The sequence below is a fragment of the Pygocentrus nattereri genome, chromosome 18, assembly GCF_015220715.1.
Source record: "Pygocentrus nattereri isolate fPygNat1 chromosome 18, fPygNat1.pri, whole genome shotgun sequence".
NCBI classification, from domain to species: Eukaryota; Metazoa; Chordata; class Actinopteri; order Characiformes; family Serrasalmidae; genus Pygocentrus; species Pygocentrus nattereri.
This window is the reverse complement of record NC_051228.1, coordinates 15328380-15400468: the sequence shown is the minus strand read 5'-3', so window position 1 is coordinate 15400468 and position 72089 is coordinate 15328380. Positions and strand designations below refer to the sequence as shown.

The window sequence follows — 72089 nt, the reverse complement described above, 5'->3', positions numbered from 1 at the left end:
ATTTCTCTCTATCCTTTTTCTGTTTTCCTCTCTCCAATTCTCTAACACTCTCACTCCTTCTGTTTCTCTCTATTCTCTTTTTGTTTTTTTCTCTCTCTCCCTTCTTTCTCATTGTCTTGTGTATGTTCCTTTTTCTCAAAGATATGTGCAACTCTCTCCTTCCCTCTCCTCTTTGTTTCTCTCATTCTCTCCTTCTGCTTTCTGTCTCTCTTGTCTCTTTCTGCCTGTTTCTCTCACCATCTCTCTCCTTGTCTCCTCTTTCTATTTTTCCCCTGTCTCTCATCTCATTCCTTTTCTTTCTCCTTTTGCATTATGTTACTTTCTCTAAACCCTCTCGCCTCAGTTTACTCTCTCTATAACTCTCCTTCCCCTTCTTTCTTCTCTTTCTGCTTCTCTCTCTTTTGCTGCTCCTCTCTCTAACTTGTTTCAACTCCTTCTGCTTATCCATCTTTCTCCCCTACTGCCTTCTGACTCACTCTCTCCTTTCTTTTTTCTCTCTGTAAATCTCTCTCCTTCACTTTTCTCTCTGTAACTCTCTCCTCCTTCTTTTTTCTCTTTAACTCTCTCCTTCACTTTCCTCTCTGTAAGTCTCTCCTCTTTCTTTTTTCTCTCTGTAACTCTCTCCTTCACTTTTCTCTCTGTAAATCTCTCTCCTTCACTTTTCTCTCTGTAACTTTCTCTTCTTTCTTTTTTCTCTCTCCTTCACTTTTCTCTCTGTAACTCTCTCCTTTCTTTTTTCTCTCTAAGTCTCTCCTTCACTTTTCTCTCTGTAACTCTCTCCTCTTCCTTTTTTCTCTCTGTAACTCCTTCACTTTTCTCTCTGTAACTCTCGCCTCTTTCTTTTTTCTCTCTGTAACTCTCCTTCACTTTTCTCTCTGTAACTGTCTCCTTTCTTTTTTCTCTCTAACTCTCTCCTCTTTCTTTTTTCTCTCTGTAACTCTCTCCTCTTTCTTTTTTCTCTCTGTAACTCTCTCCTTCACTTTTCTCTCTGTAACTCTCTCCTCTTTCTTTTTTCTCTCTGTAACTCTCTCCCTCACTTTTCTCTCTGTAACTCTCTCCTCTTTCTTTTTTCTCTCTGTAACTCTCTCCTTCACTTTTCTCTCTGTAACTCTCTCCTCTTTGTTTTTTCTCTCTGTAACTCTCTCCCTCACTTTTCTCTCTGTAAATCTCTCTCCTTCACTTTTCTCTGTAACTTTCTCTTCTTTCTTTTTTCTCTCTCCTTCACTTTTCTCTCTGTAACTCTCTCCTTTCTTTTTTCTCTCTAACTCTCTCCTTTCTTTTTTCTCTCTGTAACTCTCTCCTTCACTTTTCTCTCTGTAAATCTCTCTCCTTCACTTTTCTCTCTGTAACTCTCTCCTCTTTCTTTTTTCTCTCTAAGTCTCTCCTTCACTTTTCTCTCTGTAACTCTCTCCTCTTTCTTTTTTCTCTCTGTAACTCTCTCCTTCACTTTTCTCTGTGCAAATCTCTCTCCTTCACTTTTCTCTCTGTAACTCTCTCCTCTTTCTTTTTTCTCTCTGTAACTCCTTCACTTTTCTCTCTGTAACTCTCGCCTCTTTCTTTTTTCTCTCTGTAACTCTCCTTCACTTTTCTCTCTGTAAGTCTCTCCTTCACTTTCCTCTCTATAACTCTCCTTCACTTTTCTCTCTGTAACTGTCTCCTTTCTTTTTTCTCTCTAACTCTCTCCTCTTTCTTTTTTCTCTCTGTAACTCTCTCCTCCTTCTTTTTTCTCTCTGTAACTCTCTCCTTCACTTTTCTCTCTGTAACTCTCTCCTCTTTCTTTTTTCTCTCTGTAACTCTCTCCTTCACTTTTCTCTCTGTAACTCTCTCCTCTTTCTTTTTTCTCTCTGTAGCTCTCTCCCTCACTTTTCTCTCTGTAACTCTCTCCTCTTTCTTTTTTCTCTCTGTAACTCTCTCCCTCACTTTTCTCTCTGTAACTCTCTCCTCTTTCTTTTTTCTCTCTGTAACTCTTTCCCTCACTTTTCTCTCTGTAACTCTCTCCTCTTTCTTTTTTCTCTCTGTAACTCTCTCCTCTTTCTTTTTTCTCTCTGTAACTCTCTCCCTCACTTTTCTCTCTGTAACTCTCTCCTCTTTCTTTTTTCTCTCTAACTCTCTCCTTCACTTTTCTCTCTATAACTCTCCTTCACTTTTCTCTCTGTAAGTCTCTCCTTCACTTTTCTCTCTGTAACTCTCTCCTTCACTTTCTTTCTTCTCTCTGTAACTCTCTCCTTCACTTTTCTCTCTGTAACTCTCTCCTTCACTTTCTTTCTTCTCTCTGTAACTCTCTCTCCTTCACTTTTCTCTGTAACTCTCCTTCACTTTTCTCTCTGTGACTCTCTTCTTCACTTTCTTTCTTCTCTCTGTAACTCTCTCCTTCACTTTTCTCTCTGTGACTCTCTTCTTCACTTTCTTTTTTCTCTCTGTAACTCTATCTCCTTCACTTTTCTCTCTGTGACTCTCTTCTTCACTTTCTTTTTTCTCTCTGTAACTCTCTCCTTCACTTTTCTCTCTGTAAGTCTCTCCTTCACTTTTCTCTCTGTGACTCTCTTCTTCACTTTCTTTTTTCTCTCTGTAACTCTCTCTCCTTCACTTTTCTCTCTGTGACTCTTCTTCACTTTCTTTCTTTGTCTCTGTAACTCTCTCTCCTCTTTCTTTTTTCTCTCTGTAACTCTCTCTCCTCTTTCTTTTTTCTCTCTGTAATTCTCTCCTTCACTTGTCTCTCTATAACTCTATCTCCTTCTGTTCCTCTTTCTCAACTTCCCCTTCTTCTATTTGTTTCCTCTTTTTCGTCATTACTCTCTATTCTCTCTAGTCTCTTACCATCCTCTACTCTCATTCTCTCCTCTTTCTGTGTCTCTTACTTTCTCCCTCTTTTTTGCTGTTTCTCTCCCGTTCTCTCCTCTCTATTCCCTTTGTCAAACTTTCTTCTACTCTCTCTCCCGCTTTCATCTTTTTCCTCTCTTCTCTCCTCCTCCTTTCTATTTCTCTCTCATACATTTCCCCTCTTCTCTTTCTGTTTCTCTCTCTCTCTCTCTCTCTCTCTCTCTCTCTCTCTCTCTCTCACCCTCACCTCATTACCTGGCTCATTTGCATGCAGGCTGTCAAAGTGAAATGCATATATGAGAAAAGACACAAAAAGAAGAAAGGAGTTAAACAACATTAGTGTATTTTTCAGTGAGAGAACAGAAAGAGCAGAGGAGACAGAGACAGAGTAGAGAGAGAGAGACCAATAGAGAGAGACAAAGAGAGAGAGTGTATATTCTGGGTTGGTCTGCTCTGGGCTGAGTTAATCAGTTTAGTCTGTTTATTATATGTTTTTACTGTCTGTCATTGCGTTTTGTTGTGCTATTCAAGGTTGAAGCATCATGATCACAATCGTCCTCGTCAAACTCCAACCACATGAGAATCCGGAATCTCGACTCTCCAGTTTATACATCCTGGAAACACCCTGGTAGCCTTTGCACTAGGAAAAGGTGGGCATCTGCCTCGGACCTGCAGAAGCCAAGGGCTCTCTGAAAATACAAATTCAATATAAATATATGTTGATGTCAAATAACCTATTCCAAAATATATGTGAAGGGTTTCATTCCAAAACACATTATATAGCCCTTTGAGGATTCTCTCTTTTTCCTCAATATATGGATCATTCTAATGAACTGCTTCAAGCTCACAGCTCAAAACACATCTTGGACTTTTAACTGACTTGGAAGTTTGACTCAAATGATTTTGCTTTGAGTGACCCTCTTCCTGCATTATTTTTATTTTGTTAAAATTCATTCATTTTGTCACCACTTAAACAAACATAACTTTACGAAATGTTTCAGGAGTGACTGTTTCAGTAGTGACAATTCTTAATGTTCCACACTGATTGTCAGACTTTGGGACACATTTACTTCAAAACAATGGGATCTAACTACTCACCATGTTTCCATGAGGGACAGAGATACAGCCTCACTTCCTGCTCTAAAATGCAGGGGTGTGGCTAAAATAAGGTTCTGCATATGGATTAAAACTCTTTGTGTTTCGGTAGCAACATGAAAAGGTGGGACAGCATTTTTTAAATAAAGATTTTTTTTCCATTTTAAATTAAACTCATGATAAATCTAAATCTTTCAACTTCAGGTGTCAGGATTTAGGACAGACACCTCTCAGTAGAAAGTACCCTGTAAATGAATAATTCCGTCCGATGACTGCTGGGATAGGCTCCAGCATCCCCCCCCCCCCCCCCCCCCCCCCCCCACCCCCTTGACCCTGACGGAGAAGCGGCTTAGAAAATGGATGGATGGATAGATATTCATATTATTAGTATCTCAATTAATGTCTTGAGTGTAAATAAACTGTAACATAATCCTTGTAAGTATGAAAGTCTGAATACTTTTAAAAATGTATATATATATATATATATATATATATATATATATATATATATATATATATAAATAAATAAATTTAATTTTATTAAATTTATATTGGGGGGGGCTGTGGGACTGCAGTCTGTGCTAGTTCAGTAGAATGGTTGTATAGTTTGAGGGGAGTGGGTTTTACACAAATAAGAAATATCAGACATCTGTTGTAATTATTTTCTAAAACTTAAGTTCAAAAACAAAATTGTTGTTGTTGGATATCCAGCATTTTGGAATGAAACTGTTCATCTATATTTTGAAAATAAACATTATTCACAGTTATTTTGAGTGATTTCAGTGCAGCCCCTTCCCTCCGTCATTGCTCTAATGGACCGTTCCATATTCTTCCAGACAGACTGGAATGAAGAAGGCATTAAAGTGATAAACTACATTATGGAGAGGAAGTTTTTTGTGTGATTTTCTTGGAGTTGAGAGGGAAAATCTAATTCAAGAACAGCAGAGAAACAGCTTTTTCATTTTTAATTTTCAGTGAGAACAGAGTCTGAATGTAATGCTAATGCTAATGTTAGCAGAGGCAGCTCTAGTGTTGGGTTAATTACTCAAAACAAGTCATTCGTTCAGGTTACTAATTACTTCTAAAACTGTATTAGGATTACGTTACTTATTTGCTGGAAAAAGTAAAATCATTACTCAGTCTTTACTGCTATGTTACTCTGTACCCCATTATCTCAAGATAGTTTTCCTTGTTTCAAGCTCATTTCTGACAATATAGAGATGTTTGATTATTTAATAATATTACTTAGAGAAATATTTCTAGAAATAAATTAAATAATCATGTAATACTCTTACACCAATCTCAAAATGAGAAATATAATTCTACTAATTGCCTAGAATCAAAAATTCCATCACTGACTCATCACATGTATTTTAATATGGAAAAAACACATTGATACATGTTGCTAGTCTGTTTCAGGTTGTTGTTCTAAAGATTTCATTTTGTTTACTGCCTTACATGGCCAGGGTCCACCAGCAGGCCCAAAGCTTTATTACCATCCATCCATCCATCCATCCATCATCTTCCGCTTCTCCGGGGTTCGGGTCGCGGGGGCAGCATCCTGAGCAATGAGGCCCAGACCTCCCTTTCCCCAGCCACTTCCACTAGCTCCCTGGGAGGGATTCCGAGGCGCTCCCAGGCCAGCTGGGCGATATAGTCACGCCAGCGTGTCCTGGGTCTTCCCCGGGGTCTCCTCCCCGGTGGACTTGCCTGTGACACCTCCCAAGGGAGGCGTCCTAACAAGATGCCCGGACCACCTCAACTGGCTCCTCTCGACGTGGAGAAGCAGCGGCTCTACTTTGAGTCCCTCCCGGATGACTGAACTTCTCACCCTATCTCTAAGGGAGAGTCCAGACACCCTGCGGAGGAAACTCATTTCGGCCGCTTGTATTCGTGATCTCGTTCTTTCGGTCATTACCCAAAGCTCATGACCATAGGTGAGGGTGGGAACGTAGATCGACCAGTAAATCGAGAACCTTGCCTTATGGCTCAGCTCTTTCTTTACCACAAAAGACCGGTAAAGAGCCCGCATCACTGCTGACTCAGCACAAATCTGCCTGTCAATCTCCCGCTCCCTTGTACCATCACTCGTGAACAAGACCCCAAGATACTTAAACTCCTCCACTTGAGGCAAGAGCTCATCCCCGACCCAGAGAGGGCTCTCCACCCTTTCCCACGTGAGAACCATGGCCTCAGATTTGGAGGTACTGATCCTCATTCCGGCCGCTTCACACTCGGCTGCAAACCGATCCAGTGAAAGCTGAAGTTCACGGCCTGATGTGCCCAATAGGACCACATCATCTGCAAACAGCAACGATGTGACCCTGAGGTCACCAAACCGGACACCCTCCATCCCCTGACTGCGCCTAGAAATTCTATCCATAAAAATTATGAATAGAATTGGTGACAAAGGGCAGCCCTGACGGAGTCCAACTCTCACTGGGAACAAGTCTGACTTACTGCTGGCCATGCGAACCAAACTCCTGCCTTGTTTGTACAGGGCCTGAATGGCTCGTAGCAAAGAGCCATGTACCCCATACTCCCAAAGCACCTCCCACAGAATACCCCGGGGAACACAGTCAAATGCCTTCTCCAAATCCACAAAGCACACGTGGACTGGTTGGGCAAACTTCCATGAACCCTCCAGAATCCTGGAGAGGGTAAAGAGTTGGTCCAGTGTTCCAAGACCAGGGCGGAACCCGCACTGCTCCTCCTGAATCCGAGGTTCGACTATGAGCCGGACTCTCTTCTCCAGTACCCCTGCATAGACCTTACCAGGGAGGCTGAGGAGTGTGATTCCCCTATAGTTGGAACACACCCTCCGGTCCCCTTTTTTAAAAAGAGGCACCACCACCCCAGTCTGCCAATCCAGTGGCACCACCTCCCGATGTCCACGCAATGTTGAAAAGGCGTGTCAGCCAAGACAGCCCCACAACATCCAGAGCCTTGAGGAACTTGGGACGGATCTCATCCACCCCTGGAGCCCTGCCGCCAAGGAGCTTTTTAACTACCTTAGCGACTTCGGCCTCAGTAATGGACAAGCTTATTCCCGTGTCCCCAGACTCTGCCTCCTCACTGGAGAACGTGTTGGTGGGGTTGAGAAGGTCCTCAAAATATTCCTTCCACCGCCCAATGACGTCTTCAGTCGAAGTCAGCAGCACACCATCTCCACTATATACAGTGCTAGTGGCACACTGCTTTCCCCTTCTGAGTTGCCTGACGGTTTGCCAGAATCTTTTCGGAGCTGACTTAAAGTCACTTTCCAAGGCCTCACCGAACTGTTCCCACACCCGGGTTTTTTCCTTGGCAACGACTGAAGCCGCAGATCGCTTGGCCTGTCGATACCTGCCAGCTGCCTCTGGTGTCCTACAGGCCAACCATGTCCGGTAGGACTCCTTCTTCAGCTTGACGGCATCTCTCACCTGGGGTGTCCACCACCGGGTTCGAGGATTACCGCCCCGACAGGCACCAACTACCTTGTGGCCACAGCTACAGTCAGCCACTTCAACAATGGAGGAGCGGAACATGGCCCATTCTGAGTCCCCCGATACCTGGTCAAAGTTCTGACGGAGGTGTGAGTTGAAGATCAATCTGACAGGTTCTCCTGCCAGACGTTCCCAGCAAACCCTCACTATACGTTTGGGTTTGCCCGGTCTGACCGGCATCTTCCCCCACCATCTGATCCAACTCACCACCAGGTGGTGATCAGTTGACAGCTCAGCTCCTCTCTTTACCCGAGCGTCCAATACACATGGCCGCAAGTCCGCTGACACGACTACAAAGTCAATCATTGAACTGCGGCCTAGGGTGTCCTGGTGCCATGTGCACTTATGGACATCCTTGTGTTCAAACATGGTGTTCGTTATGGACAAACTGTGGTTTGCACAGAAGTCCAAAAACTGAACACCACTCGGGTTCAGATCAGAAAGGCCATTCCTCCCAATCACACCCCTCCAGGTCTTACTGTCATTGCCCACGTGAGCGTTGAAGTAGAACAATCGAGTCTCCAGGAGGAGCACTTTCAAGCGCCCCTCCCAAGGACTCTAGGAAGGCTGGGTATTCTGAACTGCTGTTCGGTGCATAAGCACAGACAACAGTCAGGACCCGTTCCCCAACCCGAAGGTGTAGGGAAGCTACCCTCTCGTCCACCGGGGAAAACCCCAACATACAGGCGCCAAGTCGAGGGGCTATGAGAAAGCCCACACCTGCCCGCCGCCTCTCACCATGGGCAACTCCAGAAAAGAAAAAAGTCCAGCCCCTCTCAAGGAGATTGGACCCAGAGCCCAAGCTGTGTGTTGAGGTGAGCCCGACTATATCTAGCCGGTATCTCTCAACCTCGTTAATAATGATTGACAATGGCAATGTAAACAACCTAGCTTCAGTGGCAGTGGTGAGCAACAACAGAAACAGCACTACAGTGGCACATACAGTAGGCAGGGTCAGTGTGGTTCAGCCCTACATGTTTGATAGATAAGAACAAGAGCCCCCCACAGTTGTGGGGAAACACTGTGAGCCTTGATATTAGTAGTAATAGCAATAGCAAACTATTAAGCTATCATTTTGCTTTATTCCCACAGTTAAGGTGAACCATTGATGAGCCATTGCACTGTCATAACAAAAGTAGGGCCCTGCGATAGGAGGGTAGGGGGAGGGGGAACGCAAGCAGGAGCAGTGTCAGGCCACACTACAAACAATGGTTTAATAAATCTTCATAACGTTAACAATTTTAGAAAAGCCCAAATAAGCTACTTCCTCTGAGTTTTCCTCTGAGCAGCGACATCAAAGCAGTCACTTTATGATAGGGAGAGGAAAGTAGCTGAAGTACACAAACTATGATCGGCACTTTGGCAGAGTTGACATTGCCTGCACCAAATGTAGTCCCGCACAATTCAAATCAAGTGGAGGAAATGGCAGAAAATACACACACACGCACACACACACACACTGCTGCTTATCCTCCTGGGTCACAGGGAGGGGCTGGATCCTAGCCCAGCAGTTACTGGGTGGAAGGCAGGAAACACCCTGGACAGATTGGTAGAAAGCAGCCATTAAAAAAAAACTTTATCTGCCAGTGCATAGTACAAAGATCACAAATGTATGTATAATAAATATATCAAAATCATGAAAATGAGCCTGAACAGGCTTTGAATTTGACGTTAAGCCTTGAGTCACAACGCACCCTACTGACTAATGCATGAATATGAGTATGCTTTGTCAAAAGTTTAAATCATTCTCATCAAAATCAATGACAACTAGTGCTTTTTAATGGACACAAAAACATCCTTGTAAACACCTAAAAAAAAGCCTAAGATGGAATTCAACATAGTGTTCCAATCTCCTCCTTTTCTGACATGATTACTACACATGTTCTCTTGCTGCTTGAGCTGGCTCCCCACATCTAACAGGGCACGTGAAACAGACAATGCTCCTGCGAGCCTTTATTCATTAATGGTGGCTTTTGTTCCTGTAAACAGCATGAATATTTAAGGCAGCCTTTGATTCCCTCCTGGCTAATGAATGCATCTAAGCTGGAGCACCAGACTCTTGGGGCTTTGCTGGGCCACTGAGGCCTGTTGCTAAGTGCTCATCCAGCATGTACCTTCTTTCATGAGGAATACAGTTCTGCACCACCAGTCTGCTCTGACACGCTCACAAACACACTCAACACACACACACACACACGCATGCATGATACTGACAGTGCGGCCCTGGCGGGATTGTTCCACTGGGAAGGTAAAGACATGTAGCTATGACATCTCACATCACCTGACACTGGTACAATCTGCATTTCCACTGTGGAAAAAAGATGAAAGACACAAATACCAAGGCCTTTGATCAACATCTCATTAGATCTTGATAGGTAACTACAGAAGAGTTTCACTATCTCTATAAGAATAACCCAGTAAGAAAACTGTGGTATTTACCTCTGTGGAAGAAGGGCTGTTTTTGGCCACAGCCATATGTGATATCTGAGATATCAAACACAATTTTTAAATGCAATTAGTTCAGATGACAGTAAATTAGTGAACATGTGCATAACTGGCAGTGTCTTGCACACCAAATGCAAACCAATTTTTTGCCAACAAAAATGCATTATTATTTTATTACATTTCTTGCCGGAAACAAAAATTAACTGACCAATTATGGCAGTTAATCAGATGAAATCTGATGACAACCAAGATGCCAGAACAGCTGTGTTCCAACAAATAGAACTTTTTTCATAAACACTAAAAGGATCAGAAGCTCTGAAAGCAACAGAATTCAAGAGTTTCATCTTCTGAATGAAATGAAGCTCTTCACCCTACTTTTACTTTTCCAAAATGGACAGCAGCCCAGTGTGACCACTTGTCCGTTTTATGGGGAGCAAAGAATCAGATCTCATTTGCACTTAAAGCCTCTCAGCCTATTTGTTTTATGTTACATTTAGGGCAGAGTTGCAAAATTAGTCTCCAAAATTAGTTCAGACTAAGCTGACATCTCAGCTGTGAGCAATCAGAGTTTCAGCTCCTTAAGTGAGGTGAAGAAACTCTCCATTCTCCTTTCCAAAACGGAAAGCATCTTGCACAATGTCACAGATTTTTGAGGAGCAAAGGACCCTTTTCTGATATAGCTGATGAATATTCCAATATATTCTGCCCATTACATAATAAGGGTCCTTATAGAATAACCCAGTGAATAAGTGCTGCGGAACTAATACTCTAATAGTAACATGCAGAACATTTTGAACATGCCACAATACAGTTCACATGCCACTCCTTTTATTATTATTATTATTAGTAGTAGTAGTAGTAGTAGTATGGGATATAAAAAATGCATTCTTCAACAAAGTGATTGCACATTATTGATTCCTATATATTACACAAAAAAAATCTCCTTCTTATACATTAAGCGTCTTTGCTAAAAAGCAGTAGATGCAAACCACATGGTGTTTCACAGATAGAGAGAGGGAGAGGGAGAAAGGTCCCAGCCTCAGTCCAGACAGACACTCATAAACGAGCTCTGTATCTCTGAGAGCAATTGGTCCACGGGGAGAGATTGGTGATTTTCTGGCGGCGCACACACACCAGGCATTGTCACGTTTGTTTTCATTTCCCACCCGTATTCTGACAAATCCCCTGACTCCTGCGCTGGGATTGGCTAAGTAGCTCACACCGAATGGTGGGCTGCTTATGAATATGAACCAACAGTGAATCCTAGAACACAAAATGAAATACTACTCTCCTATCATGGCTCAGGAGGAGGGAATTGTCGGAATACAGGTGCTGACAGAAACAAATATGGCTTGCCTGCCTGTAGCGGCCTCCCAGCTGTTGTCAATTACTGCCACTTTAATGCTGCGTGAAACACAATTGCTAGCAAGGCCTTAGCACTTTTCTCTGCTTTATCTGACTTGCAGCTCGGCTAATAGCCCATACACAGGACCGTAACATGGCCTGGTTCACCAAATTAAAGTCTCTACAACAGGGATGTCCAGTCTTATCCACTAAGGGCCAGTGTGGCTGTGTGTTTCCATTCCAATGCTGCAGGAGCCCACATGATCTGTCCTTAAAGACTGAGGCTGATTAAACAAGAGGAACCAGTGGAATCTGCTCCTGCTTTGTTGGAATGAAAACCTGCAGTCACACCGGTCCATTGTGGACACGACTGGACAGCCCTGCTCTATGGCTAACGGTGTCCCAACTATCATGAAGTCATTAGTCTACAGAAGCTGTGATGGATTTGTAAGCTAGCCTCAGTGGTTAATGAATGTGTCAAATGCAGATTTATAAGCTTGCTTCAGAGGCTGATGACTGACTGATATTTTACAAACTAGCTTAAGTGATGCTGCTTTCAAGTTGTGTCAGAAATATCGTATTCATGAAATGAGCACACATGAACGCCACCACAGCATCATATTTATTAGTGAGAAACTTGGATTTTTCAATGAGCATGTCAGCAAAAAAGCAGTGATAGCTGTTAAACTGGCTGTAATTATAGCTATTCCACAGCCACATATAGACACTACAAAATCATACACAAGAAAATACAAACATAAGCACAAACATATGGCACAAACATATGCAATGCTTCTTGATAAAAACATTCACCTCATTAGCATTCTCTGCTTTTTACTTTGTTACACCATTGCAAAATAACCGGCCAATCTTTAATGTCAGAAAAACAATGTAATCTAAAAACATTATTTCCAGCAAGTCCATCTTGTATCTGGCCAAAACCACTTTAACACAAATTAAGTCATACTTAAAACCTCTGAAGTCACATGCAGTAACTTCAGAGCAGCACTTGAAGGAGTCCCACAAAGCTGTTTTACCTCTTCAACCTGTTTGATTTAGCCTAGTGGCTAATTAATTTATATGGCTTGTTCACACTTCATGTTATTTCCAGTGTTCAGGACTTAGACAAAGCCTTTTTTTTCATCTAGGCTAAAAACATACTTGTCTAGTTAAGCCATAATTTTCCCACTACATAAAAAAGATAATAAGTACAGATCTGGGGGTTCATGGACATCAAGCAACATGGAAAACTATTGTCGTCCTGCTGCTCTCGCTCTCTCACTCAGGTTTGTTGCCGGTGGAGTGGAGGGGGCGCTGACATCTCAGGGAGCACTCATATCTTAGCTGTCTTAGGCTGTAATAGCTAGGCCTGAGTCACTGCAGGACTCTGTCAACACATATATTGTTCTTAGTCACCCCAAACAGAATTGTCCTAAACACAGCAGTGCTGCTACAGTTTTTAAACACCGCAGTATCACTGCTGGACTGAGAATAGTCCACCAAGCAAAATATCCAGCTGGCAGCATCCTCTAGGCAGCATCCTGTGACCACTAATGAAGGCCTAGAAGATGACAAACACAACAGATGCAACAGATGAGCTATTTTCTCTGATTTTACATCTGCAAAGGGGACCAACAAGGTAGGTCTGCCTAATAAAGTGGACAGTAAATGAACACAGTTTTTAAAAACTCCAGCAACACTGCTGTGTCTGAGCCACTCGTACTAGCACAACACATACTAAGATGCCATGATCATGCTAGTGTTACTGCTGAGAATGATCCACCATACAAATAATGCCTGCAGTGTGGTGGTCCTGCGGGGGTCCTGATAATTGAAGAACAGGTAAACACAGTATAAAGAGAAACAGCTGAATGAGTATGAGAAGTATGAGAATGAGTATGAGAAGAAACAGACAAAAAGTCACACTATAAAGTGCACCTATATGGTAAATGGACAAAGAGGGTAGATACAGGATATGTGTACATAATGAAGAGGCTGGTTGGTGTATCGTGTTATTGATGTTCTATCACATTTTGGAATCACCAGGAAAGAATGGTAAGGCACTATTAGGCAACTGTCTGATCCACAAAGGTCTAAAAGAGTGCTTTTATAAATTCAATATATCCTGATAGTGTGCATTTACAGAAGACTGTAAGCTGCAAATGTGTATTTTGGGACAGGCTGATGGTCTCTGTCTTAGACTGATGTCTTTGTGTACTAAGATGGCTACAGCTATTGGGATTTTGTCAGTTACACTGTGAGTAGTTATCAGTGCATCCATGTGTACACACTTCCATGCACCAGTTTTAATCTGACAAATGGGAAACAGTTTATCCACTCTGTCGCCTGACAAGTGATTTGGACAAAGAAGAAAAATGCATGTGAACTTCACAGCATCAAATTAAAGTATTACAAGGTATTCAGCAGTTCAATCTGAGGCATTTAAACCCAGCCATCCTAGTAAGGTATTCAGCATTTTGCATACTTTTGCATGTTAACTTTGCCCTTTCCTGTCTAAGTAGGCATATTAACCAAGCCAGCATTTTTCACAGTGATGGTGAAAAGCCTTTAAAAGTTTCCTCACATAAAGTGAAATCAAATGGTCAACAATATGCTACCTATCCATCCATCCATCCATCCATCCACCCATCCGTCCATCCATCCATCCATCATCTTCCGCTTCTCTGGGGTTCGGGTCGCGGGGGCAACATCCTAAGCAATGAGGCCCAGACCTCCCTTTCCCCGGCCACTTCCACTAGCTCCCTGGGGGGGATTCCAAGGTTCTCCCAGGCCAGCTGGGCGATATAGTCACGCCAGTGTGTCCTGGGTCTTCCCCGGGGTCTCCTCCCCGGTGGACTTGCCTGTGACACCTCCCAAGGGAGGCGTCCAGGAGGCATCCTAACAAGATGCCCGAACCACCTCAACTGGCTCCTCTCGACGTGGAGAAGCAGCGGCTCTACTCCGAGTCCCTCCCGGATGACCGAACTTCTCACCCTATCTCTAAGGGAGAGTCCAGACACCCTGCGGAGGAAACTCATTTCGGCCGCTCGTATTCGCGATCTCGTTCTTTCTGTCATTACCCAAAGCTTATGACCATAGGTGAGGGTGGGAACGTAGATCGACCAGTAAATCGAGAACCTTGCCTTATGGCTCAGCTCTTTCTTTACCACAAAAGACCGGTAAAGAGCCCGCATCACTGCTGACTCAGCACCAATCTGCCTGTCAATCTCCCGCTCCCTTGTACCATCACTCGTGAACAAGACCCCAAGATACTTAAACTCCTCCACTTGAGGCAAGAGCTCATCCCCGACCCAGAGAGGGCTCTCCACCCTTTCCCGCGTGAGAACCATGGCCTCAGATTTGGAGGTACTGATCCTCATCCCGGCCGGCTTCACACTCGGCTGCAAACCGATCCAGCGAAAGCTGAAGTTCACGGCCTGATGTCCCCAATAGGACCACATCTGCAAACAGCAGCAATGTGACCTTGAGGTCACCAAACTGGACACCCTCCATCCCCTGACTGTGCCTAGAAATTCTATTCATAATTTTTATGGATAGAATTTCTAGGCGCAGTCAGGGGATGGAGGGTGTCCGGATGGAGGGTGTCCGGTGACAAAGGGCAGCCCTGACGGGGTCCAACTCTCACTGGGAACAAGTCTGACTTACCGCCAGCCATGTGAACCAAACTCCTGCTTTGTTTGTACAGGGCCTGAATGGCTCGTAGCAAAGAGCCATGTATCCCGTACTCCCGAAGCACCTCCCACAGAATACCCCGGGGAACACAGTCAAATGCCTTCTCCAAATCCACAAAGCACATGTGGACTGGTTGGGCAAACTCCCCTGAACCCTACAGAATCCTGGAGAGGACAAAGAGTTGGTCCAGTGTTCCATGACCAGGGCGGAACCCGCACTGCTCCTGCTGAATTTGAGGTTCGACTATAAGCTGGACTCTCTTCTCCAGTACCCCTGCATAGACCTTACCAGGGAGGCTGAGAAGTGTGATTCCCCTGTAGTTGGAACACACCCTCCGGTCCCCCTTTTTAAAAAGAGGCACCACCACCCCAGTCTGCCAATCCAGTGGCACCTCCTCCGATGTCCACGCAATGTTGAAAAGGCCTCAGTAATGGACAAGCCTATTCCCGTGTCCCCAGACTCTGCCTCCTCACTGGAGAACGTGTTGGTGGGGTTGAGAAGGTCCTCAAAATATTCCTTCCACCACCCAACGACGTCATCAGTCGAAGTCAGCAGCACACCATCTCCACTATAATCAGTGCTAGTGGCACAATGCTTTCCCCTTCTGAGTCACCTGACGGTTTGCCAGAATCTTTTCAGAGCTGACTTAAAGTTGCTTTCCAAGGCCTCACCGAACTGTTCCCACACCCAGGTTTTTTCCTTGGCAACGATTGAAGCCGCAGATCGCTTGGCATGTCGATACCTGCCAGCTGCCTCTGGTGTCCTACAGGCCAACCATGCCTGGTAGGACTCCTTCTTCAGCTTGACGGCATCTCTCACCTGGGGTGTCCACCACCGGGTTCGAGGATTACCGCCCCGACAGGCACCAACTACCTTGTGGCCACAGCTACAGTCAGCCACTTCAACAATGGAGGAGCGGAACATGGCCCATTCTGAGTCCCCCGATACCTGGTCAAAGTTCTGACGGAGGTGTGAGTTGAAGATCAATCTGACAGGTTCTCCTGCCAGACGTTCCCAGCAAACCCTCACTATACGTTTGGGTTTGCCCGGTCTGACCGGCATCTTCCCCCACCACCTGATCCAACTCACCATCAGGTGGTGATGAGTTGACAGCTCAGCTCCTCTCTTTACCTAAGTGTCCAAAACACATGGCCGCAAGTCCGATGACACGACTACAAAGTCAATCATTGAACTGCGGCCTAGGGTGTCCTGGTGCCATGTGCACTTATGGACATCCTTGTGTTCAAACATGATGTTCTTTATGGACAAACTGTGGTTTGCACAGAAGTCCAAAAACTGAACACCACTCAGGTTCAGATCAGAGAGGCCATTCCTCCCAATCACACCCCTCCAGGTCTTACTGTCGTTGCCCACATGAGCGTTGAAGTCCCCTAGTAGGACAATCGAGTCTCCAGGAGGAGCACTTTCAAGCGCCCCTCCCAAGGACTCTAGGAAGGCTGGGTACTCTGAACTGCTGTTCGGTGCATAAGCACAGTCAACAGTCAGGACCCGTTCCCCAACCCGAAGGCATAGGGAAGCTACCCTCTCGTCCACCGGGGGAAACCCCAACATACAGGCGCCAAGTCGAGGGGCTATGAGAAAGCCCACACCTGCCCGCCACCTCTCACCATGGGCAACTCCAGAAAAGAAAAAAGTCCAGCCCCTCTCAAGGAGATTGGACCCAGAGCCCAAGCTGTGTGTTGAGGTGAGCCCGACTATATCTAGCCGGTATCTCTCAACCTCGCGCACCAACTCAGGCTCCTTCCCCGCCAGTGAGGTAACGTTCCAAGTTCCAAAAGCCAGTTTCAGCAACCAAGGATCAGAACGCCAAGGCCCACACCTTCGGGCACTGCCCGATCCACAATGCACCGAACCCCTACTACTGGTGGTGGGTCGATGGGAGGGGGGACTCATGTAGCTCCTTCGGGCTGGGCACCATGAGTGAATGCCCGGCCACCAGACGCTTGCTGGCAAGCCCCTCCCCCAGGCCTGGCTCCAGGGTGACCCTGATCCGGGCAGGGTACACAAGTCCTGCTTTCTTGTTTTCATAGGGGTGATTATGGATCACACTTTGTCTGGCCTGTCACCTAGGACCAGTTTGCCATGGGAGACCCTACCAGGAACTTTTGCTCCAGACAACATAGCTCCTAGGATCATTCAAGCACACAAACCCCTCCACCACGATAAGGTGGTGATCCATGGAGAGTAATATGCTACCTAATGCCTGGGATATTATTTTACAATACATTTCAGATAAGGTTTTGACCTAAGAAGTTTGTCCTTTCATGCAAGGCATTTTAAGGCTAAATGGTCCACGAAGAAAACTTTTTACCAGACTTATCACTATATTAAATATCATTGTTCAACTTTGCCTACAAAAACACTGAAAAAACATGTAGCTTCATTTCTGTTATTTTGGATAGAAAACAAAATGGCTTTTTAGAAAAGAAATTAATGAAATAAATAAAATTGTGCTGTAGACATTGTGACCACTAATTTTTGTCATCACCACTATATACAGAAAACTGTATTATATGAAGAAATCTTGAAAAATTGAATTTTGCATCGATTTCGCGACATGGACATGGACTATAGTGTCTGGCTTGTGAGACTAATGAATTTATAACTAAAGATTTCTAGGTTAGATTTTATAGCAAGGCTTATTTTGTGCTGTGGCTTTGGGAGTTATTAAGATTTCAGGGACAGAGCTAACAGCTACAACTGCACTACCAGAACCAAGGGTTTCAGTGTGGGAAGCTTTAGTTATTTAAACACCTATATATGTTTCCCATGACTATTCCGACAAACAGTGTGGTAATTTCTTTAGTTAATGTAATGCTTGGAGTTGTTGACTCAGGTGTGTGGTGGACTGACTGAAACGCAATCCTGAACACACGCACACACACACACACACACACACACACACACAAACTATTGGGCTTCAGGGCCCCGTATTGGGTGTCTCGCATCTGTTTGGTGGAGTGTGTGTCTAGAGGAGGGGGTTGTCTTATATGGAAAGGAGTAGGAATGGTCACACACACATAAACACAAGTATTCTCAATGACAAATGCAACAGTCTCTATAAATACCTCTGTTCACTGCCTTCAGATCTCCCTCTGTAGATCTGTTCTTCATATTAACAAGGCAAAATTGGAAAAAGACACTGCTTAAACATCCTTTTACATTCTAAGAGAGACAGTATAGGGTTTGGGAACACAATGGCATTATATACACTCAGAGTTGCATGACTATCAGATTTCTTAAAGCGAACAGTTACATCAAATAATCACTGATGACACCATTAATACAAGAAAAGGGAACAAGTGACTTTAAAAATCTGTGACAAAGCCAAACTCCACAGGCCAGTAGAGCATGGTGTGCTCTTTCAGGGACCCTAAAATCTTATAAAGTTGTATCCTACTTAGGGGCACACTAGGCAGCCTTGCCAAGATGCTTGCTTTTGGCAGAGGTCTGGAGACCCAGAGATATTTTGAGTACCATAATGCAGCAAAAATAAGAGCAACCAACTTAAAATTTTACAGCAGTACACATGACTTTTTAGTGTAGTCTTTGGGAAAGCACAGATAACAATGTTCTATATCTGATCTTTGAAGTTCTGTAGATCTGTGGAAAAATGTTAGAACAAAGCCAAATTCCACAGCTCCACAGTGCCCTTTCCACTGAGCCCTGGAGAAACCGGAGAAACAGACCCGCAAACATAATGCACACTCAAAAAATTAAACTGATCTGTTGTTGGTTTTAATGATGATATTATTGAACAAATGCACGCAAGTCAGGGAAACTGAGTCAGCTGTGCTGTTTCGATGAAACTGAGTCATCAGATTACTTCTGAAGTGTTTTTAAAGTGTAAAATTCAACATTTTTCCCATTGACTCTTGCTATCCTTCATTTGCACAATGTTTCTCTTGTTTTACTCACCCACTTAATGTCTTTGACCGTGTTCTGCCTTCCATTGTGTGTGCATCTTTCTCTCTCTATTGTTAACTGCCTAGTCTAAGTTGTTGTTGGCTCTTTGTTACCATGTAACTTACTGATGAGCTTAAGTGTGAATGAAGTGTGATCAAAAGAATTGTTAGCATATATACATACTCCACTATTTCTTTGGGAGTTTGTGTGAATCCACACAGTCAATAAAACAAATGTTATCCATATATCATAGTTCGGCATCCCTCTGAAGTTGGTTAAGAGTCATCTCTTTCTCATTTGATTCACTTTAAGCATGAGATGTCTGGAAAAACCACAACAAGGCAACAATCTCTTTAAGCTCTCAGAGTGTGCGTGACTATTTGTAGTATGTAAACAAAGAACAAACCCTACCAATGTGGCAGAAAAATTCCATAATTCAGCACAACATGACACTGATTCCCAAACAGTATAACTTAAACATAAATGCTTGTTGGATGGAAATATATCACAGAAGCCACTCCACGCTGTCCCCTGCAGTGACAGTCAAGATTTGTGGTTTGACTGATGGCATCCTGCAGTATATCAGGGATGGCTGGCCCTCAGTACTCAGCATGTGGGAATGCACACCAGCAACTTACACACTTTCTGTTTGAAGAAGAGTCTCCTGTGACAACATGCATTTTTACTACATTCCTTTCATGCTCGGAATAACGCAATACAGTGTCCCTGGTCACCCCATCTCTATGGACCTGGAGCATATAAAAAAGTGAATATTACACGCTTCATTGCAGCAATCATAATATACAGAGAGTCCATGCTAACCAATTGCTCATCATCATCATGTTACTCTGCTGGACAGCTAACACAAACAGGTTGCCTAACTGCAATGAAAACACACTCCCCCAGCCTGTGTGTCTCTGAGAAACAGGCCTCCCTTTTCTGTTTTCTCCGCTGTGGGAACTACAACCTCATTCACATGGAAATGATGGACCCCAGCTCACTTACAGCTTTCAGACTAATTCTATATAATCTGTTTTTTAAATAATAACAATTTTGCCTTAATAAAGAGCTCTTTATAAAGCTCATCACACCTTGAATATGGTATCCAGACATCCTTTGGTCATTTTTTTTAACTTTTCAGGAAAATGTGTCCCCACTGTGACCTGATGAGATCTGATTTTACTTTTCGTTTAAAAAAGCAAATCAACACATCAACACATCTGTTTATTTCTTCTCCTGTTAAATATGAATCGAGAGTGCAAGAAGGCACTTGGTTTTGAGATTTGCATATCCTACATCTTGCATTTACTTGTGTATACGTGGTTTAAGGATATAATAAAGAAGAGAGAGCCCATGTGTTACAGTGATTTTGTGAGTGGTTAAATCCCCCTTAACTGGAATAATAATCATAATTATAAATGTATCTTTATAAGTGGGTTTTCTTCAACAAATTACCTCCACAAGGACAATGCTCACTTCTATTAGTGCCTTTAAAAGATTTCCAGTCTTTCCAGTACTGCACATTAAAATATTATCTAATATATATATATATATATATATATATATATATATATATATATATATATATATATATATATAATGTGTTTAAGAAATAGCCATTTGGGTTTCAGCCATGTGTGTACAATTCCATACTGGACGTATTGCATATAGTTGTAGAAACCAGAATTTCCTTAAGTACAGTCGTAAAGTTGGAATGCTGTGCAAAATGTAAATAAAAACAAAATGCAATGATGTGCAAATCATTTAAACCCTATATTTCAATGAAAATGCTTCAAAGTCAAAATAAAAAGTGTGCCCATTTTGAATTTGATACCAGCAACACATTCCAGTAACAAAAAAGCTGCTAAAGTTAAATGCTTAAAGTTTAAATGCTTAAAAAACTGACTGGGCATGAAAAAGTATCCGAGAGAGGCTGAGTCTTTCAGAAGTAAAAGAGAGACCACACGATCAAGTAGTGCAACAATTTAAAAATAATGTTTCTCAACGTAAAATAGCAAAGAACCTTTACTTTTAATCATCTACAGTACATAATATCATTAAAAGATTCAGAGAATCTGGAGAAATCTCTGTATGTAAGGGACAATGCCAAAAAACAATATTTGCTGGCCATGATCTTTCGGCCCTCAGGTGGCACTGCAAATTAGATATGATTCTGCAGTGGAAATCACTAAATGGGCTCAGGAACACTTCTGAAAACCACTGTCTATGGAAACAGTCCATTGCTGCATCCACAAATGCAAGTTAAAACTCTCAAATGCTAAAAAGAAACCACATATAAACAGGATCCAGGAATGCTGCCACCTTCTCTGGGCCCGAGTTCATTTTGAGGTGACATGGAAAAGTGTTCTGTGGTCCGACGAATCAACATTTGAGTCTCTGTTTTTTAAATCATGGACACTGTGTCCTCTAGGCTAAAGACCACTCAGCTTGTTATCAGTGCACAGTTCAATTGCTAGTAGTCATGATGGTATAGAGGAGCAATAGTGTACATGGCATGGGTGAGGCACCATTAATGGTGTACAAGGCACCATTAATGTTGAATGATATATACAGGTTTTGGCAACATATGCTGCCACCAAGACAACATCTTTTTCAGGAAAGGCCTTACTTATTTCAGTAAGACAATGTCAAACCACATTCTGACCATGTTACAATAGCATTGCTCCATTTTAAAAGAGTCTGGGTACTAAACTGACCTGCCTGCAGTCAAGACACTGCAGCCACCCACTGATAACATTTAGCACATTATGAAATGAAAAATACTACAATTGGAAACCCCAAACTGTTGAGCAGCTGAAATTCTATGTTTAGCAAAAATGTTAAAACATTCCACATTCCAGTGTCTCCTCAGTTCTCAAATGTTTACAGAGTGTTGTTAAAAGAAGAGGTGATGAAACACAGGTAAACATGACCCCACCCCAACTTTTTTGGGAATGTGTTGTTAGCATCAAATTCAAAGTGGGCCTATATTTAAAAAAAACATTAACATTAAACTCAGTTTAAATATTTGATTAGTTTTCTTGTACTCATTTCAATTAAATATAGGGTAGCACCCCCCAGCAACCCTGAGGGAGAAGCGACTTAGAAAGTGTGTGTGTGTGTGTGTGTGTGTGTGTGTGTGTGTATCAATTTTGTACTTATTTACATTTTGCACAGTGTCCCAACTTTTTTTAAAAAGAGGTTGTATATAACACACTAAGCCTAAATTAAGCCAGCTTCAGAAGACAGACCTAACTAGAACATGGACATTTGAAGCATATATTGAGCATTTTACAATGACTAAATGCTCTCAGGCAATCAAAGGAATATTTCACCCTGAAGATGTGTTTTGGACCAAGAAAGAAATGTAGTTGATACCACAGACATTATAAGTACAAGTGTTCAAAGTGACTTGAATTTGTTGTCATTGGGAGCACTTGGAAGCACATCAAGATTTGTTACCGGGCAATGAAATATCTGCCAAGTCATCTCATCCTGTTTACATCTGCGTGTGTCTATCCATGGGTTTCCCCACTATGTCTAGCTTGGCCAGTGCATTAAGGTTATAAGCGTCTTAATCTTTAATGATCTGTCTGCAGTCGTTGTGCTGCATGTCTAGGACGTTGATGGTAGTATTAAGAAAACATATCACTAATATCAAGAAAAGGATAGATTTTTGGAAAATATTGGTACAAAAGATATTTTGAACAAAAGATGTTTCCCAACCAGACAACCAAAAGTGGGAAACTGCTTGGGAAACATTTGTTTATAAGCTTGTAGTTTAATGAGCCAAGTAGGTGCAATACCACAATTCTCCACTAGTCTGATGGGGACCAGAATGATTCATTTTTATAATGTAGCTCTAATTGAAATGCTCCTTTAATGGACAAAACATAGCAACATCAGCAATAATACTAGACAATAAGAAAACCCCAAAATACCTCCTCACTCATTGCATCATTGATTGAGTCCTTGACTGTGTTTGGGTCGAAGTCCTGTATCTTGTCTGCTTTATATACAAAAAAAATACTTTATGTAATTATTCTATAATAACTGCTGACTTCTAAACATATCAATTTGTACACACTGCAACATGATTGCGCCTGTCCAACTTCCTTATTGTCCTAGTGTTTCACTACGGCTGTAAATAGCCTTGTATACATTTTTACTTTAACTGCAACATGACTTATTACATGACTCAAGCTCTTTATTATTCTTGATGTGGAGCCAGTAGGTCCACACACAGCAGTAAAGTAAGCTGCCACTGCCACTCTTTCCAGAGCTAGCTAGCTCCTGAGCTAGCTGGAGCCCATGGTCAGCTTTATTTCAGTACCTTTAGTCCCAGTGGAAGAAATGTCAGGCATTTCACCAGTGAGGGAAGGGGTGTGGAGGGTATATTTATGTGCATGATGTGCCCTGCGTATTTTTGGGTTTGTGTGAGAAGAAGGGAGGACATGAAGGTGTTCCTTTCAGAGGTATGAGGGGCAGCATGTAGGGGGGATATAATCTAAAGGAATGGGAATAATCAGGAAAAGAAATAGTTGAAGCAGTGGGAGTGGGAGAGGGGGAGGCAGAGAAGTAAGGTTGTTGGAGATTAATCCTGCTCCATTGCATCACCGCGTGCCAGCACCGCCAACTGGAGCACCCGGTGAACCGGCGGCTATTCTGAGAGACAAGACGCCACAGCTCTGTCTCATGACTGCTGCAAAACACTGTCAGGGTCATGCAGCCCACCAAGGATTTCAAACCTCTGAGAATGACCTCATCATTATGGGCACTGCAAAACATACTATATATCATCCATGCTTTTTATCTCTATAATTAACCTACACAAGCTCCAATCACAAATGCACACTTTTATAGCAACTGGTGGGAAGTGAGACCAGATTTATGGAACACTATTAAAAAAATACAGGGCCAGATTAAGCCAATTTGAGTCGTCAGACTCATTTTAAAATTAAGATTTTATACAGGCTGCATTCAGTAATCAACCCTCAGGGCCTTCCAGGCCTTCAGAGGAGGCTTAACGATTTCTTAAATTTTTAGATAATTGTTATTTAATATATTCATTATGCATGAATATATTCATTACTTTACTTTTATGTTTTGGCTGGAAACAAAAGAGCAACATTCCTGAAACACCCAACTGACAATTATTATAATTTATTTTCTCTTTGGTGTCTTACACACTCAGAAAAAAGGGGACAAAACTGTCACTGGGGCAGTGCCCCTCCTGTCACTGGGATGGTACTTTTAAGGGTACCTCTCAGTAGCTTTAGCCAGGGAACATAATTGTATCATAATCCATTGAAATGATAAAGTTGTCCACACACCCTGTCTGTCTCCAGGCTTTTTCTTTTATTGTGCTGTTTTAAAACATTAGGTTATGAAAAGATGCAAATATGCACGTTTCACCTGAGGAAAACATATTTAAGGGTCACAATTGGACCTTAAAATCATTGTGGTACCTTTGGGGGTATGTTTACACAGCTTGTCCCTTGATAAACAAAAAATGTACCTGCACAGTAACTTTATTTCTAACAGTGTAAGTAGAAACAGACAACTTACTCTCACATTAGCTCTCACACTAGTTGGGACTTCTGGAGCAGAAGGCCTTAAGGCCTAGCATGTTTAAGAGTTTTCTTGGTTTCTTAAGCTAATTAATGCAGTGAAAGGTGAAAAAAATACATCAGAACGCTTCCCAGTGTCCTAAATGTTAAGAAATGGTAGTTAAGGGAAACTGTTGACATCAATGCAAGATCTTTAAGACAAAGAACACTCTCAGAACAACTGTACAGGCCAGAAAGGCAAATGAACACCCCCATATGACAGCAAGGGACATGCAGGAAGGTTTAGCTGGAGAAAAAGCTTGTGTGAATTAAAAGATTAAACTCATTGGCCACAATCTCCAAAGGTATGTTTGTAGAAAGAAAGGATCAGAATTTGATGAAAAGAACACCTTGCCTACTGTTAAGCATGGTGGCAGATCTGCTGTGCTGTGGGGTTGTGTGGCAGTCAGTGGCAAAGAAAATATTGCATGGGTAGATGGAAGAATGGATAGTACAAAAAAATCATTTTTTGTGGAAGCAAGTGTGACCTAGTCAGTCAAAACTGAAGCAGAAAAGAAGTTGGCTTCACATCAAAAATCCAAAATGTACCACCATATATCACAGTCACAGTCCTCTTACTTGAAAAAAATCATATCAGTGGGTAGATCTTAAACACATCATGTAGAAATACAACTGTTCACAAGGAAGAATGGGTGAAAATTCCTAATACAAGAATAGAAACAAAGGTAATGTGTCTGTGCCTTTCATTTTTTAAATGAATCATGCATAAAGTAACTGCAAACTGCATTAACATATGCAGAATTTACAATCGACAAAATATATCATTTAGGCAGAGATGTCCAAACCTTGCACACAAGTTATTTTCACCATGTTGATGTCTCTAACATGCAGTAAGCTGTGAATATGTAACATAACTGCGTATCAATATACTGTAACTGGCCAAAAATATAATGTTTGTTGCACAGCAAAAGCATTGCATCTTGGCTGGTGAATCAAAACTCTAATTAACTGACTTTGAATTTTATGCAATAGATACATAATTTAAATCACACTAAAATCTCCACAAGCATATAAATTAATCCCACTATAGAACATAAATATCAGTCATAGAGTAATGGAGGTATTCTGGTTATAATTCGTACTTTATCCAGTGTAAAGGGAGAATGTTAGCATACATAGCAGATACCAAACGACTTTCTCCTTCACCTTTATTTTCAAATAAAATTTTTACATTTCATTAGTTGAGAGGAGGTGACATCTTCAAACAAAAATGGCTGCAGTAGGACATGGGTTTTTTCTTTAGACCAGGGGTGCACAACTCCTGTCTGGAGGTGCAGTGTCTAGCGCAGTTTGGTTGTTTACCTGCTCCAACACACCTGATTACACTCATCTGTTAATTGCTAGGTTAAGTAGCTGTATTTTGTTAGTAGATGTATTTTCCTTTACCTCTATAAACTGGGTGATGCTTGCTGATCTTTTTTTCTTGTCGTTTTTGATTTGTATCAAATGATTTGTAAGCCTGATATGTGTTTTGGCAGGATTAGTAGCAACCCTAATCTAAACCCTAGTGAACCCCACCTTAATATATGTAAATAAATAAATGTACATCCACACTTTGCCTTTATTACAGCTTCCAATCAATTTAAAGAGACCTGCGTTCAGATTTTAAACATTCAGTTTTAGAAGTTGGCTGCATTTTCCAATTTTTAAATATATTCATTGATGTTGAGACCTGAACTCTGGGGTGGCTGGTCTATTGTTCTGAGGACACCAGCAGCCTCTCTGTTTGATTTTCACGTTTTCGTTCTTTTCTCAGTAACGGTTTCCTGACAGCTACAGACTCATAATGTTGAGATGTCCTCTCTCAGTGGAAAGATGGACAGAAACACCTGTGATATTTTCAGATCTGAAACAAGAACTGAAAGCTTTAAGTGGACAGTTGTGGTCATTTCAATGGTTTAGTGCAAATTTTCTTCTTTCGTCGATTCTGTCTATTGTTTAAGTCTAGCGTGGTTGTCAGGAGTCGTATGTCCCTGAATCTTTTCATGTTTTTTAGAACTATAGTTTTGGAAATTCCAGTTTTTTTCCACTTATTTTCTTTTAACATTCCCCTTCTTATGGAACTGCTTTATCTTATATATATATATATATATATATATATATATATATATATATATATAATATATCTTATATAATCTCCTGAAAAATTAATTTTAATGGCTGTTGTGACTCAAAATTAAGTAAATGAAGGGTGATCACTTTTGCAAGTATTGTGCAACGTTGTAGCTTATCAAAACTAAGCAGGTTGGAAACATCAACAAATTTGCCACCATGTACTACAAAACACAACAACTTTTTGCTACAAGTTTTATAACCATTCATCTTCTTTTAAATATACAGTCGGCTGCAAAGTTTGAACTGTTTATCATTATTTTGAATGGGATTTTTGCCAGTGTTTTGTGGGCAGAGCATAGACAATTCTGCATAACAGGATTCTAATATTTATCATATTCCTTTATCATATCACAAGGTGATTCAAAAAGATTCATCCAATTTCAAAGCACAATATTTTACAGCACTGAGGCACCTAAGAACTAATCATATACCAATTGAAAGAGAGGGTCATAGAGTTTCTGACTGTCAGAATGGCAGTGAACATTCAACAGCTTACAGCATTCGTGGTTGGTACCAACAGTTCCAAGGAAAAGGTCACCAGAATCACCAGATCTGACGCCATGTGACTTTTTTTGTGGGGGTACGTTAAGGATTCTGTTTATGTGCCATCATTTTCATTTTTGCTGGAGCCTATCCCAGCAGTCTTCAGGTGGAAGGCAGGATACACCCTGGACAGGTCGCCAGTCCATCGCAGGGCAGACAGACAGACACTCACACCTAGGGGCAATTTAGCATGTCCAATCGACCTGACTGCATGTCTTTGGACTGCGGGAGGAAACCGGAGAACCCGGAGGAAACCCACGCAGACACGGGGAGAACATGCAAACTCCACACAGAGAGGACCCTGGTCGCCCGGCCGGGGAATCGAACCCAGGCCCTCCTTGCTGTGAGGCGACAGCGCAACAGCGCTACCCACCACGCCACCGTGCCACCTATTAAAATACATTCAGTTTGAGAAAATTAAAAAATACAGACAAGGATCACCTCAGTATCTCCTGGGACTCCTCTTCATATCACACAAGCTTGTCAAGCGGCCTTTCCTAAATACTGAATTCCATCAAAGAGCATTGTGGTGATCCTTGTTAAGATTCAAGCATCTCTCACAGCTCCTCCCCAGCACACACACAGCTCATCAAGGAGCCTCACATATGCACTCACACACACACACTCACATACAGCCCCTGGCTAAACTCTAAATTAAAGACCTAATGTACAATCCTCCTGTGACGCTCACAGCTAATGAAATCGAGAAGCTAAGCCCCTGAGCAGTGGACACAGGAGAGGAGGACACCTGACTCCCTTTGTGTGGGTTGTCTGTCTGGCTCTCCTAACTATGCTCTATAGTTCTGCAGTAAATTTGTCATTTATGGTATGTTTTCTGCTGGTTTATATATATATATATATATATATATATATATATATATATATATATATATATATATATATATATATATATATATATATATATATATATATAAACATAACATTTTTCTTTTGAAAATGTCTATTTATTTATTTAAACAAGGTTGCTGCACACTTTAGACATTACATACTTAACAATATTGGAAGCTGCATCCAACTCAATCCATCGTTCCCCAACTCATTCTATATCTTTTAAAGAGCAAAAACAAAAAAACAGGGGTCCCATAATTTTTTACATTTGTGTGGTTATATATACCCAAAACAGTTCAACTGGATTTTTTTTGTTTCATGATGTGCAAAATGTTTTCTATTGGTGAAAGGCCTGGACTGTAGGCAGGCCAGTTGCGCACCCAGACTCTTCTTGTGCTGTTATGGTGGATGCTGATGTAGTTTAGCATTGAAATATGCAAGGCCTTCCATGAAAAGACTGGAAGTTGTCTGAATGGCCACATATGCTGCCAAAACCTGTATATTTAGTTCAGCATTATTGGTGCCTTCACAGATGTGCAAGTTACCGATACCATGTACACTAATGCTCCCCCATACCATCATAGATGCTGGCTTTTGAACTGTGTGCTAATAACAAGCTGGGAGGTCTTTTTGATTGATCTGACCACAGGACACCACAGGACACTTTTACACTTTGCCTCAGTTGGTCTTAGATGAGATTGGGCCCAGAGAAGTTGGCAGCGTTTTCTGGATCTTATTTATATATAGTTTATTTTTGCACGATACAGCTTTAACTTGCATGTGTGGACAGCAAGACGAACTACGTTCACAGACAATGATTTATGGAAGTGTTCCTGAGCCCATGCAGTGATTTCCAGTACAAAATCATCCTGTTTTCAATACAGTGCCACCTGAGGGCCAAGCATCCAATACTGACCTTCAGCCTTGTCCCATGTGTACAGGGATTTCTCCAGATTCTCTGATTGTTTTGATGATGTTATGTACTGTAGATGGTGGGATAACCAGTCTTTGCAATTTTACGCTGAGGAACTTTTGAAATTGTTTCATAATTTTTAAATGCTGTTTTTTGCAAATTGGTGAAGATCTGCCTTTGCTTCTGAGAGACTCTATTTCTGTAAAATGTTCTTTTTATACCCAGTCATGTGAGTTACTTGCAAATTGCTCTTCCAGCTGTTTTTTATTTGTATCACTTACTTTTTCAGCCTTTTGTTGCCCTTGTGCCAACTTTTTTGAGATGCGATGCTGCCATCAAGTTCTAAATGAGTTAATGATTTCATGAAGTAGTAAAATGTCTTATTTTTAGCATCTGATATGTGTTCTATTTTCTATTGGTCTATAAGTTTTATTTACATTTATATTCATTTTACACAGTGTCCCAACTTTTTGAAATTGGGGTTGTATGTAAATGACCTCTGCTTCATGCAAAAAGTAATCTGGGCTGAAACACTCCTTATAATTTTAACATATAGAGCCGCCACTAACCTGCTAAAGACTGAACAGGCGGATATTTGTAAGTATGGTGGCTTTTATGAGTACAATAAAAACAATGAAATCAAAACAGGCAGTTTTTTGCAACTTAGTTTCCATTTATGGACATGTGCTGGGGAGTAATTAGATGTTTTTAAAGTTTAATAGTGTTTACATACTGTAATGAATGATTTAATAAAAAAGGGAGGTTTTTTATCTTCATTATCATCAACATCACAATGTTCCAGTGTACACACTGAAGCTTGGCAACAATTTTAATAACAAGAGAGTGATAATACAAGGAATATGCTTGGTGGAATAAATGGCTCCACTCAACGCACTTGCACTGCACACTTAGGTGTAGGTTGCCATCTCTACTCCTGTCTCCTGCACAGGGGGGTTCTGCCAGCTTGCACTATTATATCCTTCAAAGAGGTTCTGCAGGCTTGCCTATAAATAGTCCAATTAGAGCTGTTTTTCAGCCAGCAGCATGTAGTTTTCTCAACTAGTTCAAACGCCCATGAGAGAGACAGCATTAGGAGTGCAGTCTGGACCTGTCACCATAACCAGCAGAGGTCATAGGGCAAGCACTGAAAAGGAAGCTACCTTGCATATTTGCACATTGAAGATGTATGTAGTATATTGCACAATCATATGCAAAGGTGAACACCCAGTCCAGCTACAAGGGAAAATACATGTATATTATAATAATAATAATAGTAATAATAATAATAATAATATGTATTATTATTATTATTAATGATATTATAAATCATTTTTCCCCCAGAGTGTAATAATAATAAAATAATAATAATTGTTGTTATTATTATTATTATTATATTCAGGGGCAAACTTACATATAGCATTTTTTGCCATTTTTAGTGCACACTTTTTTATTCTTTTGCATTCAACATATTGGGAAAATGTCTGTGTGTATGTGTGTGTATATAGATGATAGATAGATAGATTTCATTAACTAACACACATGAGCTAGATATCAGCATTTAGATTACCTGGCTTAAGTGCATCAGGTGCTGGAACAGAGAAACATCTCACACAACCTCACATAACCTCGTTAACAGCAAAGATAATAGCAGGTAGGTTACTGGCTGATAAATTGTGAGGCTTTGACTGTGCAGGCCTATGAGCCAGCCAGTAACACATCCAACAAGCCCCACCTCCTGTGCTAGGATTGGGAGTAGATTATCACCTCTGCACTATGAGTTGCCTCCTGTTGTAAGACTGGCTGGCTGCCATTTGTGTCCCACTGATATTACATTTACAAACATGTAAATGTATGTAAAGTAAAAGACATTTTAATTGAAGGTGCACTTTACAACAACCTTGCATGCATATTTCTTAAATAACTTCAAATATCAATAAATCCTCCAGCTCTTTTAATGTGTCAGCCCACTATAAATATAGCTATTTTTTTAAAGCTCAACCTTCAAGCAAATAAACCTATTAAAACAAAAGATATGAAAACCTTTTTGAATAGTTGTATGTCCTCTTAAGCCCTATTCCAGCTGGATCAGTTTTGCCTGTTATTTGAATAATAACCGATGAGATTTGTGATTTTAATCCAGTATGAATCTGCATTATCTTTAGTTTTTAAGTCTGAAATTCCAGAGAGAATTACCTTCTATAATTTGCCAAACATTAGCTCCCTCAGGAATAGTAGTTCTGTTCAAATTGAAATCACAGTAAATTAATAATAAAACTGAATAATGGCCTCCATTTTCTTTCTTTTTTCTGGCTAACAACTAAAATGGAATTTGATTTGGCCCAATTCATTAAATCTCAAGTTCATGATAAGACTACTGAAATGCACACATTTTTGGTGATGGCAGAAGTATAAGGACAGAGAAAATGAAATATCTTGAAAGTACCTCTCGCAAGACAATGCGTTGTCTGTCTTGTTGGGCAGTTGAATGAACTGACTTTACTAACCTGCAGATGTAAAGTGTCTTTTTTGTGTTTTTGTTTAGGGCCATAGGCCTATTTGACATTTAGCAGCACAACGTGTTGTTATTGTTCGTAAGTGTTATAATACTGATATAAACATCTGCATGATGATGTTTCGATCCAGGCTATTTGAGCTAATCTGAGGGAAATCACACAAGCTCTTTATGTTGCACCAATCAGCCAGTCAAATCACACACAAATTACATTTCCAGATGTCCTCTGATTGAACACATCCAATTAATTCATGAAACATGCAGCTCCCTCAATAAAAGTAGGCCTGTTCAAATGGAACACATCCTAATGCTAACTGCTAAAATGATGCTCTTAGTGACACAATAAATTTTCAAAACAGAACTACTGTAATCCAAAGCATTTTTGGTGATGGGCTAGTCAGGAGAATGAAATTAAATATCTGAAAGTACCTCATGCAGGGCAGTGTGATTTCTGTCCTGTTGGATGACTTTTACTAAGCTTAATGAGCCTGCTTCACTAGCCTAATTCTGTCTAGTAGTACTGGAACTTTGTACTGGGTTATGATATTTTGATCTGGGCTATCAGTAGTAATTGGAAGAAATTTGGTTAAACAAACCCAGCTTCACTAGGGATTTAGATTCAATGTTGAAAATGATAATAAATTAATTTTTTATTAGTTACAAAGGCTAAATGGCACCCCAGTCGTGGAACCACCTGGCTAGTAAAACACTACCTCCAGTGCTGCAATCAGCTAGTTACCCATGGTGACTTGGAATAAAAAAGCACTAGCCAATTAGAGCTCACAAGGCAGCAAACCACTAACCAATCCTAATGCTAGAGTTGGGGCTCGTCAAAATGCAGGTGAGGAAAAAATGAGGCAGAATGGAAGCGAGAGAAACAGCATGGTGAGCCGCAGAGCCTCAGCACTGGCTGTCAGCCGGCTGGCCGTCTGGGATTACTCCAGATTGGAGCTCATTAGCGTCCCACTGAGAATCCCGCTAAATGGTATCAAGCTGCTATTTTGGAGGAAGTAATCTCGAGATGGTAATTGTACTGCTTGAATTATTTCAAAGAGGTTGGCAAGTTCAGGGAGATGCCTGCTTCTTGGTGAGAACAAAAATACTGTGAGGCTAGTTCAGTGGAACGTTGCTTGATACAGGCCTGGTTCGTGAGTCCAAAGTTCAAGTTGTGCTAGAGGGGGTACATCACCCTTGATCCTCTTTAAATAGATTGCTAAATGGGGTAACAATGGATATACAAAGGTGTTTTTCAGCCCTTCACTGGCATAAATCCAGCAGTAGACAAGATCAAGATGATGGGTTTGCTCTTCAGCTAAGCCTGACCCTGAAAGATGAGCACTGCTAATAGTCTAATTACATGAGCCTCCTCAAGAGTGCACACATTGCAAATGCCACCACTCTCAACAGAAGGGGAGGTGTTGGGGGAGAAAAGGAAACCCAACACTAATCCTACTGTACTTCTCCCACATAAGTACTTTAAACTTGATAGAACGTTAAGCTCTTTCCACAGCCAATGCCACAGTGAAGGTTTAAACAAAACCCTTGAGAACATGTATGAACCAAAAGCTTATCACTTCCATAACAATATAAAAATCCTCAAAACCAAGTTACATCTTAAATGATTCATCATTCATAATTGAAAAGTAGAGGCCTACTTAGCAAGACTCAGCAACTGGTTGTACAGCAATCAGTCCCCATTTTATTTTTCTATAAGCAACAATACCATGTGTGAATGAAGCATTCATTTAACAGATGGAATGGACTAAAGGGTCTGGATTCTTTTAGAAAGTGAGAAAGAAGACACCGTTCATTTTCCTCCCTTGTTTTGGCGGTCTAAATGATAGAGGGCCCCAGGTCAGGTAACCTTACCGAAGAGCTGAGGGCACAACGTTGGAGTAGGAATCTAATATGGAGATGCAGAAATTACAGACAGGGCTCGGGATGAATAATTCAGTCAAGACTGCCAGTTCACTAATTAATTAATCATCAAGCACCTCTCCACTGGGGGTTATGTGAGAGCCAGACAAATGAACTGTTTGCATTCAGCTGTCTCTCAGAGTACTGCTCACTGTAAGTTTTAATCAACTCAAGAGTTTGGTGCCACACATAAGTGTGTAACGATTTAGCTTAAATGCTTTGTTTTCTTTTGCATTGATTTTGAAATAGACCAGGAAGAGACCATTCCAAAGAACTCAGGAGAAATCAATTAGATCAATATGTCTAAGGAAAGAGAGTACACTATTTAAAATAAATGTGCACCAACAAATGGGCAACTCTTGGATTCTTGGGATGGACATACAGTTCTTGTACAAAACCCATACTTGGATATAAAATATTTAGATTATATGGAAGGTTCTTGAAATAAGAATATATTTTTAAGAGTGTAGTCTTAATCAGAAAATATGCCTTATTTACATCACTTATATAATTACATTCCTGCAGTAGGAATTGTGGGCTGATTCCAATGACAGACATTTATAAAATGTGGATATTGGGAGTACATTTACAGTACTGTGCACAGGTCAGAGACCCTTCATTCCTATTGAATTTTGAGTCAAGACAGCTACTACATACAAGAGATATTTTCGAGCAGATCCAAGATAATCAAAGTGCCTAAGGAAAGTCAAAGGAAAAAGGAAAGTTAAAGGAAAAAATGTGAAAAAGCAAGAGCTCCCAAAACTGGAGTTCAAGAGAAAGAGGACAAGACCAAGCTCCACTCTTGCAAAAATCCACAGGTGTTTCTATCCATCCTTCCACTGTGAAAAGACAACTCAGCACTATGGGTCAGAAAGGATGTGTACTGCCCAAACTGAACTGCCCAAAGCATTAATACTTGCTGCACTTTAGATAACAGCACATTTTTTTCCATTGCTAATCAAGGGTCAGAGAGCTGGCTGGTGTCTTGTTACAGTGAGCTAGTCTGGGAGTGTACTAGAAGCAGAGATGAGTGGGGGATGCTTGTAGAGAGCGGGGTCTTTGGGTTCTAACTGCAAAAATGCTGCTGCTCCATCCAGTCCATCATAGCCAGCTCTCCTATTAATGACCTCATGAAACCCTCTCAGGAAGACTGGCCAGCAGCTGGCGGAGGGGGGCCTTGAAGAATTGGAAAGGGAAGAAGGGAAAAGGGAGTTAAAAAGAAAAAAGAGCTTGCGGTTTCCAACTCCCCATCCATGTTGAGTCATAGGTAGTGAAGAGGACCAAGGGCAACAAGGCTTGGAATACAGGTCTACGTGAATCATTTGAGGCAGTTTTCCTGGATGCAGATTAAGCCAAGTTGCTGGATTAAGTTATCTTGTCAACAAGGACTTATGAGTTTAGTACTAGTCTCATTTTATAGACAACAGTATTGCACTACTGTAATGGAATAAGCCTTCCCATTTGGTGAAGAGGGGGCGCATGGCAAATGCAAGTTAATCGTCTTCTTCAGATCAAATATCCACACACAGATGTGACAACGCAGGATTTACTGCTTTCTTCCGCTGCACCGTTGCCGTGCACACAGTCAGACTCACTCCGCAGGGAAACGGCACCACGTCCAAATGTCACTGTAGAGGTCACAATGGCTGAGATTGTTGAGTCTAGTCTAAGACAAGGCTTAATTTGTGTCCAGAAAGCTGCCTTTTACAATATTTAGGAAATTCATAGCCAGTGTTTGCAATTTTGAACATCTGTGTCTGTATTCTTTCATTTGCTACATTTTACACTCTTACAAGGGCACTCAAGCCAGAATGAAAACTGTATCCATCGCTAAATCTGTAGTAAACATGCCTGCTTGCATCCTGCAGTGGTGCTGGAGTAGTTTCTAGAATGAGATATTCCAGTTTAAAGAGTGAGAATAAAGCCTTTCTGGTAGTGTATCTTGATATGTCTGAGAAACTACAACTTGTTTAGGGTCATATTTTGGTTGCAAGCTCTTTTGAAATGTCTTTATATTTTTAGCTGGTGAAGCTAAATATCTTTGCAGATGTATAACTGTACTAACTGTGAAGCTAAATATCTTTGCAGATGTATAACTGTACTAACTGTCCTCATATCATAATTACAAGAGAGAACAAATTACTCAGATGAGAGAAATGACTCCTCAGGTGAGGAAATCAAGAAAGCAAAAGCTAATGTTAGCAAGGTAGCTGGTTAGTTATCCTACCTCAGACTTGTTTCTTTTTTCTGGCTGAAGGGGTAAAAAAGAAAAAGAAAAACTTGTTTCTGGCATCCATTTTGTGCTAAACAAAGACAATATAACTATTTATGATTTAATTCAACAACAGAGATAAGAGTTACACTGATGCTAGCTTGGTTGAATTTAGTAGCCCATAGATCAGTGACTAGGCTAACGGTCAAGGCTGGTTAACACCACTGGAATTCTCAATGTTCCTGTAATATATTTGCAAAATGCATGCTGGGTATTGTATTGAGAGAACCTTGAAGAAGATTGGTGAAGCCATATATATATATATATATATATATATATATATATATATATATATATATATAATTTAGGAACTAAATACTTTAAGGATTTAAGGATTTGCTATATTAATTAATTAATTTGTCTCTGCCTACAGTTGTGAAAAAGTATGTGCACTCTGGTCAAATTACATGTTTATTTTATTAGATTTTAGAAGCACAATTACTGTTTATTTGCTGAATTTAATATATTGGGGTAAAAATATTAAAAAATTAAATGTTTGCTCTGTGCATGTTATATTTTATGTTATGTTTTTATATGAAACTTTAATATAAACTTAGCAAATAATAGAAATTGTGCACTAGAGCAAACTAAGTTTGTTCCCTGTAGAAGATGTTACCTTATTTTTATTTTGAAAATAAATCAGCAAAACATGTAACTTGGGGTATTCAAACTTTTACATATGGTTGTATAAGTCAACTACTCTGTCTGCCAGTGCACACTTCTGTCACTTCCACTGCTGAGAACCACTGACCATTCATATGGTAAGCTTCCCAGTTTTGTTTTGGAATCAATGATAAAAGAATCATTAAATGTATCCCAACCGTCTGAACTGGCCCACAGCACTTGTTTACTTGCTCCATACAACTTGTACAAAGAGAAGTTTTTCACAAACTCAGACAAGTGTCCCTCCCCCCCAAGCCCAAAAAAGATGTAGCAGGCTTTCCCAAGCACAAGACAACTAAGAGCACCCCCGACTGCCGCCCAGCTCCTCTCTTCCTCCTCATTCTTTCTTTCTAAGCAAAAAGAGTCCAAAAAGAGTTCCCTGCTTTTCTTTAGCTTCCTTTGGGATGAGCAGATTGAGCTCTATTTAACAAGATACTAAAATCTTTGTTTTACTCGTCATTGTGTGGTGGGTGGATTTTGTTTCTACCCCTATATCCCTCTCTCCCCCGCAAATGCTGATTTCCATCAGTACGGCCCAGCTATTTATGTGTGCATTGTGTGGGCTGACCTATGAAAAATTCAGGGGACACGCAGAAAGCTTCAGCTCTATCGGGGACCACCAGGCTTTGGGCAGCCGGTGGCATTTGCACACCAATTGCCCAATCTCATTCTGGACAGCAAGGAGGGGCTGAAATGGCCCTCCCTCTGCCCCCTTCTTTCGCCTGCCATCCCTGCCGTGGCTCGGCTGGACGTGAATAGAGAAGCCTACTTTGGGGTCTAGTGAATAGGCGGACTGTCAGGGGGCTCTCAAAAGCACGTAATGTCGAAGCCACTCAGCCTGCATATTAACATGTATGTAAGGAGCAAACCATGCAGCCCCACTCTGGCAAACATACACGTGCGGAAGAATGGAAAAGCAATCCTCAGCCTAAAACAAACACACATGAATATTACAGGCTTAAAGGAGGAGGCAAGGCCCAGAACTCTGTGCCAATATATTTGTGTTCCAACAAACCGGTTTGTCTAAATATTGGGACTCAAACAGGCCCAGCAAAGACAAACAGAGCAGCTAAATGAGATGATGTTCACCCTGTAAATATTAACTTTTTTACAGTAATGCATTAACAATTAATGACTTGGAGTGGCTAGGATTGGTCAAATACATAAACACATTAATTCATCATATGTTTTGAATCATTAAAAATGTTTATGTGATAAATAATACAGTGTGTACGCCTCCATAAAGGTTGAAAAGCTATGTTTCAAACCAGTATGAACTCTTTTAGACCCGTAGTGGGGTGAAAAATCTCTTGTTTTTTGGGCATTGCTAAGAGCAAATGGAATTATAGAGAGCTGAAAATTAGTCCCCTGATGACAATATGAACTAGCAAAAAGAGAAATTTGCAGCCATCTCCAAATGGGAAAAGTGTCTCGCTGCAGCCCCAGCAAATTGGAAAAACAAGTGCAAGAATGTCTGGCGGCAGCCAAGGAAAATGCACCTTCGGCCTAGCTGTGCTAGGACATTTTTCAGACTGCTTTTCCTGTTAAAGATTCCGTCTCTTAGACTGTACGTCACCCTTGGGAGCCTCAGGACACCGCAGCGTTAACCCTTTCTGTCCTGTTGCAGTACAGTCCCTCATTAGAGATCATAAGCATACGTAACCTGACTGAAAGATTATGAATGTGTGCAACTGTAATCATGCATATTTAAATAATAAAGGGGTCAAAAAAGATTCTTTGAAGCCATAGAAGAACCACTTTGAAACTGGTGAGTCTTTGAAGGACCATTTTGGATAAGAGGTGTGCACTTTCTTAAAAGGGAATTCCTCCAAATATCTGTTTATATCAGTTATTCAGATGTAAACAAAGTTATTCAAAGTGGTGAGATGTGAAGTGGTTCACTGTAGAGGAATTCTATTAGAGGAACTGACTTGGAATTCTTTACAGTGGTGGTGATAGGAGCCAGGGGTTCTAATGTCGACAACAAAAAGTCAACCTACAAGTCTTTTCTATTTTTTTATGTAATGCTGATAATAGTAAAATGTGGTAAACTGTGTGACTATTTTGTCTTACAACACCCTGCATGCACCTCTCTGCAATAAACATATTTAAAAAATCTGTTATCTCATAATCCAACGTCTGAGGCATCAAGCAGCGTATTCATACCTATTTCATGCAATACATTTCTGAGGTATTAAGCTCTTTAGACGTCTGGATCCTATGACCACTCAGTAAACAGTTCTGAGTAGGTTAGAATGGAGTGTTTCACATCGATCTTTCTGAATAATTTTATTTACATCTTTTTGATTTAATTGTGTTGATGATTTTGGAAAACTGGTGGAATTCTCCTGTAAAGTTTAAAGAACCTGGACATAATGTATTCAATACCAATTCAAGGTCCGTCCTAGAACCATACTGCCAAGCCAAGAATCATTAATAAACATTTAGGAACCATTCAGAGTGATGTAAAATGATTAACTATAGAGAAGCTTACTGACCTGGTGTAATTTGTTGATAATGGTAAAATAGTAGCAACTGTGCCTAACAACACCCCTGCACGTAATCAAAATATTTTAAAAAATGCATTTTAGGTCAAAACTTCACCTCAAAATTATTGTAAAACAATGTTTGAGGCATCAGGCAGCATTCCACTTCATAGCTTTTTGTGAGAGAATTTTTAGAGGCGTTGCACTCTTCAGATATCTGGTTCCCATCACCACCACTGTGAACAAACTTAGTAGCTTTCCCTACAACAGCACATTTCCCATCAAACCTTTCTGAATAAGTCTGTTTACCTCTTAACAATTTAATTACGATTAAATTTATGTAATAAACATAATTCTATTTCAACTGTTTAGTCATGCCCTATATGCTTTTAGATATTTCTGCCTTTGCAACAAGCAAATCATTTAATCATTTAAATTGGAAACCCCATTAAGCACTCTCACAGGCCTCTCACAAGTATTTTTAAACTTTAGAATTACACACACACACACACACACACACACACACACACACACTCTCTTTCTCAAACTATTTTCCCACTGTTCAAGTGCAGACTAAGCATGACACTAGCATTTCCCAGGCTATATCTCGTACCTTTGTAGACCACTAATAAAATAGACTTGAATTTAACATGAATAAGCTGTTTTTAAGAAATCTTGGGTGTCACTAAACATGATTACAATTCTTTGGACAAATCTGTATGTTGTGACATGAATGACAAACAGCAAACGCTTAATGCACTCAACTTATATTGATGAGTGTCAGGAGCAGAAAAAACAGTGATTTACAACATATTTCCTGTTAATTAATCCATAATATACAGTTGCCATACAGTTTATTTACAACACCAGCAAATTATAGGACACAAAAAGGACATCTTTAGCTGTGTAAATATTGCAGTGAAAGCTCCGGGCTTTAAAAAGCCACTTCCACATGTAGAAAGTCTTCTCAAAAAGATTCATGTGTAAATTTAGCAAAAAGGCCATAATAAGAAGCAAATGATGTGTCCAGATGTCAAGTAAATAAAAAAAAAAAAAAGCAAAACAGGGGAAGAGGTAGAGCATGGAAATACTGAAGTGTCAAACACAAATAAACTGGTTAAAGACCTTTTAAATTGCCAGATGGAAAGCCATTTTCTTAAAAGGGAGAAGTCTTTTGTCAGTGGCTATTGTCTCCTATTGAATGGGCTGCCAATTCTGGCCAAACATATTCAGCACCAGTTAGCTTAAAAGCAGGGAGAAGCTCAGTTTGCCCATGAAGGCTGAGTGAAGGGGAAAACCCAAATAGAGAAGAGTATCGGTTTGAAACAATGGCATTCCGACGCTGGCCAGGCAGGCCACAAAGGGATGAGCTCAGCCTACATATCAGATTTCCAAAAGCAGTAGGGAGAGGAGAGAACCCCCACCGGCCTTTCAAAGTCAAAAGGTTGACCCACCGCAGTCAGAAAAGCCGGGTGCTGAGGACCAAGTAAACTGCCAGGAGTTTTTAACACAATACTGAAAGTGGTTCTTCTGGTGTGAATAGTTTCTGTCTTAATTCTAAAGCGGCTCACTGTGGGACAAAAACGGGATTTGAATGTGCGATATGAAGGATCTGTGATGGATGAATGCGGTAAACATATATTTAATTGTGCATTTCTTTATGAGAATTGAGGTGGTTTTACGGATGAAATAACTAGTGGAACTAGCCAGACTTTGAGATTTCTGAAAGAAAAGAATGTTCAGGGGCAGATTTCCGTATGAGGGCCTTGTTGCAGCTGCAAACTGTGACTGAAATTAATGTTTCGTTTACTAAGACTGCAGCTTATCACAATTGCGTGGAGCCCCAACCCGTAACTGCTCAGGAGCTGCAGGGTTTGAAAGAGGCAGTGAAACAACGGGGCCACCAATAAGTGACGAAACAAAGGGTAAAATGACTGTGACAAAGAGAGAGAGAGCTGTCAATGAATGAAGCTCTTCCAAATGAAACATTTTGCAGGGGTGTCATTTTACTATGATGACCAATTTCACATCGCAAACATCCAGGATAAATCAGCAAAATTCTGCATCGAGATCAACTTTGGTGAACCTTGATGTGTGAATTAGCATCCTCTATGTGTCGTGCTACTGCTTAGCCCATGTAGACCTCTAAAGGGATGGCCTTAGCACAGAACCTTCAAAATGAAGCAAATGCTAATTTAGCAGTGTCTAAGCACAACCTTGCTGGCTATACATAAACAAATGAAAGAGAGACTACATGATACCCCAGGAGTCGGTATCATCGGTCCGCTTGTTAGCTCCTTGGCTAACTGCAGCTGCAAACAAGTCACAGCACTGCTGTCATTTATGCCAGTTATCTACATCTACGACTCAGTGTGCAGCACAATATTGACTCATGAGCAAATATCCGTTTAATTATGTTTACCCTTTGTGTCATTACTGTTGAGCAAGTTAGCGAGCTTGCTAACTGCTTCAACATGGAGGTTTTTTTGTCGCCAATCTTCCGGACCAGCCTTGGTCACTCATTTCACAGGTAATACAAGCTGCTATAGCATATTGTGACTGCAGCTTAATGTGAGTTTAAACTGGGCTGTAAAAGGTAAAGAAAAACTGATACAAAACCAGTGGCCTCAACTTTAGTAAACTGAATAGAATATGTAATCACACATGTAATATCTTCACCCATTTTTGCACTATATTTCCACGTATTACGCAGCCCTCCCTTACATCACATGCATGAGGAAGACGAGCGCATTTTGTAATTTTCCATGCACGCAACTCATAAACTGAGCATTAGGCTTGTGCGTCACTTTCGTACACAACACGTGGGCAGAATGAGTTGGGTTTTCACCTAAAACTGACTTAGGACCACCGTGACTTGGATGAAGAGAAATATGTTCACCTCTTCACCAATGTATACATTCAGAAAGATCTCAAAAAATACTGCAAAATATATATTCTGATTTTCACTTCAATGTTTAAAAAAATGAGGTAAAACAAAACTAGAAAAGAGGACAAATGGCGAAAAAAGATTTTAAAAAATATCTGCTAAAAGCAATTCAACAATGCTGTCCAACATTCCAATCTGGTGTGCTTATGTATGTTTCCCAAATCGCGTAGTCCTCAGTCTCTTCTGTGGTGAAGTTTCCAGTAGAGGTTGTGAATGTGTGGCCTCCTAGCAGCATACAGTGAGATGGTGGCCTTACTGTTCCTGTGAAGATGGTATCCGATTACCAGCAGAAAAATTTACTGGGACTGAACATCACCCATCAAGTGGGAGCAGGCAGGGGGGGGGGGTCTTCTCCCCCCACCCCCTCCGATTACGTGGAGCTGATCTTGGGTGTCTCTGAGTTTGATGTGCTCCAGGCTAGGAGTGGAGCTTTCAGGGGCTACTCCATCCCCAGTTCCCCTGTGCAGCAAGGAGACAGGCACTGCGGGTGGCCTCCTTCAAGTCCTCCCCCACTCCCTCACTGCGCTTGAGCAGCACCTGCAGAGAAGAGACACATGTCAGTCATTCTGCCATTTTAGAGTCCAAAAACCATAGCATGAGCAAATTTCAGAGTTGACACAACTCATTTCAAACAGGGCAAGTAAGCAATAGCTGTGCTCAGAGGTGGGCAGAGAGGCCTTAAACCCAAGTACTGTAAGGGGAAAGCAGTGCACACACTAACTTCCTCAACTGTCAAATGAGTATTTTATGCAGTTAAACAGGCAGGACCTGCTCTTAGTCATGGTGTCGTATAGATGGGATTCAGTTACTAGGTTATAAGTACAAATCACAGAATTCATACTTGTATTACACTTGGTGTCTGTAAAAAGCACATTTTGAAGCACAAATTCACAGTGAGTGCTGCCCAGGCTAAAGTACAGCCTCTACATGATAGTGTTAACACAGTGTTAGTGCTAAGCCTCCCAAAGTAAACAAGGAGACAAGTCCATGTTGTCCCATATAAATTCAAAATTTATTTTTAGGACTGAAAAGTTTACATCATGTATTGAATTAACTATGTTTTTAATTGATTTACAGGCTTTTGAGTGACTGTATTACAACTTTACATTATAGCAAAAAAGCTTTACCCTACTTCTATGAAATAATGATTCGTTATTCAAGTAAAAGTTGCCTACAAAAACAAGCTGAGTTGGAGTAAAGAATTTGCTTCCCTGTAGATCTGCACATACAGCATCTTTCAGCATAGGAAAGTAAGCCTATTAGGCACTATTCTTCACATTCTGGTCTAAAAGAAAATGCTTAAGCTCGAAAAAGTGGCAAGGACACTGATGGATAAAAACTTGATAATGATACAAAATCACACACTTCAGAAATACATATAACATAACAATTAACATATTACATGCTAGTTTTAGGCCAGAATGCCCCTTTAAGTACAGGTAACTCAGTAAATGCAACTAGTCACTGTCCTCCTAAAATTCTGGATCTAGCTGTAAGCTGTTACTTTAAATATGAGGTTATTTGAGGCATCACTTAAACTAACTCAGAAGAACTAAAAAAAAAATCTTGATACCTCTTCAGCGATACAGCGAGGAGCCATTGAGGGACATCCAAAAAAGCAGTCCTACCCAAGCCCTTTGGAAAGAGATGGAGAAAGATCTTAAGATTGTATCACAGGGTTAAACAGCAAACCTATTAGGATTAGAACATTCCAGCTATTTGAGCTCAATCTTGCAAATCATCGCAGCAGGGCACATTTCATTACTCAAGTCTTGGAGTGTCTACTTGACATTGTTGGGTAGTTTTATTCCAAGCCTCTAAACACCTGCCAACACAACTGGGGGGGCCCGGTGGGTGCCTCCCTCACACAAGAGCAAGAGCACAGAAACAGTTTGGCACTCGTGCTCGCTTTTTACATAAACGAGTCCCTCTTGGAGCCCTTTTTATATGCTGTTATATGGTTCGAATTTCCATTGACAAATTCGAATGAAATTACCCTAAAATATTCTAAAGAGTGAGCGGGGAGCGAGGCCGAGGGGTATGAAAGGGCTTTTCACAGTTTTTTTGGAGGCCCGAAAAGCACTGAGGGAGTCTCACATCTGAGCCCTGGGGCTGTTTTAGCCCCCGCAACCGCCAAACCCCCACCCCACCCGCTGCCACAGCGACGTACAGGGCCTGCCTTCATGAGCTCAGGGGCAGGAGCAGGAAAGGATGGAGGGAGGGATGGAGGGAGAGGAAGGCTTCGGAACTCAGGCCAGCTGCGGGGCCCAGTGTGGATGGCTTGCTGCTGTCTGGATGGTTGACTTGCTCTGTCTGGCTCTCAAACACACTGCCTTTGGCCAGCACTCTACAGGCACTAAAACCTCAACACATGGACCAGTAACACCCTTCTGCTCCATATGCAGCTCGCAGGGCCCACGCTCTGATCCACAGCAAAGAAGGAAGAAGAAAGACTGAAGGTAGCTCTCCTGTAGCTATAAGGGTGTGGTGATCTTCAGTGATCTCACAGATGCATATTATAAAATGACTGGGAGTTGAAATGGGAAAAAAAGTATAAACTGAGCTCAACAACTGGGGCTTACAAAGTTACAAAGAACTTCATTGAGGCTGAAATCGAGAACTGTATATGATGTAAAGATACACAGTACTATTCTCCTACTTAGTCTGCATGACAATCAATCGACCTTTTGAAGGGACAAGACAGTTGGTCATCCTCATGACTAATCTTTGAGTTTTAGAAGATGATGCCAAATAGGGGTTTTTAGGGACTTCAAACCCAGATCTTGAATCTAGTTTCCAGCACTGGATTGTCTAATCACTGGTAGTTGATGTACAAATATGTTGATGTAAACTGTTGATATACAAATACAGTGACACTAGATAAATGCTGCTGTGACTGGACTTAACAGATTGGCCACCAATGGCTCACCTACCAGTGATTACAAAAGATTCCCTCAGGCAATGGCTCTCAAACTGGTTCTCAGGGCCCCTAGCTGATCCACAGTTTTGCTCCAACTCACAAATTTTAAATGGGATAGAGATACAGAAAAATACAAACTGTATAGGTGTCCCTGACCTACTGCCTGAGGGAATCTAAAGTTGTAGTTTTTTGTCAGAGGTCTTCATATCTGGATCTGAATTTAGTTTCCAGTCCTGAATTTTGTAATCACTGGTAGGTGAGCCATTGGTGGCCAATCTGTTAAGTCCAGTCACAGCAGCATTTATCTAGTGTCACTGTATTTGTATATCAACAGTTTACATCAACATAAAAACCCATTTTGTAAAGATGATGTGAGATGTGAAAGTAGAAAGCACCTTTTGGAAGTTGAAAGATCTTTCACATAATGTAAAATGTACCAATGATCATTTTTTTCCCTAGAACTGTCTGTTCAAGCCAAAACCATTTTAAAACTATTATTGTTAAGTGAGTATTGCATGTACATTTACATATTTTAATACATTTTGATAGCACACTTTATCCTGTATGCACACATGACTGTATGTCTACTGTTTGAAGAATAGAATAGTTTCAAATAAACATACTGTTTACATCAGGAAAGTGTCTTCAGCCTGGATGCACAGCAACCCAGCACATATAGCACTGGTTTATAAGTAAAAGGGTGTTGCATGGAGAATGTATTAATCAAAGCAGAGGCTTCAGATACTCTGATGCATCTCTGACAGCACAGGCCTCCCTTTTCGCAAAAGCCAAGTGGGAAATGCCAAGACAAGATCATCATTTCTCTTTACGTTCTTAATGGAAAAAAGTACCGTGTACAGGAGGAGCGCTGGCAGAAAACATCAGACACCTTAATTCACTCTGATAGACAAACATTCCCATAAAAGGCATGCTCATGTAAATTACAGTGAAGTTCACAAAACATCACTCTGGCTGATGGTGCGCATGCATGTTTTTCCAAGCATCAGAAAGTAGAAAATGATTCTAGCTGCAGAAGTGAACACCAACACACTAGTCCACTAGTCTCAGTGTCCAGTTTGCAATACCATTCAGATGTCATGAGCATCAAGACCAGTGAAAGAGAAAGAAGTGCTATATATCTCACTATTATGGTCATCTTCCCTAATGAAAAGGATTGTTGAAAACTCCCTGTGTTGTGTGTTGGACTTGAAGAGGTGCTAAAAAACAATGTATAAAAAACAAAACATGAGCATGAACAGCAAGAAATGATTCTTTTCTTACACGATGAATGCTTGCTTCACTAAATTTGTCCTTGTGTTTCCAGTCTGTGATGTTTTGAGCTTGTTTTCCCCAGAGAGAGCTAGGAGTCATTTGCATTGTGTAGTTCTTATCTTGGACCTTGTGTTTATTCTTTGAGCCTCAATGCTGTCAGAATATCCGACAGCTCCTGTTCGAAGTATTGTACTTGACAGTCTTCTCCTATCAGCACGGATAGTATTACAGCAGAGCATATCTTGCTCTCTCTTTGTCTGTCACATTCAGCCTTGTGGAATCTGAATTTCCACCTTGTGTAATTTTGCAATCGCACACTATCTTCAAATACTACTTTAATGAATTCCACCTTTTTTTTGGCACAATTGAATTGTTTAGATGTAAAAAGTATTGGATATAAAATGGTGCACTGTTGAGAAATTTACTGACTCCGATTTTTCAAAACACAAATAAGCCATTTAATTTATATTCCAAATTAACCCGTTGACCTACACGTCTTCTGAGTTTTTACTGGTAAATGTATTAGTCTAAAGCCTTTTCTCAAAAGTATGGTAAATACATATTCATAACCTTTACATGTAAAAGATTCTGAAACCGAATCTCTTCAGACGTCTGGTTCCAATCACCACCACTGTGATCAATTCGGACACTGCAATAGAGTCTAGAATAGACCAAGTCACATCAAATCGCTCTGAATGTCTCTGTTTACATCTGAATGATTTAATTATGCTGCAATTTTGAAATATCAGTGGAATTACCCTCTCATTAAGCTACCAGCAATGTTAAGGGAACATTAAAAATGAGAAATACAAAACCTGTCAAAAAGCAAACCAGTTCTTCCACCATACATGCATTTTCACTAGCCACTAAAAAACTATAAACAAAACATATAAATAATGATAACAGCCTTATCACAACCTAATGGCAACAGAGAAGGCTATGAAAACGGGATACTTCAAACAACAACATATTAATAAAAAGACAAACAGGTAAAGGAGAAGAACACATTTTAAATTAGACGAATCTGTCATTACTAATCACAGTGGTAGTAAAGGCTGAGGACAATAACGAATCTTATGCTTTGAGCGCAGTTGTGACATTGAAACATTACGTTTTGTCTCACTAAACTACGTAGGCCAACCTAATGCTGATCAAATCATCATATATCACAGAATTAGACATGACAACTGTAGTAGACTACCGCGTTGTATATTTTTTTTAAAAATATTTCATTGATTTTATTTTTTAGGGCTGTTAAAATGTCTCACTTGGAAAATGTGTTTTTTTGTTGTTGTTTGTTTGTTTGTTTTAAGAAAAAAAGGGAAATACATCATGTGCCAAATCTTAAAAGCACTCGCAGTGAATCCATACATCCGTCCGGCGCCGTGGCTCTAACTGGGCCACGCGCTGAATGTCGTAAATCTCGCGGGGTTTGATAACGAGACAAAGGGGGAAATAAGCCCCGGGAGAAACGTGCTGGACGGAGTTTAATCTGAGGAGATTAATGGACAAAACTAATTAAACAATTCACCAAACACTCTCAGACACCTCCGACTCCAAACACTGACACGAGCCCAAGAAACTGCCTGTCATTTATAAAGCTCTCTCAAGAAACGGACACATTAGCCAGGGTAAGTTCTGAGGTATCACAGTGTCTTATTTCTGATTACAAAGCTAATAAGTAAGTAAATTGTGTGTCAAGATATTTTGAAATGCTACTTCAGTTTTACACAGCAATGTCACAGAAATGCCTCATCACATTTTCGAAATCGACAAAATGTGTCAGTAATTATGTAATACAGTAATTATGGATATAGGATTAGTGTTTGCAAACTATCTGTACTCTGTTTTCACCCCATCTAGGAACGCGAAATTACACTACGTCCGTACAGAGAAATTATTCAAAATTAAGGGTAATAATAATAATAATAAAAATAAATTAGTTGTATAAATATTGTTAAACCTGACAGAGAAAACCAAATGCTGCGTGAACACAGTCTTTGTAGAGGTTTGAAAGGTTTTTCACTTATTTTCAATTGATCCTACTCTGGTTACCTCATGGTACTATGCTTAACAGTTTTTTTTAAACGTGATAATGTTTTATTTCAAATATCTTAATAGCTTGCGTACTGATATTTAGCATTCTGTCATTTGATAATAAAACACAGGCAGTCTGAGATGAAGAAATCCTGACTGTCTTTGTAATTTAGTCTATGGCTATTTTTATCTGTCTGAAAAAAAGAAAAAAAAACAGGAAATTTTTAATGGCCCTGGACTTTTTTCTGAATTTGAACTGAACTATGTTTCTCCACCACAGATTGTACACTGCTCTATTCTAGCAAAAAAAAAAACAAACACATTTTTCCTCTTTATGCTGTGTATGTCAGCTCCAGACAGAGTGTAGGAAAGTGTGCTAATTAAAGATTGTTTCTCGGAGAAAGATAAGCTGTAAAGCCCCCAGAGGTTAAGCCACCTAAAGTTGTTCATTATCCGGCCATTAAGTCATCACAGTAAACTCAACAGTCCATAAAACCAACAATTCATCATGCTCACTCTGCAAGTCCATTGCATTTACCTTCTTTGTTGTCACTCTGGCCTCTTGCTCTGTCCCAGAAGCCCATGCACTTGCCATTCCCATGGTCCTTTATCAAAGCCTTGCTGCTAGGGCCATACCAGGTGGCATGTTGCTCTGTCATGAGAGAGTCAAGGTCAATAGTATTCACAGAGCCCTTTCCTGACTCTGGGCTGCCACTTGTCAGAGCACAGTCTCCATTGAGTCCAGACGCGCAGTCCGGCTCTTTGCCAGTCTTTCCTCCAAGTGGCTGGTCCTCTGAAATGCTAAACTGCTGCCTCTGCAGCTGTATTTGAGCCTGGAGAATCTCCAGAGGATGCACCTCATCTTGGCCCGAGCTACCCAGCGGTGTCCTTACCTGCTCCATGCAAGGCGTGTCAGGATAACCAGTCCTGTTGTCTGAATTACATTTCATGCTGGTTCTGTTGGTCCTAGGATCCTCATTGCTGTAGTGAGGGCTAGCATCATCTAGATAATCCATACAAGGTGAAACACCATCAGATTTTCCCACGCTTTGAATACCACTATCCATAGAAGTTGCAAGATCAGGTTTTCCAAAGGAAGGGGAGACAAGAGAGCTGTCAGGTGTCCTGCCACGGCCCTCAATGCCTATACTCAAAGAAGATGTTTGCTGGCCTGGACTAACCATAGGGTTGCTGCTGCATGAGGGGGAGAAGTTTCCTGGACTTATGTGCCCACTGTCCCGTCTTCTCTTTCCCCTTCCTCGGCCACTGCCTGTTGCTGCTTTCCCTTCATTTCCGGAATCTATGTTGTTGTTTGGGGAGAGGGTGCTAGTTTCCCTTTTCGCCATCTGGCCTGGAGCACTTTGACCCGCTGTTGCATTGTTGTTATTCCCAGAGCAAGATGTTTGACTATTCTGAGAAGCATTGCTCTGAAAATACTCTGCCCCTGGGCCACAAGCCCCGCCACCGCCACTGCTATTTACGTCCTGCTCCACCTGACCTGGTTTGCGTTTGGCCTCATTTTGGCTCTTCTTATTAAAAGTCACATTGAGGTTTGGGGCCCCTAGACTGGCAATCATATTCTGGCAGGCAGTGGAGAGAGCTGCCAGACAGCTTTGGCCAAACACACTGTCTTTTGTACTGGCTTTGTTTAAATTCCCCAAAGACAGGGCCCCAAGCTTACTGACTGACAGGTGTTGGCTGGAGAGGTACTCAGGATGGGATTGATAGTTCCCTGGTGAGGAGCTGAAGCCAGGAGGATTGCTTTGGGGAGTTCCCTGCTGATATGGCCCCCCAGGAGGAAAGCTGTGTTGCCGCCTCATAGTGGCTCCTCCAAATTCATGATGCCTCCTGTCCAGGTGTGTGTTTGGCTGCATTGTTCCTTCATTGGGTAGATGTACCTGCAGAGGATTGTTCATGCCATTTTCAAACTGATTGTGTGGCCCAGGGGAATTTAAAGACTGCATGTCCCCAGTTGTGACCCCTGGTCTAAACATAGGATTGTGTCCATTTTGTGTATGCTCCATTGCATGAATATTAGTTTCCCTACACTGCTGATGTGAATCAGGAAACCAAGAATTTTCGTGAGGTAGGTGGGGGCTCTGAGCCTCAAAGTTGCCATGAAAATTATGTTTCTTTTCAAAATTCACCTGCGACATACTACCCAGCGGTCCTCTCTGAACCATGGCATTTGGTGTTAGGTCCCCCTGGTGACTTACAGTCTGGAGTTCAGCTTGCCTCGTTCTCTGCTGCTGATTTCTGGATGCCATTTGTTTAATCATCATAGCTGCGTTTTGCCGGCGAGGCAGTGGCTGCTGTTGGTGTGGACCACAGCTCAATGGTGGGAGGCCTGATGGAAAACCATCTATCACATGACCAGTGAAGTCCCCCATGGGAGCAGGGAAGGCAGAGGGAGAGAGGTGGTTCTCAAGGCCCGGCCGATTATGTAAGCTGCTGCTCATGGTGCTGCAGCTCTCTCCAGCAGAGCCATTTGGGAGATCAAACCGCTGCCTCTTGGCCATATTCAAATAGGGAAAGGAGTTGAGGTGCTGCTGATGGGGTGGTTGAGGTCCAAGCTGGGGAACATTAAACATGGGCTCCCCAAAAGAATGCATGCCGTGGTTACTTAATCTGTGCATGGGATGATCCATCTGGCCATGCTGAGCATGGACCACAGCACTGCCATTTTGCATGTCTGGACTATTTGGAACAAAGTCTGGGGCATGGTACAACTGGGGAAGAACAGGGGACCCAGGGTTCTGTCTGGTCATGGGTCCTCTCTGCTGGGCCATGAGGTGATGTCTAGCAGAGACTCCTGGTTCCAATTTCGCCCTGTTCCCAAACCTCTCTGAATATGTGTTTTGTTGAGGTAGTTGTTGGTTGACTTTAGAACTGCCGATCAAAGCTCGGGAGGCGCCATGAGTGAAAGTGGGGAAATTACAGCCAGCCATCTGGCTCTCCGCTTCGCAGTAGGAGAATCTGGGCTCTGTGGAGTCGGGAGTAGGGAATCCTGTCACATCAAAATGGCCAGGCAGAGGATCACATGGGAAACAGTACTGCGACCCACCCACCCTTCCCTGTGGGAAAAGCCTATAGTGCTCCAGTCTGTTGCTTTCAGGAGAGGAAGATGGAAGGCCATGAAAAGACGCAGCTCGGTTAGGTGACTGGTCCAGAGGCAAACATGGGGCTGGCACGGCATGATTGCTGTTAGGATGGCCGTGGAGATGGTAATCAGGCATACTAGCCAGCCGTTGCTGCTGCTGCGAGAGGCATTCTCGCGTCTGGGCTTCTGTGAGCTGACCAAATTCTGACACAAACATCTGCTGGTGGCCTGTACTTCTGCCACTGAAGCCGATGTGTCTGTCTCCATGCAAGCACGAAGCGACCCCATCCTGGTAGGGGTGTGAAGGCTGGTCAGGATTAAGCTGTTGGCTGTTGAAAGGTGGCGGCATATGGAGCTGATGTTGCTGCTGTAGTCCTGTAGTAAGCATATCCCCATGGCTGTGAGGCTGGAATCCATACGGCTCTCCGCCTGGCATGAAGTTGAGCCCCTGCATGGGGGGTTCATTCAAAGGATCCAAGACTGGTTCTACAGCTACTGATGGTGCTTTCATGTGAAATCCAGAAGTGTTATAGTTAGCATTCATTGTTACTCTGCACAATGGCTTGTGCAATTCGCTTTCTTTAATCCACAGTTTAAAACAAGATCAAAGCAAACAATCCGAAGTGATGGTATCCCATTTTCTGTAATTCCATGTATTTTTTCTTACTTTCTTCCTTTCCAACCGGGTCCATACTGTTAACAACAAAATATATATATAAAATAAATCTTAAATAAGTCACTAAAATACGTATCTGTGATAAAATTATTATCAATAAAAGCCCCGTCTTTGTTATAAGTAGTGCGTACTGTTATTTATTATGAATAATGCGATGACATATTTATGATAAAAACTGGGATGAGATTAATAGCCAATACCTCCGGAGACCCAACATGAGTGCAGTCTGCGTGATATCCACGTAGTGCGAAAAACTTTGGTCCCTTTGCAGATGACGAGGACAAGTAAGTGACCTTAAGGAGTTGACCCTGGAAAACGCACATCTTCATAAACACATAATTTTCATTTTACAAAGCGAAGCGTTCCCGGGAGCGACGGCGAATCCAGCACGTTGCGAAGCAAAGCAGGGTAGCCCGCGTACAGTCCCATCTTAGAGCACTCTGGGAATATGGACTATAAAACTCTCACTCCACTCTAACAGCGTCCGTTCCTGATCCGCGAGAGGATAAACTTGTCTTACAAAGTCAGTCTCTGCGTCCGTTGCCTGTGAACTGAATGTCCAAGACAACCGCGACTCTTGTCACTGTGCGAAACGTATCCGACCGGCTGCGTTTAGTCCCGTTTACTTGACTGGCTGCTCAATTGACCATTAAAAAAACGGGGAGCTCCTGAAGCCTGTCCAGTTCATCCTCGTGTTGAACGTGTTTATCTCGCCACTCGGCAACAAGTTTGACATTCTCTCATCTACACCAGCGCCCACCGCTCACTCATACGGCCACGGCGGGGAGGGCGGGGTCTTGCATAGCCACGCCCCCAGACGAGGAGGGAATGACGACTTTAAACTAGCTTAAATAATAAATATATTAGTAGGCTGGAGTGTGTAACTCGCTATCACCATATTTCCGATATTAAAGTTTGTTTATGAATAAGGATAAATTATACAGCATTTTAACTGCAAATTGGTATGTGTTTGAATCTACGCCTCGCTTAAGTGCTGGCAAACAGTGCACATGACATTTTAAGTGAAATAAAAACTGAAACGAGAAAAAAGGTCGGATTTACAGATGCCATACCTAAACTACAAAGTATTGCATTTCCTGTACTGTTTCTAAACACAGTGTGCAGAAGATAATTCAGTATTGCTGTAGATGATTAAATATATTAGGAAAGTATTTAACCCACACCATTAATGTATGGTGATAGTGATTATGCTAGTCCTGCTGCTGTAGTAAACTGTTAAGCTTCCCTCACCCTGAGAAATCAGTAGGGCCACCTGTCTTGTTTTGAAAAAGTCACATATTGCCATCTAGTGGTGACTAGCAACACATCTGTGCACACATAAAAGCAGTTTTAACTTTAGTTTTGCATATAATAAGAATTCCAGTAATAACAGGATTCATATTAATGTAAAAATAGGTAAAACATTTGAAGGAACACTGCAGAGATGAGACCAAACATTTAAAACCTTTTTGTTGAAATTTATTAGATACTCTTAAGTTCCACTGTCTAAATAATTTTTGTTCAAATCAAAAGCTGTAAAAACAGAAAAGAACAAACAAAAAAAGACCTTATCGTACATTCACTATTTCCCCTGAATTTCAAATTATCAAAAAAAAAAACCAAAAAAAAAAAAAAAAAAAACAGTAGCTTCTGCAAGTGCTTCTTTGTGGTTACATTATTACAGTATTTCTGATTTAAAAATTGTATCGGACACATGTCCCTCCCCACCCTCCCTCCCTCCCTCCCTCAATAATCAAAGAGCAATTTCAGTGTACAAAAGTAACGCAAATAACCTATGAGGGATAGCATTTTAGCATTCTTCAGCCGTATGTGGTGCAGCATTTTCAGTAAAATAGACATTCATTGTATGGAATGATTTTTCTGCCAGGACTTGAATTTGATTAGAATTTCATGCCGTGATTTGGATTTGTATATGAAGTTGAATCAGATCAAAGTGATCTTTTACTCCACAGTCTGAGCGCATAGAGCGTATTTTTAAATGAGCTTTTGAAATGAATGTAGAAAATTTAAAAAGGACATTAAGCAAGCTTCTGTATCTGCTAAGTCAACACAATATATGCATCAGTAATAACGGGGCAAAAATACATACAAATTACAGAATACGCATTTGATCTGATTTAAAAAAATAAAAAAATCAATTAAAGTCAAAGAATTCCAAATGTCCAAACCCAAAATGTCCAAACCCAAATCCAAGTCCTATTGGCACAAAAATTAGTCCACAGACATACACAGAACAGCACAACTCAAACAACTTTCTTCCCTTATTCTGAAGTGCCTCAGACAATGGGTAAACACAAGCAGATTAGTTGGGATGCAACATGAAGTTTCTTCATTCAAGTGCTGCACTTGATAAAACGGCACAGAGGCTGGCACTGTGACCTGAACAGATCCTGCCAGCTACAGTGATAGACTCAACATTCACAAAGGTTGAAATGTGAGAGGACATCATTCCTATAATAATTTCAAAAATCTACAAGTTGCTAAAAAATAATGCACCAATTTTGCTTTGACATTCTCAAAAGATTCACTTCAAAACAAATGTAACAGTCCTACAGGGAGAGGTGAATGCAAAGGGTTTTACACATCAGGCACACCTCTGCTTTCAACATCGAAAACAAGCCTTTAGCTGTCTGAGAAACCCTATAGTCTGCTGCTATATCATCTGAACAAACCCCAGTCAGTGCGAACTGTGAAAATGGCTATCTGCAGTTACAAATCATGTACAGATCTCTGCCACTCTCAGTCTCACCTGTTCGAGAATGAAATTATAGATGTTTAACAGAAAAACGGTACACACGCTATGCTACTTCAGCGTTACTACATTAAAACATGTTTCTCAGCCCTGCAAGTTGGGTTTAGTCTCTTGTGCAACCAGTGCAAATGAGCATGATAACTGTTTTTTGCTAGGCTGGCTGATGAAAGGCTGGTGCACACTGGTAGATGACTGTAGAACTGTACAAGATTGTAGAACTACAAGAGAAGTGTAGCAGAAAGGTCCTCTTTCAGCTATAGACCATCCCAATTCATGACATCCTCATCTATCTCTTAGTTTGGAATAGGAAAGTACACTCTTGCAGCTTCATATGTTGAAAAGGCCCTTTTTGCTTGGTTTTATATCTTCCTTTCTTCATTAAGTAAATCTATTATCTGATTTGCCTGCTATTCATGCATGTCTGCATACAGGAACATTTGAGATTTAGCTGTACAGTACATGCCCTACAAGCTCTAGAAAAAGCAGCAGTGATTGTATTGCTAGCTAGTCTAAATCTCAGAAAGGATCATTTCCTATCTGTTACTGTCAGTGGGCACTGCCTGAGTCTACACCCAGCCCAGTGCTGAGCACAGAGGCCCCCTGAGAACATGGAGACCTCTAGTTAGTTTAAAAAAACAAAACAAAACAAAACAAAAAAAAATTAAGTAAAAACACCCATTACGTCTTGGCATAAGCAGAGCTCATGCAAAACCATTCACCAAGAGAGGTTTTGTGGTCTGTTTGTGTGGTTCACCTAACAGGACATTTAATATGAATGATGTCAAATCAGGTGGCTATTTGTATGTGCTTGCTTTTTGTTGGTGAGAGCATTGCCTCCATGCGACAGCAAAACTAGATCTAGATCTTTCTAGACCAGACAAGACAAGAAAAGCAAAACTATTATAATTAAATGAATAACAAGCTAACCGTGATTATTACAATAACTTAAAAAAAAAAAAAAGATATGAACGTTTCAATCTAACTGACATAAGTGCTTAACCTGGGGAGTCTGTGTGGATGGGGGTCAAAGATACACCTTAACCTGTGAGACTAACTCAGGATAGAAATCTATAGTTATGAAAGTACTAAAACAGACAACTAAATTTGGTCCAGCAACTGACACTGAAGTTAAAAGTCTCATCACAAAGCTCAATTATTTCTAAAATGATGCAAACTCCTTACTCAAAAACACCATTTTCTACCATTCTTCACTAATATCATCATAGGCTAATTACATGTAGTGGCGAGAGTCTTTCCGTGTCAGTGTGAGGCTGTTGTCTATGTTGAGAAGGGTGACAGGGAGTAACGTTGAGCAGGGTACAGTACTACCGATTGCTGGGGCTTTCCCTCAGGCTGGTGGAGGACAGAACCACACTGTACACCACTGGTCAGCTTCGTTCGTGTGTCGCTTTGTTCACTTGTCAAAATATTAACAGTAGGATCCCTTAGTTTTGTCTCATTGTTCATGAGCGGCACTGGTACCTCGAACCTCACCAGTTTTACGAAGCTGAAACAAAGGAGAGAACAGGAGAAAGAAAATGAAATAAGGAATCACAGATCAAAGAAGAACCCTCAATGCGAAGCACCGACACAGTTGTATTGTACCAGTGCTATTAGCCCTTACACATACACATAAGTATTCCCATATTTGGCATACAAACGTATCTTTGGAGTTTGGAGTGGACAAAAACTTTGTATCTCCAATATGGTATTTTTACAGGAGATGAAGTTAACTTAAGCTAATGTAACAAGATTTTATTCAAAGTACTTTTAAACCATTTTGAGTAGCCCATTCATCATTAGATTTTGATGAAATATAAGGGGCAGCAAGCATTTCCAAAGTATGTTTTAAAAATATGTAAAAATACAAGGTTCTGTCCTGATAGTGACAACATGCACAATTAAGTAAAGTAAGGACATGATGACTTGATCTAATCCCAATAGTTTGGGATAGCACAAACTTCAGCATTCCTAATGCAAGAGAATCAGTACTTTCAAGCCCTGCATTTTAACACAATTGCAGTTAAAAAAAGAAACATCTGAAGATAAACACTTCAGATTCCATGCAGAAACACAGCAATTTCAAATCAGAAGGAAAAAAGGTTAAAAGAGACAGAATGGTTAGCACACAGTGAACAAACAGAAACAAAGATTTTGGAGAAGTCTGGAAGGAGTTTACTGTAGAGCCAAACGGGGGAGGAGGAATAATGGTCAAATATGAAACCAGTGTACTCCTTTCTGAGAAAGAAGGTTTTTGTCAAGAGAACAGTGAGCCTGAAGACAGAAGAGAGTGCAGCTAAAGAATTTAGCATAATCTATCAATCCTGAAGACATTGAAAAATGAAAGACAAAATGAGCAATGCACTTGAGAGAGAAAAAAAATTAAAAACTATGAAGCGATGAAAAGTAAACGGCAGATGATGAAATGGTTGTTAGTTTACATGCTTGACATTACGCATCACCAACACCTGTGTTGTACAGGACAGACTGTCTCCATTTGGTCCACTAGCCTGAAGTAAAAACTTCTAGCTGTAAGCCTCCAAATAAATTATCTGCCCAATATAATTTTTCTGTTTCTCACTTCAGCATTTGAACTCATGAGCAGCAGATGATGCCAGCTTTCTGTTTCTGATTTACCACATTGGGTGGTACAAGTTCTCTTGGCCTTTGCACACTCCAGCAGGCCTGAACAGCACAACCTTTCCTGTGGAGGAACACCAGTACTTGGACTAAATCGAATACTGACGACAACCTATTGCGAGTCCCCTGATCTATTCTTAACATTTGCTGGCTGTGAACCTGAATGGATACAGTAATGACTGGAAAACACGGGAACGTGTGAATATGAGGCATGAGAACACACACCGGTCCCCCCAGCAGAGCCTCGCCCTCCGATTCCTGCACAACTTACGGATCTCACTCCACCTGTCTCGCTATTAGACAGCCCACAGCTATTCTTCTGCTGCTGTTGTGCCTCTTACTGTGCCCTTGCAACGCATCTAAACACAAAACAGGTACGCGTTAACACACACAGTGCAGTCCAAAAACTAATTCCTGTGGGGAGAAACAACAAAAGGTTAATGCATTTCACAACTGGAAAAGTACTCCAGAGTTATTGATTCTCATGAGGCCTGAAAAGGGAGAACAGCTTAACATTAGCATCAGAATCATGATCAACATCTCGTTCTCAAAAAGGCTTTGGAAAAGTAGTGCTGGGAAGAACTAGGCCCCAAGTGAAAATGCCAAAGTAAACCATCAAATCAAGTATTAGGCAAAAACAGCAGTTTAAGCTTGGCAGAAGGACACTAGGAAAAGAATAAATTTTTGAAAGTTGGACTGAATATCTAAGCTTCATTTATATCACACTTGCCACATTTACAGAAGGATATACTGTCCAACTTTAAAAACTGAGATAATAACAAAATTATGCTAATGAAAAGACAAATTACAGAGGTCAGACCATTAGTTCTAATGAGACTGAAAGTTGATGATATAAGAATCAATACTGTCTATTAGCTTTGGCAAACTACTGCTAAGAGTTAACCTAATACCAGGCTAAGCCATGGGCACTTGGAAGAGAAAGTATCGATCAATATTTCCCTAGAAGTGGAAAGTCTGTAGTTTTCCTTGGCTGTGTGCTGAAAATGATCATAGAGTGCGTCAAGCTTTGGAGGGACCGTGCGGTTGGATTGCATTTCTAACAAGCTGAGAGGAAGAAGCCGAGCCAACTACCAGCCCTTTTTAAGTTGGGCCATGTTCAACACAAACAAACTGAAAATAGAGAATATTACAGAGCAGCCAGTGACAATCAGAAGAGAAAAACAATACTAGGCAATATTGAGTCTTTTATTGTACAAAACATGTATTTCCTCTAGACTCATCTAAACTCATATTACTAAACTTTACTGTCAGTGTTAGAACAAGGAGGTGCTAGATCCTACTATATAAATACATACAATAAATAGAATTTTATTTTAACTTTGCAAAGACACCATGGCTGAATGTGGTTCCTGAAATTTGAACTTGATTGGACACAGACTGTGATCCAATTTTTTAAACTTTTTTCTACAAGACAGAATTCAATATACAATATATTGTAGGCTTACATGAGTTAAATTGTCATGCAATTTTTGTGCCAAGTTTACTTAGTACATTTACCATTTGAAGTTAGAACCAGCAAGAACTGCACCCACTATAATGTTTTTCTAGACACAGTACACATTTTAAAAATGACCTAATTTTCTATCTTAAGTACACATACCACTGATAATCAGTAAGTGAGTTACTGTCTACATAAGTACCTGTTCTTAAATGTATTAACATATCAACAAAGCAGTCATTCCATGCTGGGAATAGCCATGTCAAGTTACCCACATTAGTGAACAGAGTCTAACATGACATCTGTGCAAGGTTGTGCTACTAGTGTCACAGGCTTTACCTCTTCCAGTTCCTTCTGTGTCTCAGCCTCCATCCGCCGGATGTCCTCCATGGTAAGCTCTACCCAGCTGTCAATCCAACAGAACAACTGGCGATGGAAGTTCGTAAAGATTCTTTTCTCTTGCTGCAGACAGAATGGCAAAATGCATTAGGAGACAAAAAGATAAGGCAGATGTTAACACAACTTATTTTAAATCAACAAACAAATCAGCTTAACTAGGTTACGCTTTCAAACATTCAGTATATCAGAAGATGAAGATACAGGGATGTATCAATATTTCTGGCTAGATACAATGAATGATGGCCAATAATTAAAACCTTATCTTAGCTGATACCTACACTGCTCAAAAAAATAAAGGGAACACTCAAATAACACATCCTAGATCTGAATGAATGAAATATTCTGATTGAATACTTTGTTCTGTACAAAGTTGAATGTGCTGACAACAAAATCACACAAAAATCATCAATGGAAAATCAAATTGATTAACCAATGAAGGCCTGGATTTGGAGTCACACACAAAATTAAAGTGGAAAAACACACTACAGGATGATCCAACTTTGATGTAATGTCCTTAAAACAAGTCAAAATGTATTGTGTGTGGCCTCCACGTGCCTGTTTGACCTCCCTACAATGCCTGGGCATGCTCCTGATGAGGTGGTGGATGGTCTCCTGAGGGATCTCCTCCCTTACCTGGACTAAAGCATCTGCCAACTCCTGGACAGTCTGTGGTGCAACATGGCGTTGGTGGATGGAGCGAGACATGATGTCCCGGATGTGCTCAATTGGATTCAGGTCTGGGATACGGGCGGGCCAGTCCATAGCTTCAATGCCTTTATCTTGCAGGAACTGCTGACACACTCCAGCCACTTGAGGTCTAGCATTGTCCTGCATTACGAGGAACCCAGGGCTAACCGCACCAGCATATGGTCTCACAAGGGGTCTGAGGATCTCAGGTCTCGGTACTTAATGGCAGTCAGGCTACCTCTGGCGAGCACATGGAGGGCTGTGTGGACCTCCAAAGAAATGCCACCCCACACCATTACTGACCCACTGCCAAACCGGTCATGCTGAAGGATGTTGCAGGCAGCAGATCGCTCTCCACGGCATCTCCAGACTGTCACGTCGGTCACATGTGCTCAGTGTGAACCTGCTTTCATCTGTGAAGAGCACAGGGCGCCAGTGGCGAATTTGCCAGTCCTGGTGTTCTCTGGCAAATGCCAAGCGTCCTGCACACTGTTGGGCTGTGAGCACAACCCCCATCTGTGGCCGTCGGGCCCTCATACCATCCTCATGGAGTCGGTTTCTAACCGTTTGTGCAGACACATGCACATTTGTGGCCTGCTGGAGGTCATTTTGCAGGGCTCTGGCAGTGCTCCTCCTGTTCCTCCTTGCACAAAGGCGGAGGTAGCGGTCCTGCTGCTGGGTTGTTGCCCTCCTACGGCCTCCTCCATGTCTCCTGGTGTACTGGCCTGTCTCCTGGTAGCGCCTCCAGCCTCTGGACACTACGCTGACAGACACAGCAAACCTTCTTGCCACAGCTCGCATTGATGTGCCATCCTGGATGAGCTGCACTACCTGAGCCACTTGTGTGGGTTGTAGAGTCCGTCTCATGCTACCACGAGTGTGAAAGCACCACCAACATTCAAAAGTGACCAAAACATCAGCCAGAAAGCATCGGTACTGAGAAGTGGTCTGTGGACCCCACCTGCAGAACCACTCCTTTATTGAGTGTGTCTTGCTAATTGCCAATAATTTCCACCTGTTGTCTATTCTATTTGCACAACAGCATGTGAAATTGATTGTCAATCAGTGTTGCTTCCTAAGTGGACAGTTTGATTTCACAGAAGTTTGATTTACTTGGAGTTATATTGTGTTGTTTAAGTGTTCCCTTTATTTTTTTGAGCAGTGTATAACTGATCCACCATGGCTATGTTTACATGCAAAGACTTTTTCCAATCCGACTGAATGCAATCGGATTACAGATTCAGACTGAGGTGTTTATGCTCACTCTATTCAACAATCTGAAGAAAATCCTCGTTTACATGCTCGCTACAATTAATCCGATGCAAAATGATGCCCATGCGTGGAGTAGCGCTTAGAGTAAACATTACCATGACAGCGAACATCACGTGAGGTCCTGGTCCGCGTGAGATGAGTTTCCAGTTGGCGCGCTTGTGTTTTTAATTGCTTTAAACTGATTTCAGACTCAGAAAAACATCCTTCACATGTACTTATAAAGGAAGCAGCGAGAGGAAGACGACGTGCTCTGAGACACATAAGCGTCTTTTGAAGATCGTCACCTCTGCAGACCAGTTTCTACTCCCACCATGTTTAACTCTATAAACCTTTCACTATGACACGTCACACATGCACAGAATGTACTCACACGTTCCAATTGGAACGTAATCGGATTCAGGCATTTACATGGCTATTATTTTTCTATTTAACGTATTATTTAGAGGTTTACCCACCTCGTTCAATCAGACAGAAATCGTATTCCGAATGGCCTCAATCGGATTAGTCTATTCCTTTTGAGGTGTTTATATGGACGTATTCTATTCCAATTGAGCTCTTTTCCGAATGATATTATTAACAGATCATCAGGCTGCATGTAAACATGGCTTATGCTGTTTGTGAGTTTAAAAGAAGGGAATTTACTACTTTAAATTACCAAAATGCATTGTCTACCAATACCACTACCCTTATAGCATACCTTTGTTATACTGTAAAAGTTATTTTAAATGTGCATACTTACTCTGTGGATAAACTGTTCTATTTTGCTTTGAAGGCCCCACCACTTGAACTTCACAGTGACTAGTTTATATGCACACATTCGTGGGGCATCTTCTTTTGCAGCGAGCTCTGACTGTTAAGAACACAACACTCATCACCCTTACAGAAGCATTTAGAAAACTTAATCTAAACAGAAACAGCAAGGTAAACAGGCAGACCAGCATGGAAAGTGAACCAACATCAAAAAAAACAAAAAACAAAACAAAAAAAAAAACAATTAGTCTAAATAACAAACAAGGCAAGATTTCAGGTAACCGAAAATACAAAAGAGCAGGTCATGTACCTTCCAGTCTGGGCCTAGTGGACCTCGGTCTGTTTTCTCTGAGTGATATAGTGCAGGGTCTTCTTCTGGTTTATAATCCTGCAAACACAAAAGGGAAACCATACAGATAGCTCAGACTATGCAATGCTGAAGTATTTTCTAGGATCTGAGAGGCAATAATCCTAAGTAACAAGAAGAATGAAGAGATACATTAATACTTTTTTCCCATTTATAAGTGACTCTCTAAATGGTCTTCAAAACCGCATATATTCTGCAGTGATAAAATAAACTGTGCACTCTAGTCAGCACTTAATATAAGTCACATGAGCTGCCTTGACTCACATTTTATCCTGTAATATAAGGGCAAGTGTCCTTAACTCCGAACCCAGCATAGTTTAGCAATTTCCTTGTTCAAACATATCTGAATCAACTTATTTAATTACCTAGTAGTAGGAGGGCAATTATCAAAGTGTGCTGGAAACTGGGTCTCCAATATGAGAGATGCATACTCCTGCTTACTCCTGCTGAAAAGAATTAATTCACACTCTCGCCCTCTCTTACCACACATATATAGCCCACACTCTCCCTCACATACATGCACAACACACTCTACCTTTTAAACTCTAAGACCCATGCACTGAACACCTTGTGCAGATGGTAACTAGGATTAGCCCTGCCCCAAGACTGATCCACTTAAGTCATTAAAGGTACAAAGCAAGAAGATACTGCAGTCCTAGACATTTATTTCCCCTTTACAAAAAACAGGGTCAAAAGGAAGGTGGGTGACATTTTACATTTTAATATATTGCAGTCTTTCGTAACAGCAGCATGTTCTACATGAACACTGCGGGGCATTATTGGGCTTGTTTGGTTTTAAAGTATATGACGCATAAATTTTTTGAATCATCAAAAAGAGGGCAGGAGGGATTTCACTGTTCCACTGTTAGGAGACGTGTGGAGTCTCACCTCCGAAGCAGGGCTTGGCTGTATGCCGACGGCTTAAGGATTAGAGGCATCCCAAGTAAACTGGTGCATCCAACGCCAAATGAGGTTGGAGGGCATGAACTGGTCTGTGTGCACCACATAATCTAATCCGCCATTACATCATAGACAAAGACCTTTGGATATGGCAATCAGGGAGCAGACCAAACCAGGCATGGTGTGTAACAGGACATGGCCAGGAGATTTGAAAACTCATCAGTGTGAGTGTGTCCCAAATTAATAAGCATGGACTGTAAAATTATATGTGCTTCCTAGATAGTGTAGTGGTTACTGTGAACCACTTGGGGGGGGGGCTAAGAGAATGGCAGCCACAGAGATGCTAAAAGAGTTTCCACAAAACATATCAAGCTACAGCAATGTCCAAATCCATTTTATTAATAAGCTAAACAGGTTAAAGTAAACTAAAGCTAAAGTTGAGCCCTTCGCCTTCATACACACAGATGATATATTACTGAGAGCTTTTCAAAGATTGGACTTACTCCTGGCTCCACTTGTGATTTGTCTGCTATGTCGATAGGCACTACCTCAACCGTCTTCCATGTCTCTGGGTCCAATTCATGTACCTGATTATGCAACAGAAAATGCAGCTACACTAAACTGGAAACACACGAGACCATGGCCAAAAGAACAAAAATACTGGAAGTGGGCGTGTGTTTAAATATGTTCGTCATCACTCACATTTTCCATAAAGCCCATGTCCGGTTTGTGCCATGTTTCAATTTTGATCATGAAGTCATCTTTCATGTATTCATTCTGTAAAAAACAAAACAAAAAAACACATACAAGCCATTGCATCAGATGTAACGCTGTCTTAAAATCTGAAAACCTAAGTTGAAACCAACAGCGAGTCTTCACTTTTTGTAGGGATTCTCATTCCTTACAAACAGGCTAGTCCTACTATTGCATGCTGTGAGCCAATAACAATTTATCTATAACACTCAGACCATGGAACAGATTCTATTACATAACTTCAACTTTAGTATAAAACAACATTTGACCACTTACAAACTGCATGTGACATTGTCAATGACCATGCAACCAATGTAGCTATGAAAAAAGTGGTTAGGTTTGGACTAAGATTTCCTTCACAGATTTCATTTTTCACTACTCACCGTCACAACTGAAGAATATGGAGCAGCAAGCAAGAAATAAAGGAGAAACACAAAAATAAATCAATAATACTTATCTGTACAGGATTTTACTATATTCATTATATATCCAGATATTATTACTCATAATACAAACATAAAAAAAATAAAAAAATACTCAACCAATAACAAGAATCTACTCTAATATTTTTGTGATTAATCATCACAACTAATAAAATATGTACATTCATCACTAAGTATTTTAGACAAAATGGCATGCTTGATGATAGCAAGTGACTGATGAAAAAGGCAAACCTACTAGTACGGCAGTATGGGTAGGCATTCCAGGCTTTTTCATGGAATACTAGAGCCCCCTCTGGTGCAATCATCTTTAGAAAGGCGGGCACTTTACTGCGCAAATGACACAAAGAAAGACTGTCATTGCATCCTAGTCTCAACAGTTCCTTATTTTGATCTACAGCTATGTAAGATGTGACGAAGCAACATCACAGAACCTGACTTTGCAGACAAGAAACAATTATAGGTTTCAAGAAAATGAATGTAGTTACTCTCTTGCTCTTTACAGGGGGGAAAAACACTAGACCTCGATGCAAAAGACATACAAATTTACAAGCTTGTATATTAGAGAGTGAAGCCTTTCCCCAGTCACACCCTTAGCTCACTCACTTAACCAATTGAAAAGGGACTATAGAAAAAATGAAATCTAAACTATTTTGAGCGTTAGAATTAACAAGGTGATTCAAGATAAACAGTGTGCGAATTTAAAGCCACAAACAGTAATAACTGAACTAGGCATCATCTCCCCTTCCGCCTTTTCACTCTGACACGGAGGACCAGTGACAGCATTGTGATAGATTCCTATTTTTAACACAGGCTTTTCTCACCTCTTTAAGTGATATATTTTGTGTGTGTACTGTCCTTTCTCTCCCTCTTTTTCATATGGTTCATTTGTCAGCACTTCAATGCCTTCTCCACCACCCGTCTCGTTTTTGCTGGCCTCAGCCACAGAGAAAAGCTGCCCAACTTGGTACTGCAGAGAACGGAAGGAAAAAAAGAAAGCAAGAGAGCACAATAACTAGCTTATTATTATGGCATTCTCATGAATACTCAAACTATGTGTGTTCATCCAGTCATTCAACCATCAAACTGCCCAAGGAAATCAGCAGTCATAAACAAACTAGCATCCAAATCAAAAAAGGAGGTTACAGTGCAATAATCAAGTCAACATTCAAAGAGATCACAGAAATGAGATGCCTTTCGTTTCATGTAAACAGTCTTTCCATTTGTTTTACTCAGTACAGTCCGTTTTCTTGTAAAAATCAGTCTAATATTCAGACTTGCCAGTAGCAGTTGCCTCTTATGTATGCCAAACACCCAGTGCACTAATTTTCTAAAGGTCAAGAGTTATCATTTAGCATCTAGGTTGGTAAAGCATTTAGATCTAATCAGGAAAAGTCTGAGCCTGAGTTGGAGGGAAAAAAAACTCTATTGTGTGAAAAGATAAAAATGTCAGAGCCTGTAGAGTATAATCCTGCTCTCCATAGGAACCTGATAGAGATATTATAGTGACTTTGTACGTAACAAATCCACTGAAGTGAAAAGCAGATTCATTTCTAGATATTACAAAACAATTTCCCACAGTACATGGGTACAAAGAGTACAGAAATCAGGCTCTACACATTTGGTCTCACCAGGAGTTTAGATAAAATATTACTCTGATCACAGATAGCATTAGACATCAGTGCAACAGTTAATAAATCCACTAAATGTTACTGTACAAAAACTATGTACAGATCACTGACAGGTGGAGTGACAATTTTATTGATATCACGACAAATGTCACAATGTGCTTTTCTGAGCATATCAGGGAAATCATCCGTATTTAAAGGACACTGACTAAATGTATGTTTCATTACAAGTTGAGCATAATTATGCCTTTATAACTGGGATTAGAACAGTAAGAAAAATAACAGTGACTAAAAATTATTGTAGTTGCAGGTTTATAAAAATACCATAATAATGATTATATGTAGCACTACCGGCTCTATTTTACTTTACTTCTTCTTCTTCTTTCGCTGCTCCCTTTAGGGGTCGCCACAGCGGATCATCTGCCTCCATCTTGCCCTATCTACTGCCTCCTCTACTTTTACACCAACCATCTCCATGTCCACCTTCACTACATCCATAAACCTTCTCTGAGGTCTACCTCTTCTTCTTCTACCCGGCAGCTCCATCTCCAACATTCTTTGACCAATATATCAACTATTCCTCCTCAACACATGTCCAAACCATCTCAACCTGGCCTCTCTGGCTTTATCTCCAATCTGCTCCGCCTTCATTTATCTTCTCATAAATGAATTAATTTACCTCCAGCTCAGCCTCCTGTCTTTTATACAGAGCCACAGTCTCCAAACCATACATCATAGCAGGACGCACTACTGTCTTGTAAACCTTCCCTTTCACTCTTGCTGCTATCCTTTTGTCACACATCAGCCCTGACACCCGTCTCCACCCACTCCATCCTGCCTGCATCCGCTTCTTCACCTCTTTTCTACACTGTCCATTACTCTGGATGGTTGACCCAAGATATTTGAAGTCATCCACCTTTACGACCTCTACTCCTTGCATCTTCACCTTTCCACCTGCCTCCCTCTCATTCACACACATGTATTCCGTGTTGTCTCTACTGACCTTCATTCCTCTCCTCTCCAGTGCAAACCTCCACCTCTCCAGATTCTCTTCCACCTGCTCTCTACTCTCACCACAAATTACAATGTCATCTGCAAACATCATGGTCCATGGAGCCTCCTGCCTGACCTCATCTGTCAACCTTTCCATCACCATTGCAAACAAGAACGGCCTCAAAGCTGATCCCTGATGTAACCCTACCTTCACCTTGAAACCATTTGTGCCAACAGTTCCTGGACAGAGCCTACATGTAGCACACAAAAGCCACCAACACCCTCTTTCAAGAGCACATAACTGAATTGTTCCCTAATAACCTTACTAACACCATACCCCCAGGGCATCATATCAGATCCTTCTGACAGTCTAAATTGTAAAATGTCCCATGGAAAAGGGAAGCACTCACCTCTTCTACTGAGCAAGGCAAAACCACACGGCTGGACACGAGAGATGGAGAAGTCAGGGAGAGAACAGGCGGTAGAGAGACAGGGAACAAATCACTTTCTGTATCAGTCCAAATGATGCAAAGTTCATCAAACAAGTTTAATATATGGCAGTTTACTTTGTTACTTTATTCTATCTTCTGTCTCCAAAACAGATAAACAAGTCCAAACAGATATGCAGCTGTGATTTCAGTTGCTCTGTGCTTATTGGGATCTCAAATTAGTTTAACCCTTCCCACTAGAGATGGCACAACACTACATTTTTGTTTTCTGATACTGACATCAATATTGAAGGTTTGAGTTTAGAGGCTGAGACCAGTACAGATCAGATATTTCTTCTTTAAAAATTACTAAGCATTTAAATATTTTTAATTGAAGCCCTTCACCCAACACAAGAATCTAAAAGTATACTTAAACTACTCAAAACACATTACGAACAGGAAGAAGTACCCAGCAACATGAAGTCAGACAAAATGAGTGTGTGCGCTATTTCAGGCTTGACTTGTTACAGGACTGGATCAGATTCAGCATATTCTGCAAATAATTACCCAGTACCTGGTATCAAATCAATGCCATCTCAACTTTCTACTTTAACTTAAAAATAAATAACAAGCCCACTAGGTATTTCCTTTTTGTCCTGCAACCAAAGTCCCATCAATGCCACCCTTAATCCCAAACCAATCCTGTAGGTGATGGTTAAGAAAGGCCTTCAGTCGTGCCCTCCTGAGACCAATGAATGGACAAACATTCAGATGTCACATTGATGCTGTCTACTTTGTAGGACAAAGTTTAATCATAAAAATCTGAGCCACAGACCATTACCAAAGTAAACTTAAACCTCAGTGCACAAACTGCTAAGAGACTGAAGAAACACTGCAAGGGGCTGAGTTCTCAAAGGGGTTAGCCAATGGATTTGAAGTACCTGGAGTGAAGGGCCAGATATGATCAATGAGGCAGCATTCAAATAAATGACAAAACATTTCAACTTTATGCAAACGTTCAGCAAACCTATAGTAAAGTCAGTAGCGTTATCACTGTCTGGAAAACCTAACCTATAGCAGTCTACAAAGAGACGGGGCTCAATAAAAGGTGATCAACAACGTTAATACACAAATCATTCCACAGTAAATCCGAGAATGCTAGCGTTACATGTTTCGCCGCAAAAACACAGGCTCGACAGAAGCAATGTCTAAAAATAACTGACTACCTAAAGAGACTGAAGTGAATATAATTAGCTTAAGTGCGAACGGAGCACGTATCTAAAGCTAGAGGGGGAAAGGCATGAGGGACCGTTTAACCATATTAACCCAGTAGCCAATAGCACCACCTCAAACCAGTAATAAGCAGTCTTGACAGAAAGCAACATCTCTCACATGCACGGTGAAAAGGAAACAGGTCCAACTCACTCACACCCTCAGCTGTGCACCAGTGGCACAAAACATAAAATAAACCCCTCGTACAACTACCAACACCCTGGTCAATGTACCGTTACAGAGGCACTTTTCAATAATGTAGTGTGGCAAACATTTGGCGTCTGACTAAGATGTCAGCTACCGTTATCCGGCTAACGTTAGTTTCGTTTGAAGCTCTGCTGTTTTTCAACATGAGCGTCACAGCTGGACAGACTCTCCTCAGTTTGCAAAAGTTCTGAAGTCACTTTGCAATGAAAACTGGAGCAAAGCGAAGTTTCTCTTTGCTTGTAACTCTTGTCTACGTTTATGTTTAGCCGTGGGTTGTAGCATATTAATCTTTTTTCCTACCACCGGCGCCCCAGCCCGAGGCGGCGAAGTGAGGTAAAGTTAGCACGCTAGCTGCGTTAGCTTGCTAATGCTGCTAAGCCGGGCCTGAATCGAGCCGCTCTCCACTTCATTTCACCTCACTTCACCGCCCGAGTCCCTCATAACACGGGCGATACCAAAGGCGGACGAGAATTCGCATGAAATGACATGATAACGAAACGCAGCAGTGCTAACTCCCAGCACAGAGCAAGCTGATTTAGATGTGGAAAAACTCGGACTCACTACTCCTTGATGATCACCATCTTCTCTCCGCCCGGCTGCGGCTGCGCATGGGCACTGACGTCACCTCGGTTACCGACTGCAGCGCTGGCTCCGCCCACGGCGGTGTAGGATTGGCTAGATGTGGCACACCTTTAACAGGTTACTGTAAATGAATTAAATTAAATTGGGCTATAACTGCGTCGAAAACCACACACAAGCGCACTAAACACAGTATACTAATGAATGCACTTATAGTGGTGATTTTTTAAAACATACTGTTCAGTATGATCGTGTAGCGTTGGCGTAGATGAAGACGAGTACCACGTTGCGCATACAAGCAAATGCTCTTTTATTTTAAACAGGCACTTCAACCGACAGGAAGAAATGCCAACCTGCACCCTCTAAGCTAAAACCGGAATTCCGTGCACCTTTCCTCGACTTTGTTTAATTTACATATAGTGTTGTGGATGTTGTGGTCTACGTAATATGTGTTACAACTTGGTCGTTTTTTTCCATATTCTTTGGTAGTGTAACTAGTAGTTGGAAGTGTCTATCCTCTTTGTGTTGTGGTTGTTTTTTGGTGACATTCACCAATATTTACTCCTGTGTTCAGTTTTCTCCAACATTTTAATAAAGAATATTGTTAGAAAGAGACAATGGAAGACTACATTAGAAGAGCCTGTTTATGAGAAGTTTGGACCTTTTCTAGTGGGCACATTACATCAAAATCATGATTTCAAAACGCCAGAAAGTGCCCATGAGTGAGATCCTCAAAAATTGGGGTTTCTACACAGCTAAAAACAAATTTAAAATAACCTCTAACCACTTGCCTAGAAATTTCATTTTAAGTTTGGAAAGGAGAAGCATGTATTTCGCTAAAAAGCAAATAAAGCTTACTTCTATGTTTCCTTTTTTCTACAGCAAACGGGTTTTGGGCAATTGGAGTGGGTGGAGACGGGTGTCAGGGCTGATGTGTGACAGAAGGTTAGCAACAAGAGTGAAAGGGAAGGTTTACAAGACAGTAGTGCGTCCTGCTATGATGTAGGATTTGGTGACTGTGGCTCTGTCTAAAAGACAGGAGGCTGAGTTGGAGGTGGTGGAGATGAAGATGCTGAGATTTTCGTTGGGAGTGACAAGGCTGGACAAGATTAGAAATGAGCAGATCAGAGGGACAGTGAATGTGGAGCAGTTTGGAGATAAAGCCAGAGAGGCCAGGTTGAGATGGTTTGGACATGTGTTGAATAGTGGATATATTGGTCAAAGAATGTTGGAGATGGAGCTGCCGGGTAGAAGAAGAAGAGGTAGACCTCAGAGAAGGTTTATGGATGTAGTGAAGGTGGACATGGAGATGGTTGGTGTAAAAGTAGAGGAGGCAGTAGATAGGGCAAGATGGAGGCAGATGATCCGCTGTGACGACCCCTAAAGGGAGCAGCCGAAAGAAGAAGAAGAAGAAACGGGTTTTGGGCAACAATACACTAGCATTATTGCTACCGAGTGCTGATTGGTTGTCGGACGGAGCAGCTCTGACGTCACGGCTGTACACAAGGTAAACTTCTTTTACTCGAGTTTACAAGCTCCTAAAAATATAACAGCAATGTTAAAATGCGAATGCTGTTCTGTGTTCAGGAAATAAATTTAGTCTTTTATTTTAAAGATGTTTAAGCATTTTTAAAGTGTGTTTTTGCTCAAATGCTCCATCTTCACCCATTCATTCTGGACTCGCTCAGGAGCGCCACTAGAGTTTGAGAAATCTGGAAGACATGACAGAGTGTAATTCTCCTCTCTACAAGTTCTGTGATATTATGCCCCACAAAAATCCATTTTGGATCACAGAATGTCTTACATTTACCCTGAAGAGGCAGTTGATGTAAAAGTCTTTAGGAGAAGCAGATGAGTAAATGCTAATTATCTGGTAGCTTAGCTAACATTACTAGCCCAGTTACTAGCTTCTCCTCGTAGCTACATTTTAGCTGGAAAACATCCTCTTAAAAGGTAAACGTTAGGTTTGTTTATTGGTTGCATTAGTGGTAGTATCACCAAAATGCAAGATCCAATTTTCAGTTGCACCTAAAATGGTGCAGCAGTTAGATGCTGGTGCCTATGAGGTGTTTGAAGAGCAAGTTAGCTGGTTCTAAATGTGATGAATCCACAAAATGTTGTTAGAAGTTTTATTCCATTAATAAATTCCATCTATAAAATTCATGTTTGACCGCTGTTTAACCAGAGCTACATATGAATAGTAGATTAAACCTTCCTTTCCAATCTGTTTTCATTGATCGCACTCTGATTTGTTTTTCTGTAAATGTATGTAGTGAGACCTTAAGCTTCATATCCACCAAAATTAAGCAAAACTGGTTAAAAAGTTAGTATTTTTCAACTATTGTAAGTCCACCTAGATGGATGAATGCACAAAACACTGCATTGTGACATTACATTCTTAAGCCCAAGACTGCAGTCTTTTCACAAGGTGATAAGCATTTGAACTGTTGCTCTGCCTCTATGTTACCACCCCCACTTGGCAGCTCAGCCACCCGGGTTGAATGTACGGCAAATTAAAGTGGCCTCACTGTGGGACTGCAGGCAGTGCCCAGAAGGGGTGGCTCAGAACTCGCGCTCTGTCCCCCACTCATTCGCTATTCTCTCCCATCTGTCCTTGCCAGGGTTAGTCCTTGCTCAGAGTTTGGGCCTCGCCTTCCTGCTGGCTCTCACAGCCGTCATCAGGGCCTGGGGGCAGGCACATGCTGTACATGGCTAGCTAAAAAATGGTTTGACAGTTTCATTTTGGACTATCGCCACATGTTTGTGAGCTGGTTAACTATAACTTCTGTAGTAGGATGTGTTCATATATTGCTACTTCAAACACTTCAGAAAGGCTTGCTTGGTCACACAAATGCACAGGCTGCTACTAGTGATGGGGTGT

At 41.2% G+C, this 72089-nt stretch overlaps 2 protein-coding genes across 4 annotated transcripts; both read right to left on the bottom strand.

Annotated features, from left to right (window-relative positions):
- Positions 1-39460: 39460 nt before the first annotated feature.
- Positions 39461-52413, bottom strand: mn1a (meningioma 1a). The gene is made up of 4 exons (XM_017693684.2): positions 51862-52413; positions 48424-51678; positions 43230-43291; positions 39461-42193 (listed from the first exon to the last, which is right to left on the bottom strand). Exons 2-3 carry the CDS (start codon positions 51527-51529, stop codon positions 43281-43283), a joined length of 3117 nt encoding a protein of 1038 aa, XP_017549173.1. The 5' UTR covers positions 51530-51678; positions 51862-52413; the 3' UTR covers positions 39461-42193; positions 43230-43280.
- Positions 52414-53118: 705 nt separating this feature from the next.
- On the bottom strand, positions 53119-69225 carry pitpnb (phosphatidylinositol transfer protein, beta). 3 transcript variants are annotated; one of them, XR_005131832.1, is made up of 12 exons: positions 69191-69225; positions 67133-67163; positions 64926-65071; positions 64340-64431; positions 64045-64052; positions 63611-63685; positions 63412-63495; positions 61952-62029; positions 61631-61741; positions 58873-58995; positions 57300-57433; positions 53119-55941 (listed from the first exon to the last, which is right to left on the bottom strand). XR_005131832.1 is itself a non-coding variant. In XM_017693687.2 (12 exons), the coding sequence occupies exons 1-11, from the start codon at positions 69208-69210 to the stop codon at positions 57386-57388; spliced, it is 816 nt and encodes a 271-aa protein (XP_017549176.1). In that variant the 5' UTR covers positions 69211-69225; the 3' UTR covers positions 53119-55941; positions 57346-57385. The 3 variants fall into 3 exon arrangements, 2 of the variants coding, with proteins under 2 accessions (XP_017549176.1, XP_017549175.1); XM_017693687.2 differs by having other exon boundaries at positions 57346-57433; XM_017693686.2 differs by lacking the exon at positions 57300-57433.
- Between the last annotated feature and the right edge of the window lie 2864 nt (positions 69226-72089).

Bases quoted from the DNA above. Each gene is read 5' to 3' on its own strand.
- mn1a (XM_017693684.2), bottom strand. From the start codon at position 51,529: ATGAATGCTAACTATAACACTTCTGGATTTCACATGAAAGCACCATCA.
- pitpnb (XM_017693686.2), bottom strand. From the start codon at position 69,210: ATGGTGATCATCAAGGAGTA. The intron at 67,164-69,190 runs GTGAGTCCGAGT...TCTCGTGTCCAG, and splicing joins ATGGTGATCATCAAGGAGTA to CCGTGTGGTTTTGCCTTGCT. The intron at 58,996-61,630 runs GTAAGTATGCAC...TTCTGTCTGCAG, and splicing joins TAGAACAGTTTATCCACAGA to CAAGAGAAAAGAATCTTTAC.